The sequence below is a fragment of the Danio aesculapii genome, chromosome 11 (assembly GCF_903798145.1).
Source record: "Danio aesculapii chromosome 11, fDanAes4.1, whole genome shotgun sequence".
Taxonomy (NCBI): domain Eukaryota; kingdom Metazoa; phylum Chordata; class Actinopteri; order Cypriniformes; family Danionidae; genus Danio; species Danio aesculapii.
The window spans coordinates 22,874,310-22,946,398 of record NC_079445.1 but is presented as its reverse complement, the minus strand read 5'-3'; the positions used below and the strand labels follow the sequence as shown (position 1 = coordinate 22,946,398).

The 72,089-nt window shown below is 35.1% G+C and overlaps 1 protein-coding gene and 1 long non-coding RNA gene across 7 annotated transcripts; both read right to left on the bottom strand.

Annotated features, from left to right (window-relative positions):
- Positions 1 to 35,295: 35,295 nt before the first annotated feature.
- On the bottom strand, positions 35,296 to 49,636 carry si:ch211-86h15.1 (uncharacterized protein LOC558435 homolog). 6 transcript variants are annotated; one of them, XR_008838554.1, is made up of 7 exons: positions 49,394 to 49,636; positions 48,338 to 48,804; positions 48,146 to 48,210; positions 44,189 to 44,305; positions 36,735 to 36,862; positions 35,798 to 36,200; positions 35,297 to 35,630 (listed from the first exon to the last, which is right to left on the bottom strand). XR_008838554.1 is itself a non-coding variant. In XM_056468522.1 (6 exons), exons 1-6 carry the CDS (start codon positions 49,572 to 49,574, stop codon positions 35,848 to 35,850), a joined length of 1,311 nt encoding a protein of 436 aa, XP_056324497.1. In that variant the 5' UTR covers positions 49,575 to 49,636; the 3' UTR covers positions 35,296 to 35,847. The 6 variants fall into 6 exon arrangements, 5 of the variants coding, with proteins under 5 accessions (XP_056324497.1, XP_056324499.1, XP_056324501.1 ...); XM_056468522.1 differs by having other exon boundaries at positions 35,296 to 36,200; XM_056468524.1 differs by lacking the exon at positions 44,189 to 44,305 and having other exon boundaries at positions 35,296 to 36,200.
- On the bottom strand, positions 39,278 to 41,158 carry LOC130237547 (uncharacterized). The gene is made up of 3 exons (XR_008838555.1): positions 40,524 to 41,158; positions 40,213 to 40,304; positions 39,278 to 39,965 (listed from the first exon to the last, which is right to left on the bottom strand). It is a non-coding gene; the product is annotated as an uncharacterized LOC130237547 (long non-coding RNA).
- Positions 49,637 to 72,089: the final 22,453 nt, after the last annotated feature.

Genomic DNA, 72,089 nt, shown 5'->3' with positions numbered 1-72,089 from the left:
CAATTTGCAGCGATCACCGCTTTTCCCAATGTAATTGGAGCGATCGACTGCACGCACATTGCTATAAAGGAGCCATGTGAAGACGAATTTGCATACGTGAATTGGAAAAATTTCCATTCAATAAATGCGATTGGCCAGCTGAAGTGCTGATGGCGCTGCCTTGATCAGAGTGGAGGGTGCTGCTATACCATCCTAACAAAGTGTTCCTCTAATACATCTGTGTCTCTCACAAACATGGATACTACTCCAGACAGTAAAGTGTCACCCACAATTGAGGCAACTCTCTCCTCAAAGGGTGTTAATTCAGCCTGTTTAGTCCACACTTTGACGGTGTGCCGCTGTTCTCCTATTAACCTGCACTTTTACATCGGACCATTTCTTTTTTAATTCACTCACAGTGTGATGTTCAGACCCCAACTGTGTTAACTGCGTTAGCTAAACTCTCACACTCTATTTTTTTCTTTTGTTATTAATTCCGGTGGACGAGCTTGCAAATAACCCAGTTTTTCTCCAGTTTTGCCAAAGTGGAGTCATTACCATATTTACAGGATACGAGGGAGGAGGCAGTGAGGGGTTTTGTGCTCGTGCATGTGCACTTAGTTCACGTTAATTCGGATGTACAAAGAGAATATGCGTGGGATTCCGCGTACGCAGTGTTTCATACATCTGATTTATTTACTGTATATGCACACTTACAGTTTTGTCCGTATGCAATGTTTTAGTATTAATTCAACGCAAGGCTTTGTACATGAGGCCCCAGAAATGTATATAGGGCTACGTTTTCAGAATGAGCCTATGTTGCACATGTGTCAAACAGTCAGAAACATCAGCGTGACAGACAAGCGTATAAATATGGATGTAATTGTATTCACTTACACTTACGATGACTCAAAGTACCAGCCTGTGTTATTAGTTTCAGTGGTTGTTATCTGAGAATAATATACTGCTGTGACTGGCCAATCAGAATCAAGTATTTCAGAGAGCTGTATATTAACACCATTTATCATGCTCTTTGAATATTGAAACCGTACTAAAATTTACAGCTACAGAATCATGAAAGGACATATCAGAAAAAGCAAACTAACTATTTTAAAATGAAGATAAATGAGTACAATGTTGTGATGGGTATCCTGTATATGTTCCTCCACCTGCAAAGCTGTGCATCAAACATTGTTTTGAAGTTCAGCACAAAGAGTTTGCGCTGAGGATGATTTATCGCTTCATGATCTCGCTCTTGTATAGTCAGACAGTACCGTAGTCCTACTTTAATAATGTTCATGCATCTTTATCTCATGTTGGGATTTATATGTATTGTATAAGCAAACACATTCTGGGTCAAGAAAAGGCTTGTTATTCATGCTGCAGGCAGGAAAAGAGATTTTGCATATCTCAGTCTGATTTTACCACAGAAGAGCCCACGCAAACCTTTTATAGTGTTCTTCTTATTTTACATTGAACTGTGGCTAATTTTTATTGCCATTACGTTAACCGTGAACCAACGCTTACATTGTGATTTAATGCATTAGTTATAGTGTGACCAACATGTGAAGCACTTCATTAATAATCGGCAGATTTTCCTCTCTGGTTTCAAGAATGAGAATTTCCGCATGAAGGGTGCGATGACTTGATTAGGCTATTATACGAATGCATCAAGAGCACCGGGCAAAATTCATAAAGAATTATCAGCTGACGGCCATGTTATATATTCAAATTATAACCATTCTGGGTCATTTAGAGGAGATCAAAACAGTGGCACAGTGATAAAAATATTGTTTAAGGGTTTGCACACATGCTGGAACATATTTAATAAAAAGCTGACGGCATATAAAATGTACATATTTTATGTATGAGCATTCTGTGTGAACAGTATCCTTTTAGATTCATAAAATATTTCATTCATAAAATGATAATGTATTTAATGAATCAACTTATATATACTGAATGGCATATTTATTTAAAAAATATATTAAATACAATGCATTATTTAATATTATTATATATTTATAATACTTTAAAGTAAATACTTTATTTGTGAAATATGTATTTTTAACATTTCTGATTAAATATTTTCAGTGTCATATTATTTGTTAAAATATTTATAACACATTTTACAATTACTGTTATATGTTATATATTACACATTTGTAATACACATAATTAGAATACTTTAAATATATAATTTTATATACCTGTGAAATAAAAGTATATACAGTTGAAGTCAGAATTATTAGCCCCCCTGTTTATTTTTTTGCCCTATTTCTGTTAAACAGAGAGACTTTTTCAACACATTTCTAAACATAATAGTTTTAACAAGACATTTCTATGCAGCTTAAAGTGACATTTAAAGGCTTAACTAGGTAAACTAGGCAGGTTAGGGTAATTAGGCAAGTTATTGTGTAGGATGATTTGTTCTGTAGACTTTTGAAAAAAATATATAGCTTAAAGGGGCTAATAATTTTGACCTTAAAATTGTTTTTAAAAAATTTAAAACTGCTTTTATTCTAGCCGAAGTAAAACAAAATAAATAAAAATAAGACTTTCTCCAGAGGAAAAAATATTATCAGACATACTGTGAAAGCTTCCTTGCTCTGTTAAACATCATTTGGGAAATACTTTAAAAAGTAAAAAAATCTAAGGGGACAAAAAATTCTGACCTCAACTGTATGTTATCTAAATTCAAGCACATTTGCCTGCATGTTTTCTGCTGAAATATAGTTAACTGACATATTAAAAGCATCTAAAATTTTGACATTCAGCTACTGCAAGAACAAAAACAATATAATTTATAATATAATATAAAAAATATAAATTAACTTATGCTTTCCAAATGTTTATTATTTAGTAATAGTAACATTTTGTTTAATGTTTAATATGAATGTTTTTATGTCAGTTATTAAATGGATATTAATGTCAATTATAATAATAAATTAAATTTAAAAAGATATAATTATTGACATTAATATTAATAATTATGTATTAGGTATTAGTGTATTTATATACATAATATTAATGTCAATTAGTGTTTGATATTATATAGTTTGTAGGTATTATTTTATGATATTTAATATTTATTAATAATATAATAATAATAATTATAATAATAATAATAATTATTATTATTATTATTATTATTATTCATTTATAGGTATTATTTTATGATATTTAATATTAATCATTAATATAATAATAATATTATTATATAATATACGCAGTGGCGCAGTAGGTAGTGCTGTCGCCTCACAGCAAGAAGGTCGCTGGTTCGAGCCTCGGCTGGGTTGCATGTTCTCCCTGTGTTCGTGTGGGTTTCCTCTGGGTGCTCCGGTTTCCCCCACAGTCCAAAGACATGTGTTACAAGTGAATTGGGTAAGCTAAATTGTCCGTAGTGTATGAGTGTGAATGAGTGTGTGTGGTTGTTTCCCAGAGATGGGTTGCGGCTGTTGCGTAAAAACGTGCTGGATAAGTTGGTGGTTTATTCCGCTGTGGCGACCCCGGAATAATAAAGTGACTAAGCCGAAAAGAAAATGAATGAATGAATATAATATATATAATTATAATATAATATATAATATAATAATAATATTATTAATATAATACTATTATTATTATTATTATTATTAATAATAATAATAATAATTGTCGTTGTCGTTGTTTTTGTTGTTGTTATTATTATTATTATTATTATTATTATTATTATTATTATTATTATTATTATTAATAGTTGTTGTTGTTGTTGTTGTTGTTATTATTATTCAAAATAAATTAATAAAAATCCATTAATGCTCATTATTCTAACACAGCTCATTTTCTTACAATTTTCTCTTTGTTTGTGTGTTTGTGTGTCAGGTTGAGTGTTTTTTATTATTATTATTATTATTATTGGTTTCTCCATTCAAATGCATTGTTTAGTTGTTTGCTTCAACATGCATTGGAAATCTGCGAGCCTCTAAACCATCTTGTTAATTTACGATTCAATCTCCAATTGTGTCTGCTAAGATTACTGTGGTAGACGTCTCATTCACAAATAACAAAATCCCACTCTCAGGACAATTTACGTTTTTGATGGGATTCGCCATGGCTTTACTTTGCTGATTTCAGACCTTGTTAAAAGTTCAATCAGCAGCTCCTCTGCGAATAATGGATTAATAGATGACTGAACAACGACAGATGCGATCAGGAGAGGAAATACTTTCACAGATACATACTCGCTTGTTCAATAAAATGATGTTCGGTTAGATGAATGAACTTGTTTATTTGGGGACGCTGAATCACAATTGATTTTATGATAAATAAAACAGATAATGGTGAGATAAGGTTTGAGAAAACATATGAAGATATCAGATAAAAGTGTCAGCATTATTAAAGCAAGTGTATTTAATATTGAACAGTTCAAAATGATTGCTGGGTTTCTTATTGAGTAAAGATCAAATGTTTGAGTAAGTTTGTTCTCTTAGCTGTCTTACCTATTCATTTCACCTGAGCAATAATTTAATATAAGGGCGACACAGTGGCTCAGTAGTTGGCACTGTCGCCTCACAGCAAGAAGGTCGCTGGTTCAAGTCCAGGCTAGATCAGTTGGCATTTCTGTGTGGTGTTTGCATGTTCTCGCCACATTCGCATGGGTTTGCTTCAGGTGCTCCGGTTTACCCCACAGATCAAAGACATGTGAATTGAATAGATCAAATTAGCCGTAGTGTATTTATGTAATAAGTGTGTAACCCTGTGCTGGGTTGCAGCTGGAAGGGAATCTGCTGCGTAAACATATGCTGGATCAGTGGTTCATTCCGCTGTAGCGACCTCTGATGAATAAACCCAGCAGGCACACAAGATCATAAGACATTAATATTAGGTTCGATTTAGGTCATGATGTCAGGTGACCAAAATTCAATGTGTAGCCAGCGTCTAAGCACAACGTTATTTTGATGTCCATGACGATGTCAAATTATGTTGATATTTGGTTGATTTTAGGTTGTGTTGGAAAGTGACCAAAATCCAATGTCTGATAGATGTCAGAGTGGTAACATCCACACAACATTAAGGTGTAACAAGATTAGACGTTGATGTTTGGTTGATTTTAGGTTGATTTTAGGTTGGACGTTTGACGTTGACGTCGACCTGAAGTTGGGTTCTGACCTCAACCTGATTTTCATTTCCAAGCAAAATCCAGTGTCCCCACATTTTGATGTCCTGTGCCTGCAAGGAAGGCACTAAGCTGAAGGATGAATGTTTGTATACTTTAAATTAATTAATTTATTTTTAAAAAACTGCCTTTAACTTGTCATTTTCTTAAGTTTTTGTTATTTTTATTTTCTTAATTTCCTAAGTGAATTTTCTTAAGTATTTGTTCATTTTCTTAAGTATTTGTTTTTATTATTTTCAAAAATAGTATGTAATTTTTTCAGTTATTGTGTCAGTTATTTTATTATTTCAGTTTAAACGTTTTATTTTATCGCTCAAATTTTCATTTAGTTTTCAGCATTTGTATTTTATATAATAATAATTTATTATATTTTAATGATATTTAATTAATTTATTATATTTTAATACATATTAAATAAATATTTTGGACCATGGTAATGTATTTTTAATTACCTTTAAATGTTTGGCTTCAGAGCTTTTTTAAAGTTTAAATACAAGTTAATTTTAAATGTTTCTTTTTGTTTAGCTTTTATGTATTTTTGGCTTTAATTACAGTTATTTAGTTAGTACTAATAATATACTGATTGGGGCGACATGGTGGCTTGGTGGTTAGCACTGTCGCCTCACAGCAAGAAGCTCACTAAAAGTGAGAGTAAGAGTAAGAGTCCCGGTTGGGCAAGTTGGCATTTCTGTGTGGAGTTTGCATCTTGTCCAATCACATGTGGTATAAGTGAATTGAACAATCTAAATTGTATGGATGTTTCCCAGTACTGGGTTGCAGCTGGAAAGGTATCAGCTGCATAAAACATATGCTGATTTGTTGGCGGTTCATTGTAAGTAAGACGAAGGAAAATGAATGAATGAATGAATGAATATACCGATTGAGTTACTTTACTTAATAATACTACGTACATTATAAGTGAATGCATTTTCATTAAATAATAGTTAATAAGGTAAAAATAATAGTTAGCGATTCATTCCGCTGTGGTGACCCCTGATAAATAAGGGACTAAGCCTAAGGAGAATGAATGAATGAATGAATGAATAAAACAGTCCAAAAATTAGTACAGCCAAATTAATATGTTGGGGAAAAATATGAAATATGATTTTAATAAACAGGACAAAGCATGAAAAAAAAATCTAATTTATTTGAAACTTTGTATTTTACATATTTTTTTATTTGCAATAACTCATTTGAATTTAAATGTAATCATTCATTCACTCATTTTCTTTTCAGCTTTGTCCCAGTGGGTTGCCACAGCAGAATGAACCACCAACTTATCCAGCACATGTTTTACACAGCTGATGCTCTTCCAGCTGCAACTCAACACTGGGAAACACCCATACACCTTCATTCACACACATACACTACAGACAATTTAACTTACCCAATTCACCTACAGCGCATGTATTTGGACTGTGGGGGAAACCAAAGCACTACACAGAAATGCCAACTGACCCAGCCGGAGCTCGAACCAGCAACCTTCTTGCTGTGAGGCGATCGTGCTACCCACTGCGCCACTTCATATTATATCTTTCTATTCCTCAGTACTGTATGTTAAACTTTTCTTTTAATGGATGTAACATTTAATAAAAGTAACTGTTTTGTTTGTTTACTTATAAAAATAAGTATTGTCTAAAGGGGGTTTCCTCATATATATATATATATATATATATATATATATATATATATATATATTTATTATTATACATAAAGTAATAGTGAATTTTGACTAAACAACATAAAAAATAAACAGCTATATCTAACACATGGCCCCTTGACTAATTTACCATATACCTGCCAAAATGAAGTCACTAGTCTGTGTTAAGTGTGTGTGTCACATGTAAATCTCCACACAATCCAGACAGCACTACACACACCACCTACTGACAGTGAAATAAAGCTCTGCATCTCAGATCAAAGGCTCCCCTGGAGAGACGACTCTATATCGACAGATTAAATGGAAATGTATTCAGCTTTTTGTACTGCTATTCCTCTCGCTTTCTTTTTTCTCAACTAAATTGCAAAGGGGCGGCGTTCCCATAAGAGCAACATGTATCAACTTCAAATGGTCCCTTTCTAGTTCGTCTTTTTAATGCACACACACCACAGACACGTGTCAAGCTGCTTTCTGTGAGCTAGATTTAGGGGACTTCAGACACCGGCTTGGCTTTTACTTATCTGTTTATGTTTATGGAGAGACATCCAAAAGACCAAAAGAGACTTCTACTGAACACATCTTATAGGATTTATGAAAAATATAAGGCAAGACACTGCAAGCGTGAAGCTTGTTTACATCAGTGGTTCCCAACTTGGGGGTCGGGACTATTAGACTATTAGAATTACTATATTTTAACCATGATCCATAATTATTTTCATAGAATTGGTGTGTTTTCATTAGATTAACAACACAGCAATAGCCTCAGCTGCAGCAGACTGATTTTATAGCTTTCTGACACCTTTATGGCAATCACATACAGTAAAAATAAATACAGGCCACAACTAAACATTGAGGATGATCTCTTATTGGTGGTCTCCAAAATTAACCAAGGATAGACTTGTGCTGAAAACATCGTGTCCACCAGTTTCTTTAGCTGAGGTTAATTTTAATTAAACACATTTATAAATGACTATAAAAATGATATGGTTGTTAGACTTTTGCACTTTTTTGTGTTGTCAATATGCTTGTGTTTACATAGCCATATTGTTGTGTGCGCAACATTTGTTTATTTATAACCACCTCCAAGGAATTTGGGCTTGCAAGCCACTGGCATTGTTATTTTAGGGGTTGTGGGTTGAAAAGTTTAGGAATCCCTGGTTTACATACATGTGCCGATTTAGAAATTTCTGGCTTTTTCAGGCTTTCAGGCCTCAATAAATACACATTTAAGTGTTTCCATTCTCACATTTTATCTATTTATTTCTGAAAATGTAATTTTAAGAAGGCTCTTTTCCCGAAATGACATAAATCTCCACTTCTGCAGCAGTTAAATAAACCAAACTTTGCAGTTTTAATCATACCTGTACCTGTATTCTGAGGGTTGTATACAGTTATACCTGTATACTGTATTTTCCATACTGTCTTTTATATTCTGCATTTGATACCCAAATATCCTTTGTAAAAACATTTAAATTTTTCAATATTTTAAAGACTATTCATTCATTCATTGATTCATTGATTCATTCATTTTCCTTTGGCTTAGTTCCTTTATTCATCAGGTGTTGCCACAGCGTATTGAACCGTCAACTTATCTAGCATATGTTTTACACAGCGGATGCCCTTGCAGCTGTAACCCAGTACTGGGGAACACTCATACACCCTCACACACACTACGGCCTATTGAGTTTATTAAATTCACCTATAGCGCATGTCTTTGGACTGTGGGGGAAAACGGAGCACCAGGAGGAAACCCACGCGAACACGGGGAGAACATGCAAATTGGCAAATTAGCAAAACATGCATATTGATGAAATTGACCACCAACATTCATTCATTCATTCATTCATTCATTCACTTTCTTTTCGGCTAAGTTCTGTTATTGATCAGGGGTTGCCACAGTGGAATAAACAGCTAACTTATCCAGCACATGTTTTACACAGCGGATGCCCTTCCAGCTGCAACCCATCACTGGGAAACACCTATACATTCTCATTCACACACATACACTATGGATAATTTTGCTTACCCAATTCACCTATACCACATGTCTTTGAACTTGTGGGGGAAAGCGGAGCACCCGAAAGAAACCCACGCAAATGAAGGGAGAACATGCAAACTCCACACAGAAATGCCAACTGACCCAGCCGGGACTCGAACCCGCAACCTTCTTGCTATGAGGTGGCAGTGCTAACCACTGAGCCACCATGTCACCCACATTCTCTAATATGTAAAAAAAAATATATATCTTTAACCTGAATTTATAGAATGTTCAGATTTTTTTCTGCTAGAAATGTATGCAAATCAGAACATATTTAATGCAATAATTTATTTTGTTTAAACATTTAAGAAAACTTGTCATACAAAATGCTTACAATACTTAATAAACAACCATCTTGTGAAGTGCAATGATAATCATCATTATAGTTATAGTGATACAATAATCTAATAATAAATAATACATTATAATTAATAATAAATAAATAAAAATTCAATGAATAAATAATTTCAGTTATTATATTCACTCAAGAAAATGACTTGCTGCTTATTTAATATGAGTTGAATCAACACAATTCTTGAGTTTTTTAGGGGCAACTTAATTGCTTTTTATTCGATTCACTCACATTTGTAAAAATAATTACATTAACTTAATTGATCTGTGTTGGGAAAACATGAAGGAATTGTGTGGAACCCAGCATTTTTTTTAACAGTGTTGCCTGTTTCGGTGTGTTCTTTTATAGATGTCTTTCTGTCTCTGTGCGTTTGTGTTTGTGTGTAGGCCGCTATAACTAATGTGACCATCATTGTTAATTTCTTGTCATTTCTATATTATTATAGTTCTGTATATAGTAGTCAACTTAAACTTAAAGGTTGTTTGTTTGTTTGGTTGGTTGGTTCTACTTTATTATTATTATTATTATTATTATTATTATTATTATTATTATTATTATTATTATTATTATTATTATGCAGTTTATATAACTCAGAAAAAGTACTAATATTTTACTACTTTGGACCCCACTATATTTCAGTATAAATTGCATTTAATTGTAAGACATTACTCTTAAATTAAATTGTGACATTGTTTATTTATTTATTTTGCTTTTTTTATTACTATTTATTTTCCTTCGGCTTTGTCCCTTTACTTATCAGGGGTTGCAACAGTGGAATCAACCGTCAACCTCTCCAGAATATGTTTTACGCAGTAGATGCAATTCTAGCTGCAACCCTGTACTGGGCAATACCCATACACACTTACATTCACACACACACACACACACACACACACACACTCATACATATCCAATTTAGTTTTTTCAATTCATCTATACTACATGTAAATAGTATATATGCTACAGCATTTGGGCTGTGGGAGAAACCGGAGCACCCGAAGGAAACCCACACCAACATGGGGAGAACAGAAACTCCAACTGACTCAGCTGGAGCTCGAACCAGTGACCTTCTTGGTGTGAGGTGACAGTGCTAACCACTGAGACATTGTTTATTATTATTTATTTATTTATTTATCTTTTTCTTTCTTTGCAAAACACTGTACATAGTTTACTGCATCCCCTTTTTTTGGATGGCCAGTAATTTAGCAGTGTAATTTAGCAGATATGATAAAGTGTGTGAAGCTCCAGCTGCTCACTGCATTATGGTGTTTTCTACACTACAGAGCTCTTGATCATGGAGGTCACTGAAACAAGGGCAGGGAAGTGAATTGAATCGATCCACATACCTGATCAAGCCTCTGTTTGATAGATGGCGTTCCACACAAACTGGCACGGCAATCTGTTTTTCGCTCTAAAATGAAAACAGAAAAAAACAAGGCATGAAAAAGCTGCAGTGGGTGGCAGAGTGTTTATTTTTTGTATTCGACACCAAATAAAAAGTTAAAGATTAGAGCTTAGTTAAGATTCGGAATAAATCACATCACTATATGCTTTCAGATTTTTAACATTTCCAAATATCTGTAAAATTAATCTGTCATTTAGTTTAATTATAGATTTTTTCATCCAAAGATGCTAATTATGCTTGTCCGTGCAAAACTGGAACATCACATAAACATTGTGAATAAAGCACTGTTTCCATCAATGAGGCAAAGAAAACAAAATGTTCACTTCCTGATAAACTGAGGACAATTAAAAAAGAAAGAAATTGCCGTGGTAGGAGATGCCAATCTGGGTAAATTCTTTTATGGGCATTTTCAAAATGTACACTACCTGACAAAAGTCTTGTCGCCTATCCAAGTTTTAGGAACAACAAATAAATTTCTAGTTGATCATTTGGTATAATAAGGGGCTTAGATTACGCTTATTTTACTAAAATAAAATATGATCATGCCTTAATTTTTAATTATTTAATTACGCCTAATTAGGTCTGAATTTGCTTAGACAAAAGTCATCTCTGCAATGATTCAAATAACTTATTAATAAAGTCATCTGGAATTGCAAAGAAAGCATTCTTGCAGGACTCCCAGAGTTCATCAAGATTCTTTGGATTCGTCTTCAACGCTTCCTGCTTCATCTTACCCCAGACATACTCAATAATGTTCATGTCTGGTGACTGGGCTGGCCAATCCTGAAGCACCTTGACCTTCATTGCTTTCAGGAACTTTGATGTGGAGGCTGAAGTATGAGAAGGAGTTCTGTCCTGCTGAAGAATTTGTCCTCTCTTGTGGTTTGTAATGTAATGGGCAGCACAATTGTCTTGATACCTTAGGCTGTTGATGTTGCCATCCACTCTGCAGATCTCATGCACGCCCCATACTGAATATAACCCCAAACCATGATTTTTCCTTTACCAAGCTTGACTGATATCTGTGAGAATCTTGGGTCCATGTGGGTTCCAATAGGTCTTCTGTAGTATTTGTGATGATTGGGATGCAGTTCAACAGATGACTCATCTGAAAAACTACCTTCTGCCACTTTTCCAAATGATCAACTAGTATTGATTGATTGATTGATTGATTGATTGATCGATTGATTGATTGATCATTGATTGATTTAAAATACCATGGTATTAAAATAACATGGATTTGACATGTGGCTCCCCTTGTAAGCACTAACAGATCACAGACTTAAAACCAGGATGCAAATTATTCATTGATGATTGGGGGGTGGGGGGATTACTTGTTAATTTGTGTAATACATAAATTAAATCAAATATATTGTAAAAACGTATTTAAGTTTTCAGTGTTTTGAGGGATATTTAGTGTATTCTGGCTCACAGTAACCTCTGATTAGCTATACTGTACAGGTCAAACTATACCAACTATGCATCTAGTTTTACTTTACGTTCAGGCTATATGTAGAACCAAACAACTGTTTTACAAGAAAAGTATCCTGTGAATACTTATGATGTCTGTAGGTGCACTTGATTTGCCATTGTTAGACTGTTGAATGAAATTTTTCTCACTTACACCGAACTATTATGGGCAATCAAATGTATATTTATATTATTTATTATTTTAAATATTAATTGTATTATTTAAGATACAGATCAGAGAAAACTAATTCTCACAATTTCCAGCCTGATCTTATGAGGAAATTAAACTATTTTAGGTGTTTAGTAGCTAATTCGTACAAATGAGTTCAGTCATCCCAAAATTTACTATTTTAGAAAAGAAGCGTGGCATCCAACCCCGCCCCAAATCGAACCATCATTGGAGGATAAGAAAATTGTACTAAATTGTATGAATGAGATCGTATAGATGCATACAAAATAGCCACTAAATCAAAGAGTTACGAATTGCTGTGAGATCGTGTTGCAATACCCCCCTAATACATCTTGTTTTAACATCCTTCAGTGGGGATCAATCAGTAATTAAGGGCGTCAATCCACTCCAAACCCCCCCTGTAATTCGTTTCCTGCATAGAACTCTAGGTTAAAAGTGGTAAAATCACAGTTAAAATCACTTAACACTTTTCCAATTTAAAAAGATAGGTAATTAAATAATTCTTTGATTTATATACTCGATTTATTTTTAAAAAAAGAAAGCAATCACCAACTGTGCTTCTGCAAATATCTGAACGACACTGCCAGTGCTTTGCAGGGAAGGTGACTGACCTTAAATATACAAATAATTGAATGAATCAAGCATTTATTTTTCATAAACATGATGGAAACGGAGAGGTCAATTTGTATTCTCGTGAAATCATTTGCAGTCTGTTCATTTAATTTAAGCAGCTGCCTCACATTTGCTGGAAAATGGAAGTGCTGCTGAGAACAGAAAGCTACGCTTGCAACAAATGGACATGTGAACCTTTAACACATTATGAGATGTTTCCTGTTAACGATATTAAATTACTGGAATATCCGAAGAAAAAAAGACTGCATTTATTTATGCTATTCGGTCAGTTCAGCAGCGATGATTAGACGTGGTTTATAGACATCATCGCAGCTTTCATCATTGACCTGCACAGACACTTGTACCTGTGCCCAAAAACATTCATCTGTATTATCAAGCCAAGCCCAAATGCTTGCACACACTGAGTTCTGAAATTGCCCCAAACCACTAGCTGATTTTAATAATTACCATCTATTAGCATTTCAAAAGCAGAAAGAAGGCAATACATGAGATAATGCAGGTATAAAATCCTACGAGCACATTAATCTTTTAAGCGCTAATTGTCTTGTAAAAGTTCTCTAGAAAATTTCTCTACAATTATTTTTTCAGAATAAAAAAAAAATCTGTTTTCATGTAAAAAATGTGTAAGTTTAAATTGCAAAATGGTTGGAAATAAAAATGTTTAATTCTTGTGGAAGACCAGAAAATTCAGTAATGAGATGCTTTGACAGTTACAGATTTGAAAAACAACAAGGTGTTGCATAAACAACGCTAAGAAAAAATAAATCTCTACTTCATTATAAAAGTGTTTTTCAGGACAAAATGTTTCTAAATAGAACTGTTACAATGTATAAAGAACCAGCTGAGGACCATGTAATTAAACTTGTTGTGAAAACCATTTTAATTTAGTTATCTTATCTGTCAAAAAAATTTATATATATATATATATATATATATATATATATATATATATATATATATATATATATATATATATATATATATATATATACATATTCTTGTTTCTTTGACATGCAGATCTAAAAAACAAAAAGATGGGAAAAACTGAATCTTAAACTCCATCTGAGCTTCAGAAAATCAGTAAGGGTGGACTTTGATAATTACAGATTTGAAAAACAAAAGTGGGAAAAAAACTGAATCTTAAACTCCAACTGAGCTTAAGAAAATCAGTAAGGGTGGACTTTGATAATTACAGATTTGAAAAACAAAAAGGCGGGAAATCAGAATCTTAAACTCCAGCTGAGCTTCAGAAAAATCAGTGAGGGTGGACTAATAATTACAGATTTGAAAAACAAAAGTGGGAAAAACTATCTTAAACTCCATATGAGCTTCAGAAAATCAGTAAGGGTGGACTTTGATAATTACAGATTTGGGAAACAAAAAGGTGGAAAAATCAAATCTTAAACTCCAGCTTCAGAAAATCTGTAAGAATGGACTTTGATAATAACAGACTTAAAAACCAAAAGGTGGGAAAAACAGAATCTTGAACTCCAGCTGAGCTTCAGAAAATCAGTAGGACTTTGATAATTACAGATTTGAAAAACAAAAATGCGAGTAAAACAGAATATTAAACTCCAGCTTTAGAAAATCAGTAAGATTGCCTTTTTATAATGACAGATTTGAAAATCAAAAAAGGCAGGAAAAACAGAATCTTAAACTTTACTGAGCTTCAGAAAATCTGTAAGAATGGACTTTGATAATAACAGACTTAAAAACCAAAAGGTGGGAAAAACAGAATCTTGAACTCCAGCTGAGCTTCAGAAAATCAGTAGGATTTTGATAATTACAGATTGGAAAAACAAAAAGGCGGGAAATCAGAATCTTAAACTCCAGCTGAGCCTCAGAAAAATCAGTGAGGGTGGACTAATAATTACAGATTTGAAAAACAAAAGTGGCAAAAACTGAATCTTAAACTCCAACTGAGCTTCAGAAAATCAGTAAGGGTGGACTTTCATAAAAACAGATTTGAAAAACAAAAAGGCGGGAAAAACAGAATCTTAAACTCCATCTGAGCTTCAGATAATCAGTAAGGGTGGACTTTGATAATTACAGATCTGAAAAACAAAAAGGTGGGAAAAATCAAATCTTAAACTCCAACTGAGCTTCACAAAACCAGTAAGATGACCTTTTTATAATTTCCGATTTAAAAAAACAAAAAGGCGGGAAAAACAGAATCTTAAACTCCAGCTGAGTTTCAGAAATTCAGTAAGGGTGGACTTTGATGATTACAGATTTGGGAAACAAAAAGGTGGAAAAATCTAATCTTAAACTCCAACTGAGCTTCAGAAAATCAGTAAGAATGGACTTTGATAATAACAGACTTAAAACCCAAAAGGTGGGAAAAACAGAGTCTTGAACTCCAGCTGAGCTTCAGAAAATCAGTAGGACTTTGATAATTACAGATTTGAAAAACAAAAATGCGAGTAAAACAGAATCCTAAACTCCAGCTTTAGAAAATCAGTAAGCTTGCCTTTTTATAATGACAGATTTGAAAATCAAAAAAGGCAGGAAAAACAGAATCTTAAACTTCAACTGAGCTTCAGAAAATCAGTAAAGTTGGACTTTGATAATTACAGATTTGAAAAATAAATTTCAACTGAGCTTCAGAAAATAACTAAGGATGGACTTTAATAACAGATCTGAAAAACAAAAAGGCATGGAAAGTCTTAAACTTCAACTGAGCTCCAGAAAATCAGTACTGACAGTTACAAAAAGGCGGGAAATCTACTCGCACACACACAAACACACAAAAATATTTACTCCTGCATAGAATTGTTTATCAGGATGATATGGCACCAGCATAGAACCCTTTCTTCAGATTGTGGTGCACCACACAAGTTAACATGTACAGTAACAACCAATGTTGAGGAACATTTTGAGCATAATAAAATACAAGCCGATTCTGGAGCAGGCCTGGGCTAGTTCTGTCTTTATCATTAGATGAATGTTTCACATTATTAGGGAGATGAGGCGGTGAAACCCTGCACTATATTTTCTCCGAAAGTAGCTGTATGCCACGAGCATAGATATATTACGTCTTTGCATAATGATCAAAACATTGGGGAATAATTTTGCCTGCTCCCAGTTTCAAGCAAGATAACGCAGTTCTCTTACTCCCTATTAGGAACATTTATTGGATTTACCAGCATGACTCTGTACCACCAGCATCGGGTCGGATCTAATGGGTTTGCTTATCATGTTAAAGCAGGTGCCTCCCCCTCACACATGAATATCCTAATATGTGTAACCTCGGTTTGGCATGTAGCAGCTGCCTGGAGCTTTTGCCTGCCAATGCAAGTTTGCCGCTGTTGTTGTTGTTGTTGCTGTTTCTAGCGTTATGTGGATGTAGATGTAGGAGGGAGAGAAAATGGCAACAGGTATTAATGCTGCTGGATTCTTTTCAGACAGTTTCCATGGCAATTGCAGAGAATCTTTCTCAGGTGGAGGGGCTTGCGTTCCCTCTGCAATCCAATAGCACGATGAGTTCTTCTAAATGGCTATAGGGGTGAGTGTAAGGACGGACAGTCGCAGTAAACAGTGTTTTTCAGTCAATCTGGGACCTCTGTGTTGGCTTTGGGTTTGCAGGTCTATTGCATAATGCTGTTTCTCAGGGAAATGGGGAAGGAATCGTGTTGCCATATGCACATTTGTGTTATATGTGCAAATGGGTGACAGTGAGAGATCTCTGAAGATAAAAAGATCTTTACATTCACACTTGCTTTTCTGAGTTTTTCTGTTGTATGTATATATATATATATATATATATATATATATATATATATATATATATATATATATATATATATATATATAGTTGACTTTCAAATACTAAAACTCACTTATTTTTTTCTCTATTCTGTTCACCTAAATAAGATGCAATTGTATTTATTTATTTATTATTAGTTGTTTTGAGTATTTTATTTTTTATATTTTATTCTATTACATTGTCTTAAATTTTCTTCACAATTACAAATAAAAAATGTTCACACAAAACATTTTCATAAGCTACTCATTTTATTTATTTCATGTTATATCAGCCTGCTATCACAAGAAAACGTAAGTATTTTATGTCTTGTCAGTTTAGTGCCTAATTTGTACTAATTCAGTCATAAGAAAATGTACGATTTTAAAAAGGAGGTATGGCACCCAACCCCACCCCTAAACACAACCAGCATTGGAGGATAAGCAAATTGTACTAAATTGTACGAATTAGCCACTAAAACAAAAAGTTACTAATTTGTTGTGTTGGTTATGTATAGTAATAAGATTGTGTAACATCAATACATTTAACTAGTAATTCCCCAACCATGTAACCTTAAAATTATTCTCCTATATAGTATATACACAGTGACGCAGTAGGTAGTGCTGTCGCCTCACAGCAAGAAGGTTGCTGGTTCGAGCCTCGACTGGGTCAGTTGGCGTTTCTGTATGGAGTTTGCATGTTCTCCCTGCGTTCGTCTGGGTTTCCTCCGGGTGCTGCAGTTTCCCCCACAGTCCAAAAACATGCGGTACAGGTGAAGTGGGTAGGCTAAATTGTCTGTAGTGAGTGAGTGTGTATGGATGTTTCCCAGAGATTGTGACTGGAAGGGCATTCGCAGCGTAAAACATATGCTGGATAAGCTGGCGGTTCATTTTGCTGTGGAGACCCTGGATTAGTAAAGACTAAGCCGAAAAGAAAATGAATGAATAGTATTTACACTTACCAGACACTTTATAATGTACACTTTACTAGTACTGCGTTGGACCCACTTTTGCAATCAGAACTGCCTTAATCCTTAATCCTAGATTCAACAAAGTACAGGAAATATTCCTCAGAGATTTTGGTCCCAAAATGATAGCATCACGCAATTGCTGCAGATTTGTATGGTTTCACCATATCCCAAAGGTGCTCTATTGAATTGCGTTCTGGTGACTGTGGATGTCATTTCAGTACAGTGAACTCATTGTCATGTTCAGGAAACCAGTCTGAGATGATTCGCGCTATATGACAAGGCATGTTATCCTGCTGGAAGTAGCCATCAGAAGATGGGTACACTTCAATTCAATTCAATTCAATTCACCTTTATTTGTATAGCGCTTATACAATGTAGATTGTGTCAAAGCAGCTTCACATAAAAGTTCACAGTAAATAGGAACAGTGTAGTTCAGTTTGTAGTGTTTAAGTTCAGTTCAGTTTAGCTCAGTTCAGTGTGGTTTAATAATCACTACTGAGAGTCCAAATACTAAAGAGCAAATCCAACGATGCGCAGCTCTACAGATCCCGTACCATGCAAGCCAGTGGCGACAGCGGAGAGGGAAAAAAAAACTTCACTAAAGGCGGAAGTGAAGAAAAACACCGTGATCATAAAGCGATGGACATGGTCAGCAACAATACTCAGGTAGGCTGTGGTGTTGACACGATGCTCAGTTGGTACTAATGGGCCAAGAAAATATCCCACCATGCCTACATGCCTATATGCATGAGTTGCTGCCATGTGAGTGGCTGATTTGAAATTTTGCGTTAACAATCTGTTGAACAGGTGTACCTAATATAGTGGCCGGTGAGTGAATAGTGGGTTGATTAAATGGTTTTAAAACCCTTTTCTTAGTTAATTTTAGTTAATGCATGTACTAACAACAACCATTAACTAATGAAACCTTATTTTAAAGTGTAACCGATTGAATAATAAAACAAACTCTTCCTACTGACATCTTATTTGTTCAGGAATGTTGTTCCAGGATCAACAAGGCTAGAAAGCCGATAAACATGCCGTTCTCTGCAAAACCACAGTCACACTTGTTTATCTCTAGTGCTTTGCCGTGAAATAAGACATGTCAGAAATACATGTTGCAGCACAGCATTGGTTAGCAAATTTGAATCACTTTGTACTCTGAATGACAGCTCCCCCTGGGCATTATAATTGGTATTGCATGCCCAAAATACCACCTACTGTGCAAAGTAGTTGTCTGTTTAAGCTTATTACACTGTTCTAGGGAAGCTCTGCTCAGTGTCCAGGGATTTCACTTTGATACATTTCCCTATCTGACTTGGGACTTTGGCATTTTTACAAATAAAAATGAGTTCTTTTCTTCAAAAAAGGGCAATAAGAACTGACTAAACAGATTTTTTTAGATATAAGACCCTATGAAGGTCTTTCATGCTCCAACTTTTTAAAGATGTTTTGAGAGGCTTTGAAATGTGCTTTATCTGTTCTTTTGTCACAGATGATAAAAGTGTAAGTGATAATTCTGTTATTATTTACTCACCCATGTTGTTCTAAACATTGGTGACTCTATTTATTTTTTAAGTCCAACAAAATAATATTACACTGAAAAAAGTGTTGCATGCAAAACTGTTGCAAACAATTTATTTGTGTTGAATTTAAACAAACTAATTAAATTTAATAATGTTCAACTTAATTTGTTTGCTTAAATTCAGCCCAAATAAATTGTTTACAACCACTTAATGTAAAAAAATGAGTAAATCCAAGGAATTATCTTTGAATAATTTTTTTCAGTGTACATTTAAAAGACTATGTTGGTGTTTACTTGCAAGGCAATCATTGCTTTATAAAAAGGCACAAGAGCATAATAAATCTATCCCAAAATGGCACACTATACACTATGCACTATACAGTATGCACTTTAACACTTAAAAGCATAAGTAGTGGCTTCCCACAAAGTTTTTTTACTATAAGCGGAAATTCAAACTGTTTCCCAGATGACGTTTGATGGTTGCTAAATTAGTGAAATAAATGAACAAGCTACCAAATAATACCTGCCATGAGTATAACCACATTCACCATCAGGAGAATCAGGAGACACTGCAAAATGGCATAGAATAGTGCATAAGTATGCAATTTGGGTCGCACCTTATATAATCTAAACAAGGCATGAGAGACTTTTAAGTCTCCTGCGGCTTTATCTGCATTAGTTTACTGTGCCAGATACTATTTTTTTCAGTTTTAGTTTTATTTCCATGTAAATGCAGACATTTCTTGATGCCACAGTCAAGAACTGACAGACACTGTATCTGTATGAACACAAATTTTTAAAATATGGCAAAAAAAAAAAAATAAAAAAACGTAGTGTGGACAGCCTTAAATAATGTTGCAAAGTAATTAACTAAGCTTACTGTACACTTTATAATCAAACTGGCATCTGTTTGATTTGAAACTGTAATCATCAATCAAGAGCGACCTCACATTATTTTTATTTTGATCCTCAAACTCAAGCGTAATTATTTCCGATAATTACGGCTATATTATTTCCGGCTATACGAATTCAGTCGTACGAAAATGTACAACATTTAAAAGAAGTGGCACCAAACCCCACCCCTAAACCCAACCGCCATTTAGACATAAGCAAATCATACCAAAATGTACAAATGAAATCGTACAATTCATACGAATTAGCCTCTAAATCAAAAAGTTACTAATTTGGCATGAGATATCGTTGGATATTCACTTATTGATCCTGAGGAAAACTACTACGGCAAAATCCAATGATGTCCTATGAGATTTCAGTCAACTGGTGGTCAATCTATGTATGAAAATGAGACCAGTGAATCTTGGTATCCTGTGGCATACACTAACACTGTGTCTTATCTACATGAGATAAAATGTATCTTTTTTTATGTTGTCATTAACACTGTATCTTAATTACATGTGATAAAAGGTATCTTTTCCATATTAAAAGGAGTTTTTGTAGGGCTGGGCGATTCATCGAAAAGTAATTAAAATCGACATTCAGAACCTATAATCGATCTAATTTTTCCTGGTCCATTTTTTCAGTTACTTTCCCTACCGCATGTGGAGTCACATGACCCTGCACTGTTAGAGCTGATTTATACTTCTGAGGCCACTTTGCAGCCACATCTGATCTCTGGTTAAGTAGAACAATGGACCCATTCTTGAGCCTTACTTTGCACTACATTGATGATGATTGGAAGCTGCGCCAGAGGTGCCTTGAGATGGCATATTTTTCATTACATTTAAGTTATTATTCACATTAAAATATTTGTTTCATGAAGATCCAAGAAATGCACTATTTAAAATATTAGTTACAGGATATACAAGTTATTTGATTTAGAAGAGATGCTGCTTATTTTCTACTTTTAATATCAAAAACACAGAAAATAATTAACTTTGTTTCCAAAAGTGCAAGTTATTTATTTACACTTTTTTGATAAGAACAGCTTGTTTTAGGCAATATGTGTTTTTATGTCTGTTGTTAAACGTTGACATTTTAATAAATAATCATAGATAGTAAATAGTGTGTTTCCTTTAATTATTTTAAAATCAATGTGAGCTAATCAAGTAGGCTAATGCTCCCTTTATTCAGAAATTTCTCACTTGTAATATGTGGGCATATTTACTGTACAAAATCTGTCAGTGAACTATGAGGGCAAATAAAAAAAAATAAAAAATAAATAAATAAATAAAATAATTGTTCATTAATCGTAATCTAGGTAAAATGTTCAATCAATTAAGATTTAGATTTTTCGCCAAATCGCCCAGCCGTTTTTTTCCCCTAACTATCCGCATCTGAACAACAGCATAAACTACTATAACATTGATCACCTCAGGTACAGATTATGTGCTTTATTCAGTTATAAATGTTACCACTGTGAGATTGAAAAACATTTTATGTGACATTTAAATCCATAATAAATGTGACAGTATATAGTTTATCTCAAATCTTAAAAATAACAGTAGCAAACGTACTTTTCCATCCAAAAACGCAAATTAGGTTTACATGCAAAACTGTAATATTGCATAAAACATTTGCAAATAAAGCACCGTTTCCATCCAATCAGTCAAAGAGGACAAAAGTTACTTCCTGATAAACTTCCACCAAATATCAAGGAGGAAAATGAAATCTTGGCATCCTGGAATATGAGCATGGGATATGTCTTCCAGCATGTTTGTATAAAAAATAATAAGCTACACACTGCATTTAAAGGGTTAACAGAACTGATGCCGACAAAAATAACAAGCAAAAAACACATTTATCATGCACTTCAATAAAAATGCAATGGATGCAACAGTAAACTTGAAAGTATTTGCTTGCTTAAATTCAAACAGGCTGACACTTCCTGAAAAATGTGTTTCAGAAACTTTTTTTTCCTTAATATGAAAGTTGAGAACAGTTGAGCTAGGTTTTTCCATCATATTATTCTAACTCTGACTTATTATTAAGATACTAGGAAAATACTATGAAAGATTTTATCTTAGTGACCCAGAGATGTTAAATAAACATATATTTTTTTCTTATTATTTCTATTGTATTTAATTTTATTTACATCTAAGCTATAATACTAGGTTTTAATTATGATACTATAGTTCACAATCGATTAAGTGGCCAGAACAAGCAGCTTTGTTTATTCAGATACACTCATGTATAATGTATAACACAAAAGCCATCATCCTTTAATCTCGCTTTGGTTGGCCTTCATAAGAGAAATGTTTCCAGAAATCAAATCCGATGTCACCCTCGCCTGTACCTGTCATTTGCTGTATAAATAACATTTGTGCTTAAAAATAAGGCTGTGTAGTTGCTATCAGTCCCATGGGCCACATAATGTAAGCGTTGTGTTTTGGTATATGAATGCAGCATCAGTGCAGATTCCTTTCAGTGACGTTTGTGCTTTTTTCTGTTAGCATATAATCAGGCAGATACACACAGGCAGATGAATTATTCAGTATGTCAAATGAATTCGATTTCCACCACCTTTGAAGTGAGGGGTATGTGTTTTTGCCCGCTAAATAAAGCATTATTTGGATTTTCTCTTTATTTTCTAACATCAAAACACATGTCAGAATAGCTCCGAATTATTCCTAAGTGAAATGAAAATAGGAAGGTGGATTTAACATAAGCTAAACCTCCAAAAAATGAGGCCAACCTTCCTCTTTAATAATAAAACTAATAACGACTCACTTTCATTTTTCCAAACTGTGCCACATCCACACGCACATCTCAACCTCAGGTCTCCATCCACACACAGTATAAAAATAAACATCAATTTTGATTAATTCATTTTCCTTCAGCTTTATTTATCAGAGTTCGCTACAGTGGAACGAACCGCCAACTATTCCAACATATGTTTCATGCAGCGGATGCCCTTCCAGCTGCAACCCAGTACTGGTAAAACACCCATACACACTCGTATTCATACAAGCATACACTACGACCAATTTGTTTACCTAATTCACCTATACCGCATGTCTTTGGAATGTGGGGGAAATCGAAGCACCCACAGGAAACCCACACCAACATGGAGAGAACATGCAAACTCCAAACAGAAATGCCAACTGGTCTGGCTGGGACTCAAACCAGCGACCTTCTTGCTGTGAAGTGACAGTGCTAACCACTGAGTCACTGTGCCACCCCTGACCTTGAAATCTTTTTTGCAATTGTAACTTAACCTTGTAAGATCTACAATAAAGTATCCATCATTTACAATAAATACAATTTTCGAATTTGATGCACTCTAAAAGCAAGCAACAGAAATGCATTTTAGGTAGCCTACAAAAACATGTTATATACATGTTATGATACGTATATAAAATACACTGTAAAAAAATTATATGATCAATTAGTCCTGAAACCACACAGTGCTCAGCAAATATAAGTACACCCCTCACAAATCTATCTTTTAAATTCATATTTTTAATAAGAAGCTGTAACTCATAACTAAAACCTTAATATATGAAATGAAAATAATAAATAATAACTTTTATTTAATGTTTACAATGCAAATCCAATTAGATCCACCTATTAGGTAAACAAAGCAAGTCTCTCATATATATATATATATATATATATATATATATATATATATATATATATATATATATATATATATATATATATATATATATATATATATATGAGATATATATATATATCTACTGAAAGATAGAAAATATTACTTTACTAACTGTTTTGTCAATAAATCACATGCACATATTATTATATCACAATAAAATTAGTGAAATTAATTAAAAAACTGAATAAATATAAATGTACACACATTTACACAAGTAAATACATAGACTTAATGATAGGTTACAAATGTAAGGAAATCTACAGATTTCTGCGCATGCAGATTCCGTGTGGGCCTAATTATAATTTACATAAGCTGTTTTAAGTCAGTTTAACAAAATACAAGATTATTGGACTCATAAGTTTAATTTGGTTCAGTTTCAAAATTTAAAGCAACCAGGATTTTTTTTTACTATGTACAAACAACACATTTTTAAATTCATTTATTTTTCAGATCATTCAGCAAAGGTGTATTCATTCATTATTTTATTTATTATTTTATAGATTTTTAAATTAGTGTCTTCACCAGCAAATCGTCAATGAAATAAATTGAAATCTTAAAAAAAATAAAAATAAAAAAAGTATATTTTTACATTTATTCAAATTTGAAAGAGGTTATTTGATATTTTAGTATTTTGCCATCTTCGATGAAAGTTTCTTGTCTTTTCCCACATGTTTTCCTTTCCTTTGACATGGAAGAGTGATCAAATGGACTATATGCACAGCTAGTGTTTTTCAGCCAATGATGAACTTCCGGTAAAAGCTTTATGTGACTATTTTCAGTTTCATACGGTTCCTTTTACAACATCTATGTTGTCTAATTAAAATATAATCAGTTAAATAGACTTAATCATCCATTTGGTTGTTAAAGCAAAAAAAAGACGAAAGACCGTTTAAACGCATGCGCCGTCATTAGCAGCAGACAAGCTGCTAATTAAATTAAATTCCATATTTTAAAGACATGATGCTGAAAAATCTAATTTAATGCTGTGCTTCTTGTTTGTTGTGATACCTACTTTACATCATATCTCAGCCAGGCAGTGAAGATTGCTGTTTTTTTAAAGAAATCGGATCTTAAACGTGGCGATTTTGTATGGGATGACAATTAACTGGATGTTCTGGGGCTGGTTGACTAAAATTAGAAGTCAAATGACCGTGCGCATATACCCCATTGACTGCAACAAGTTCTGAAAGCTGTTGTTTATCCTATAACTGCAAAAAACTATATGTACTCATAAAAATGATTATGAGTAAAACTGCAGGAGCAAACGGAGCACGCGACTATGCACGCCACATAACCGGAAGTTGTATTTTACCATTTTTGATTATTTAACTTCTTTTTTATTACAAAACTCAATCTTGGTGAGCCTAATTTAAAAAAAAAAATTAATTCCCTGAAAGACCAGATGTTGACAATTACAAGCGCCAGGCTTCAGATGTCTTTGTAATAGAATGGTTGTGTGATATTGTAACTGTGTATCTGGGTTTAAGCCAACATTCGGCTGCTCTCCAACCTCTATACAGCTGCTTCTGTACATTTTAATGCATGTCAGTTTTTATTATTTTTATTAATTACAGAATGTACTAGAATATGGTTGCTTTCCAAGTTAGCCAAGCTTTATGAAATGGATAAATGATAATGAATAAGGTGAAGAAAACACTGCTTGAATGCAGTATGGAAATCTTTGGTTATTGGTGTGTCATGGACTCCAGACTGATCCTGTTAACCGGTTTGGCTTCCCTTCTCTTCTTATAGCTGGCAGGCAGTGAGAGGGAACCACATTCACAAGAGTGAATTTTAATCGAGTCAGGCTGGACCAGAAGAGCACTTCACATTAACTTTTATGGACTCATGAATTTATCAGTAACTTGAGGTCAGATTGTGTGATATCTGAGTTGAGAATAAAAACATTAATAAAATGTTTGAGATGCACATGCGCAGCTCAGGATCAACTCATGCCAACTCAACTCATATATATGATTTAGAATGTATGATTTTTTACTAAACATTACATTAGTCAGAGACAAGATGTCTTCTTTGTGTCCACATTAAAGTAAATTGATGTTTTTATGAATATCTTCAATGGGAAGTTTTACGATGTTATGTTTGTCCATATACTTTAGATTAATCAGTACTGAAGCCAAATCTGGGGGTAATCTGACAGAAAGTTTGATCAGAAAGTTTAAAAAGAACAGTGTTTATTTCAATTATTTTTTTTTTATAACATCATAAAAGCTTTCACTGTTATTGCTGATCATTTCAATGTATCTTCCTTAAATAGAAGTTTTTTTATTTAAAAAAATTTCACTGACCTCAAACTTTTGAGCAGTGTAATCTACAGAATAGCACCAACTGCCTTGTTAGTGTATATTTGCAGCAGTGGCAGAAACATGAGTTTTGGACAATAGTCCCACAAGCCCAATCAGCAGCCTGAATTATTCAGACAGATGATAACAGGACCCGAGAGGGAGCAGGTGACCGCCGGGAAGCTGCAAACTCTTACCATATACAAACTCAAGACTGCTTCTGCTTGCTAAAATTGCTTTAACCATTTTTCCTTCTTTATAGGATAGCCAGCTGTTCTGTATTGGCAGTTGTTCCATTTATTGACCTTATTTTTGTTATAACACATTTTGACGATCGCTTGGAGTTTGATGTTTAAAAAAGTCAAAGAAACAAGCAGGAGACATATTCATTTCATAAGTGAAAACTTCTACAACATGTGAGAGTGATCTATATAAAAAAAACGTAGATTTTTTCTTACGTATTAGATTATTTAGTTGGCAGAAACATAAATAAGCACCTATGAAAACAGAGCAGCTTACTGTTCATTATACATAATACTGAAAGAAATGCTTGCATTGTTTCAGTATCCTTAAAAAACCCTTATAGTACATAATAATTACCAGCTGCTTTGTTTAACAAGGAAACACACTATATCACTAGCCACGTTTCCACTATCGCGCCTAAAGCGAGCGAGCCAGGGCGAGCCAAGGCCAGTCGCGTTTCCACTATCACTTCCAGGGCGTAATCGGGCCAAAGCGGGGCTTCCTTGGGGCCAGTGTCCGGCCTTTTTCGGCCCGCCGAATACCTTGGGCCAGGGAGGGCCAACTGGGGCTTCGGGGCGGGGTTACGTACAAAGGCGGAGTTTTCCTGTCAGGTAAAGAGGAGACCAGATGAAATATTACCATGTTCATCCACTGTTGCCATTGCAGTTGTCGTTGTATACCTCGTTCTCGTCGCTCGGCTGCTCTTTTGTGCCTTGCAGCCAAAATCTGTGTTCGAAGTAAATGCCGCCGAACTCGAATGTCCTTATCCAGGGATCGCTGTTTGGCCTTACACCAACAGACCACAAACAGTAAAAAAGCAATCGCTTCGGTGTTCTCCATCTTCCAGCTCTCGTAGTGATGCCAGGTTGTGTTTGTGGTTATAATAATTCCACTGGCCCGATAGTGGAAATGCGGCTACTGTTGTTCTATAAGCGCCACCTACTGGAAGAGAGAGAATGTGCATTTTCATCAAACATGTCTACTGTTTTTGTTTTGTTCAGGGATGTTTTATGTAGCAAAAAAGCACAAAGCTTTTCGCCTTTCAATAGTTTAAATAAAATCAAGACTGAAAAAAATGACAAAACATATTACAAAAATCAGCAAATAAAAATTTGATTCATCATAAATCTTTGTAAAAGAAAGAAACTTATTTCGATGCAATTTCTTGTGAATATTAGGGAACTCGTTGCGAACTAAAATCTTTAAAAAGAGTTAGAACTGCATAAATATCTTATATTTTATAGCATGTAAAAATAACCATATTTTTACATTTAAATATAGCAAACTTTCTTCAATAGGACTTTAGATGGTATTTTATTTTATATTATCTCTACATATTAATTACCAGCTGCTTTGTTTAACAAGGAAACACACTATATCACTGTTGTTCTATAAGCGCCACCTACTGGAAGAGAGTGAATGTGCATTTTCATCAAAGTCTACTGTTTTTGGTTTGGCCTTTTAGTTTTTTCATCTACACCGATAAAAGGCAATTAAAGGTATCTTTTCTATGTTTTGTCACTTTGTAACTCTGTGTCTTAACTACATGTGATAAAAGGTCTCATTTCCATGTAAACCGATTAGCAGCTGAACAACAGCATGAACATTGATCACCTTAGGTACAGATTATGTGCTTTATTCAGTTATTAATGTTACCAGTGTGAGTTTGAATAACAATTTACATGATATTTACAGTATAAGGGGCACGATGGCACAGTGGTTAGCGCTATCGCCTCATAGCAAGAAGGTCGGTGGTTCTAGTTCTGGCTGGGTCAGTTGGCATTTCTGTGAGGAGTTTACATGTTCTCCTCGTGTTCGCGTGGGTTTCCTCTGGTTTCCCCCACAGTCCAAAGACATGCGCTATAGGAGAACTGGGTAAACAAAATTGGCCGTAGTCTACGAGTGTGTGTGTGAATGTGAGAGTGTTTTGGTGTTTCCCAGTACTGGGTTGGGGCTAGAAGGGCATTCGCTGTGTAAAACATATGCCGGAATAGTTGACGCTTATAAATAAGAGACTAAGCCGAAGGAAAATGAATAAATGAATAAATGAAACACAATATATTAATGTTTTTCTATAAGCGCCACCTACTGGAGGTGATTGAATGTGCATTTTCATCAAACATGTCTACTGCTTTTTTTTCAGGCATGTTTTATGTAGCAAAATAACACAATGTCTTATTTACATGTGATAAAAATTATCTTTTCCATATTAAAATGAGCTTTTGTGCTAACTATCTGCAGCTGAACAACAGCATAAACTACTATGACAATGATCACCTCGGGTACAGATTATGTGCTTTATTAAGTTATAAATGTTGCAGTGTGACTTTAAATAACAGTTAACATGACATATATAGCCATACTAAAAGCGACAGCATATGTCAGATGTTTCAAATCAAACTACATTGTAGCAATCATAAGTGATGTTTCCATCCAAAGATGCAAATTAGGCTTACGTCCAAAACTGTAATATTGCATACAACATTTGCAAATAAAGCACCGTTTCCATGAGTCAAAGACGATATACTTCCTGATGAACTGCCGCCAATTATCAAAAAAGAAAATGGAATTTGCTAAAGTAGGAGAAGCCGCTGTGGGTCTTTTTCTTATATAATACATTTCTTGAACAACAAAACACAATGAACATGAGGTAGCTTTTTAGGGTATGAGACCGCTCTTTTTGAAGCATAACAACCTAAGACTGTTCAAGGAGGTAATAATACTGAACCACTTTGAATGATGGTCTTTGGCTAAGAGACTGTAGAATAACCAAACAACATTGCAGATGTTATACGATGTAGTTGGTCCGCTGGTTTGTCCATTAATACCATCCCAAAGCACCCATTATTGATATAATCTGTTAAAACAAAACCACATTATTTATTTATTTTTTTTTGATGCACATGCTGGAATTTATTCATTAAATGTGTTTTCATCATAGTTTATGAGAATTTTCCTATTAGATAAAACGCTTATCCAACTCCGTTATGTGCATAACTTATTTATATGTATTATTCAAAATATATGAGCATCTTGGCATTTCCATTAAGCATTTATTTATGAAATGTGCAGAGGTGGATGGAAACAAAGCTTTAGTGTAAACATGAATGTTAGAACTATGATTCAGAGCAAAGCAATGACATTAGTCACACAGCATGCACTTTTATTGGTGTAAATGAGGTTTAACCCTCTGTGGTCGCCAGATCACACTGGTGTGACTAGCATTTTTTTTCTTATGAGTGCAAAAGACACTAAGAACACTCCATTAATTTTGGTCACACAAATAAGTATTATTTCACCATTTGAATCTGTTAGATGTCAATTTTTATGTATACACTCACAATAACAACAAAAAAGTATGCTTTTGCAAAATGAGGACAGTATACAGTGTGCAAATTCTTTCTTTTGTCTCTGCGTGAACTGTTTATAAAAACGTGTCAATAAAATGAACGAAAACTCTGCGAAAACAAGACACACTGACTTGAGACAAATCTATAGAAAGCTTGAAATGTCTACTTTTAAATGCAACAAGCGCATGTTGAAAACTTGATAAAGTAATCAGTATGAAACCAACACTATGTCTAGCTTCTCAGTCTGAGCTCATTATTTTTAATGCAACCACGCCCATGAGGCTTTGTTATTCCTCCACTTGAGACACTCGCGACATGTAAACCAGAAGACGTGTCAGAAAAACAGATATTTGCCTCGCATCCATGAGAGACACACATCTTAGGGGCTCCAAAATCACCTCAGACCAAAGAGGGTAAATGTTCAATAATTAGATTATAAATCTGTCCATTTGGCTGGAAGTGCAGTACACTGTCCTGTTTGTGGTATTTAAATGTGTCTGCATGTCACATCTGGTACAAACAGCCAAATTGCTTGTCACTGGAATCTTGTCACAAGCTACCAACTATACTTCCACACTTACTGACACTTTTCATTGTACAGTACGTCTGCATGCTGGTGCTAAATGAAGTGGATTTTTCTTTTAGAGTTGATCCAGTGTCAGTTTCGCAGACTAACAACGGCAGTGAACCACAACGTGAGTCCTATGAGGTATGAGATCTCCACTAAGCCTGTGGGGCTTTTGTGTACAGCAGTTCAACTCTTAATTGCAAGAAAAATCAGGGCGAATTTGATCATCTACCAAAAAGGGAGACTCTACAGCAGAAACAGTAAAGCACTTCAAGGCTTTTGTGAACTCAAGTTGAGGCCTTGGGTTTGATTGGCCTGGAGGTCTGACCGCAGGGGAAACAGACCATATACAACTTTGGTATTAAAGAAAAACCCAAGGATACTTGAGAAGAACCACCACACCATGTTATAAATACTGTAGCGTCTGATGTATTGACCACTTTCTCTAGTACTTACAGCTTGCAATATGGCTTGTTATATAACTTTAAAGTAATATAGCTTGCTTTAAAATTGTCCGTATAATATTTGATGATGTCTGTGCATATCTATTAACAGATCAGTTGTTTTTCAGTGTTTTTTGAAAGGCAAAAGGAGTGTATAGAATTCAGAAAGCTACTTTATGAGGTCTTTAATGTGTTTTTCCCTTCAACCGTGCCTTAGGCGCTTCTCAGCCAAGAGCCGATCGAAAATACCAATGAGCTGCAAAGGCCAAGAGTTTACTGCAGTATTTGTCTTTGCTGTTTTTAAATGTAGGCACACTGTTGGAAAGTGTCAAAGTGTCAGGACAACAATACATGTATATAAAGCATATACTATTTCAGTTTTTCGACTTTAAAATGTTATTTGCTGTTTCTTTGTATTGTCAGTGATATCTATAAACTTAGAAACTAATTTTCCTAATCAATTTTGTATTTATTTTCACTTTTTTATCAATGCACATAAGCAGAAGTCCAAAAAAATTGAATGCTGTTAAAGTACACTTATAAGAATGTTGTAAATAAATGTCACTCAGAAAGTGCTGGTAAATTTCACAAATAATTAAAGAAGCAGCAGGTAACATACTACAATTAAACATGAAATGCTGTTGTAAAAGAAACTGAAATAGTTTTATTTCTTCTTGAAAACATTTAAGAATCTTTATTTACAAACAACCAAATGGACCCTTTTCACAAGACTGTTATGGCGCGTTTAATGGTCATCATAACCTTAAATCCTTGAATGTTTTTATTATTTTGATTTTTTTAATGTATGAACATTTATATGCAATTATGTACATATTATATCATCTTGCTGTCAAATTACTGAAAACAAATGACCGCTTATGTGAGGTGTTTCTAACGCAGAGTCTATGGTGCTGAGAGTAAATTTGATGTTATTCTCTTTTTGCTGCCGTCATCACTCACACATTTTTTTCTCCTTTTTTTTCCCTTGATAACACCATCATGGCGTTTTTCTTGTATTATTTCAGCAAATGGGATTGTAAAAAATATAAAAATTGTTGCACACTCCTATTCATTGCGCTCTAAGTTTACCCACTATGATGACTTCTGCTGCTGATAAACCTGCAAATGTGAAAAGGCTCTATAATAATAATAACAATAATAATACCTTTTTTCTATGTTTTGAAAAAGTAATTTTTTTTCAATACTGAATTGTGGTCATATCTAGCCATATTCATATCTTGGTAATTCCAAACAAAAAGTTGCAATTTCTGAGAGAAATTTATAATTGCAAGGAAAAAGGTAAGTATTGAGAGATATTAACAAACAATTGCAAGATATGAATTTATAAATACATTTCAAATGTTGTAGTATGCATGGCAGGCCAGCATTTGGCAAAGGCACTTAGTAACAAAACACTAGACGACTGTGCAAATAGACATTATTTTACAGCGCAGTGAATATAAACAATTAAAATGGCATCAATTACTTGTGCATGTTTATAGACGGATGTACAAATTCATAACTAGTTAATAATTATATCATTTTCAAAAGTAGATTTTTCAGTTTGTTTTCACTTGTTTGTTTGTTTTATTGCTTAGAAAAGCATGATTCAATAAAATGTGGTAAATGAAATTTTTGTTATGTAAATACTGTCACTCTATGGATAAAGGACTATGCAGAAGACATCGGTGAGCAAATCAAGGCAAAAACTAGTGTCACTCCATTCTGTTATAAATGAGATTTTTTTTTACTGTGATAAGTTCAGTATAAAATGTAAAAAATTATGTTTTAGTTAATGTAAATCAATGTTTTCTAGTTATTTTTAAATATTATTAAATAAATCAGGAAATTACCCATGGAAACCATATTTACCTTTGGCCCACTAGCCTCAATCAAGTTTGGTTTTTGGCCCTTCATAAGAAAAAGTTTGGGCACCCCTGCTTTGTACCCTTGTGTTTTTAACATCCTCTTTTTTCCTTAAAAGTTCAGAATTTCAATCTTGTAATTTAGACTTTTTTTGTAATACTTCTTAACGGGTATTTGCTATAGTATGATTGTGAGAAACGTGAATGTAATCTTAATTTACCACACTGTCATTATCGTGTGATCTATGACCATCAGTTGCGTAACTTGCATCTGTTCTTCTCAAATCTTTTCATCATGGCCTCATGGGACAGTAAAGTATCCATTATATCCACACTTCAAAACTTTACCACTCCAATGGGTACTTTTTGCTTCATGTTTTCTTGTGTACTGTGAATTGAGACTACTCTTTCACATGGTATTTTCTGCCAACATTATACACGCAATATTTAACGCAGCCAATCGGTCTCACAAAAGAGGAACAAATGAGGATGTAACTCCTGAGGACTTCACACAGACAAATCAAATATAGTTATTATCAGAGCTTGTTATTTGAAACTAATGAGCTTAGTGGATTATTCCTCCATTCTTCATATTCAAACATTAAACAAAAAAAGATGTGGTCAGGCAGTGTGAAGCTATCTGTGCACCTACTGCTATTGTACATGTTGCTTGTTTAATAGAATCATGTAAATTCTTTTATCAGGAATTTAACAAGGACACTCGTCCTCGCATTGTTTTGTATCTATGCTCCTCACAATAATGAAAGCGAGGATGAGTAATTGCACAAGCTTTTGGAAAAACAAACCAAAATCACCCACAATTTCTTTCACCTATTGTCTTTCTTTGCACTCATGAAGGTCAAAACTGATTTATCATAAAGAAATACGTAAATTAACATCACCTTTATGCTTGCAGATGCAGAACGATAAGATTATTCCATTGTTATTTTTTAAGTTCAGAGGCTGCGAGTGAACAGGTTTACTAATACAGTGTAGCCTATTCATTACTCGGTAAACACAGTCTATATGACTCTTCCAGCATCATTCAGCGGCCGGAAGGCATGTGGGTTAGCAAGGCTAATCGTAATGTAGATTTCTATTGACTTTGCTATTGACGTTGGAGCTGTGTGAATGCAAATGTGCGGCGTGTGGATTGTTTGTGGTGTTGCGCTCACAGTCACAGCTCTCCATTTGAAAAGGTCTCAGTGTTGTGGCTCAACAAGTGAGCTCTAATAAATTGAATTAGCATTACGCAGGCACATAAATATTTCTGCTTTTGTGACTGTTCCGTTTGCAATTTACAGAAAGTGGATTAAAATGGCTTCATTCGACTATGAAGAGGACAGTGGATCACTTCTGCCCTCTAGAGCGTGAAGTTGGTAATGCAGTCATCAATTCACGTCTTATCAGTCCAATGACCTGTTTATAAATCAGCGTTTCAAGTACAGTCGAAGACAAAATTAATAGCCCTCTTCTGAAATTTTTATTTCCCTGTCCGCCTTCACATAGTCTGTAGATCCGTTTTTCTAATTATGTTGTTTGTATACGTTTGCCAGTAAATGCAGGTAGGCTATTTGTGTGTGTGAGACACTACACAAAAACATCCAAAACGGCGAACTTAAATATATACAGGCCCATAGCCAGGGGTCTTCGGAAGACCCACCCCTCACTGACAAAGGTCCAGAATTTGTCCCATCCATGAGCTTATTTGTCTTATTTTGACTGCTATGCCAAATAGTAAAAATAACCCATCTAAAAAGGCTTTTATACCAAGCGGAATCCTAGTGTCACATGGTTAATCAGGTTTGGCCAATGCAAACAATTATTTTTCAAGAGTCCAACATCCAGGTCTGCAAGAAAACATCTGAGTTAAGTGAAGTTATCTTTCACTAATGTATTGTAATTAAATAGAGAAAACATTTCACAGGTAACTTTTATTCTAAAACATCAAAAAGCGTGGTTATGATGCCTATGCGACAAGCTAATTCAGCTAAAAAATTGTGCTAAAATTGTAACTTAAATTCAGTAGTTAAATATCATTATTAAATAGAACAACAACAACAACAAAAGCAAAACAGCAAAAAGAACCACACATTTTATCAATGAACTGCAAACTACATACTACTACTATTACTATAAATAATAGTGGTGGTAGTAGTAGTAGAATTACTGAAGGATACAATTATAATACTACTAAAAAGAAAGAAAACTATTAAATAATGTTTATTATTACTATTATTATTTATAATTAGCATTAGTTGTACAAAATAACAATAATTTGTTGAGATATAAGATACAAGTCCATTTGGAGTCTGCTCGAATTGTAAATTTAATAATATTTAAATTAAATTGTATTTAAATAATTATAAAAATATCACAAAATTTAGGCATTGTTACGTTAAAAAAATCCAGGCATTGTTACGTAGAATTAATAAAAAAGTTACTAGCATGCCGGCATGTAACAATGTTTAATATAGCTGTAAGAGCAGATTTTTACTTGCATTTGTACATGCCGAGTGATCATTTTAAGGCCTCATGACCACATTTGACAAGGTGGTTAAAATTTCAATTGTTTCAAATGTGATTTGTGGAGTTTTAGTGTATTTTGAAATGAAAGTTGATATTGTAAAAAGGACCAACCATCATGTATCTTTTTTTTATGTGCCATGGTTCTGTTGTTAATAACAACTGTTTATACTGTGACAAAACATCAACACACCTAAGCAAATCAGTGTATAAAATGACAGCTTTAATCAGACAAAACTCAGCCTTAAAAAAATCATTAAAATGGCTGACAATAAACTGCAGAAATTGTACTGATAGTGAAAATAATTACACCAACATAATTACTTTAAAAACAGCAATAAATAGTCAAATATGTTCATAAATATACTAGCTAATAAACATCTTGTCAGTAAGTGTCAGTTCAAAAATTACCATTTACACAGCATTTGCTTAGCCTTAAGCTGTGGTTAACCCTTTCTAGTTTTTCTTGTAAGATTTAAAGTACAAAAGGAGTGAAGTGAGAGTAAGTTATAACAGATTTTGCATTTTTTTGTGTGAACTATCCTTTTAAATTGCATACCTGTCCAATTCAGATCAAGCATCAAAAAAACTGGACCTTTAAAAAATGTACCAACACAAGCTCTTCAGAGATAAAGTTCTGTGGAACAAAAACAAGGTAAAATCTTTATGAAGACGAGATGAAACTGTTCTCCACACATTCCCTCAGCGGTTCATGTTACTAATGATACTGGATCAGAACTATTGATCGATCCGTGTGCGTTCATAAAAATCACCTACTGTCGTATTACCCTTCAAATGATTTACCTTGACATTTCCAGCTGAGTGAAGAGCTTTAACCGGCGCTGCTCTTGGTTTCATTCTGTTTGCAGTAAAAGAATGCATTTTTTGTAGTGTCTGTTTCTAGCGCTGGAGTCGATGAAGGTCTTTCCACAGCTCTGGCAGATGTGAGGTCTTTCTCCTGTGTGGATCCTGACATGTGTGTTCAGGTGGCTTGACTGTCTGAAGTTTTTTCCGCAGAAGTGGCAGTGGTAGGGTTTCTCTCCGGAGTGAATCCTCAGGTGAATTTTCAGCAGTCCCGGTGAGCTGAATGTCCTGCGACACACAATACACAGATACCTGTGCTCTCCTGCACCCTGCGCATTTACTGACAGTTCTTCTTCATGGTGAACGTTCTCCAAACAAATATCAGCCAGGCTTGTCTTGGACTCTAAAGCAGAGGTAAAATGACACTTTGATGTTTATTCTGTGTCTAAACTAGAAGTAAATCACCATATCTGACCTTTTTGATCCTCGCAAGGCATTCAACATCTGTATTTCTTTTTAACAATTAACATAATTACATTTTTAAGTAATTTTTAATTTCAGGTGACTAATATTATACATATATATTGTAAAAACTTTTGGGTTCCACACAATCAATTTGTGTTTGGACAACATGAAGGAATTAAGGTAACTTATTAGTTTTGACAAATTTAAGTGGATTGAACATAAATTAATTATGTTGTCCCCCCAAAAACTCAAGAATTGTGTTGTTTCAGCTCATTTTAAATAAACAGTTTGAACAGAAAAAAAGCAAATGTCATTTTTTTATCATCTTTAACATGTTAGGTGACCACACTCTTAAGGTAATAAATATAATGATTCATAAAACCACTTTGTATGGCAATATTTATTGTCCATATTCACTAGAAATTGTTAAAAATCTTATACAGGCAATGTGTGTGTGTGTATATGTACTTACGTGCTTCTTGTTGTTGTCGTTCTTTATCAAGTGGCACTTCTTCAGTTTGTCGGATTATCTTAACTTTGTGCGTATCCTCATTTTCACACATATTCTTCTTGTTTCTTTCTCGCTGTGATTGCAGTTTACTTGTGGGAAAAAGAAATGCAAGTTACGTTAATGAAGAATATTTAGAAAATGTTAAAAAATTAAACGTTATTTTTGATCGGGTGATTGTCACATACAAATGTTCAAATAGTTAAACCTGAAACCTTTTTACTTATAGTTTCTAGTCTACTTCATCTCATTACGCAAGATTAAAAAGATTACATTATGGTAATGTGGAAAAAAAATGAAAGACAAAAGCACACACATTGCAGCATTAAAACAATTTTGTTCACTTCTTTATTTCAAAATAGCATAAAAATCAGAAACACTTGGTCCGGCTGTGAAATCAAAACTACATTTTAAGGACATAATTACATTGGAAGCTTTAGATGAATGTGTATGTGATAGTATTTCTGTCAAACACTTTACTTTTTAATAAATTATTTTACAATTATGCATTTGGCAGATGTATTTATGCGCATTAAATATATATAAAACATCATTAAGTGCATTTCCTGGAATTCATTGGATGTAGCATTTGAACAACAGTAATACAAGAATACTTGATCCATATTTCTCAGTGAACACTAAAAAACAGTGTAGTGTTGAGCAGAGGACGTGGCCGGCACTGGTTCTGGGATGCCTTGATTATTGTCTTCCTTAATGTTGTCTAAAACCATCTGAAATGCTTTCTTTTTCCTGTACACAGCAGCATTTTCCCTCCACTTTTTCTGTTGCCTTCTTAATTCTAATGGGTTCAGATCTTTAGCGAATTTCACTTTCCCCTGAGATTTTCGTCTTTGATATCTACAAAAACGAGAAATACCAGTAAGTCAAGTGTAAAGCTGATCCTGAGATGCTCATCTAAATCTGCTTTTGTCTGTATGAACACTGCAACGTAGCAATCACCTATAATGCAATGATTCTCAAAATGTAAAGGACAGTGGGATGCTAAGAAAAAATGCTCTTTCAGAAAAAGAGGAAGCAAGAGATTAAAGCAATAATAATAAAAATATGAATCTACCTTTGATCTGACAAAATGTAAAGTTGTTATATAACAAAAACATAACATATGCATAAAAAAACTAATTCACTTTAAAATAAAATGCTTTAATATATAACTAATATAGCATTTGTTTAAAAGAGAGGACTAATAAAGTACACTACCATTCCAAGGTTTGGGGTTTATGGCTAAATGTTTTTAATCACTTAAAATGTTATTTGTGTGCTGCTTAATATTTTAGTAGCCTTTGTGGTAACACTTTATAATAACTACACACTAGGAGTCATTTATTAAGCATTAGCATCTAGTGAAATCATTATTTGTTAAGCCTTAACTCTACATTAATAAACGTTAGTAAGCAGTTTATAACTGAAGCTACAAATGCTCTATTCTTGACTTATAAGAACATTTATATTGTGCTTAATAATTGTTCTTTCATAATTTGTGACTGGTTGATTTTTCATTACTAAATTAAGTATCGCATTATTTACAAATCATTAGTATTTAAGAGTAGTTGGAGGTTTTTAAGATCGTTCAGAATGAGTTAGTAAATGATTAATAAACTATTGAAATCAACGTTTATATATCTTATTATTCAAGCATATTGTAATGGTTATTATGAATGTTCATAAATGCTTTATTAACTCAACTTCATGCAGTTTTGTGACCTAATCTAAAGTGAGGGACTATTTATGCTTTATAAATCCCTTATAAATGACAAGTAAAGGCTTGGTATCACATGAACAATAATCTTTGCAATCTTGTCTAAAAAAATAAAATTACTGTAAAAAAAACATTGTTTAAACATTGCTGAATAACAGGAGTGTCAAAATATGACATACAATTGGATAACAACAATCTACTAAATTTAACAACATAATAAGATGAAATGTTTAAACTATATAGTAATTTTATTTTAGCTAAGGTTGCAGAGATTTATTTTTATTTAATACAGTTTCATTTGTGTATCTTCATTAATGAATAATGTTGTTTATGATCTTTTTTTCCTGTTTAGAATATAACTGACCCTTTACTTGTAATTTATAAGGGATTTATAAAGCATGAATAGTCCTCACTTTAGATTAGGTCACAAAACTGGATGAAGTTGACTTAATAAAGTATTTATTAACATATAAATTAACTCTTAGTATATGCCTGAGTAATAACATATATAAATGTTAATTTGAATAGTTTATTAAGCGTTTATTAACTCATTCTAAATGATCTTTAAAAACCACCAACTGCTTAAATAAATGGTTTGTAAATAATGCAATAATTTAGTAATGAAAAATAAATCATTAACAAAGTATGAAAGTTCAATTGAGCACATTTTAAATGTGCTTATAAGTCAAGAATAGAGCATTTGTAGCTGCAGTTATAAACTGCTTAATAATGTTTATTAACGTAGTTAACGCTTAACACATAATTAATTCCCTATTTGCTAATGCTTAATAAATGGTTCATAGTGTGTAGTTATTATAAAGTGTTACCCAATTTGTTTTTTGTTTAATATTTTTCTTGATGATGCAGCTGAGTTTTCTTGTGTCGTTATAAACCATCTGAAACTTTAGCCAATAGAATTTGGATCTCAGGTATGGCTATAGCAGGTAGAAACCATTAGAACAAACAAAGTTAGGGACTGTTTTACAGTGGGAGTACGCTTGGATTGCATTATTTGCTCAGATTGAAATTGCTTGTAATTATTACCATGTGCTATACCAGGGGTCAGCAACCTTTTGGGCATCAAGTGCCATTTTTATTTTTTCTTGGCTAATCAATGTGCACCATTTGTGCATTTATGGCTCATGTCAGCAAAAGCATTATTAAACATGACAAATTACATAAAAAAAAGACTTTATTGGAAAATTAAACATTTTATATCAAGTTTAGAATTTTCCTCAAACATGTAAACATTTGGGAATATGGTAATAAAACAGATTTGTTGTTTAATTGTGAAATGTCACTCATGGGCAGTCAGCTCTTGAATTGAGAATACACAGCGTCCAATGAAGTTTACAAGTCAATGAAATATATGTACTGGAACAGGAGTCTTGGGCCAGGAAACAAACTGCCAACTCGTTGCTGCTCCAGAAAGGTTTGTTTGTACTCATGTATTCCTTGAAAATGCATATCTGCAAATCCTGAAATTACACAATAGATAATGCTTTACTATGTGCTTAAATTTTAAAAACAGACTATAAATGCAAGTTGCCATCCCAGTGTTTTCTAAAGACAAAACTGCACATTTAAAAGCGATCCCTGACCACCATTCATGTAAAATGTCAAGATGTCAATGTTCTCAAATGAAGACCCCAATATTTGAAGGCGAGACTAATAAACGACAAATATGCTTAACCTAAAAAACAAGAAAGAATATACTTTACCCACCTGCACTTCAATAGCCTTTAAATTACTTGCTTTATGTCCATTGTTATGTCCCTGATAAAACAAATTAATCATCAAGTCATCAGTTGGAAGTTCTGAAAAGGATGAAATTAGATCAATTGTGGTCTTGAGAGTAAAGGGCTTGGTTTTGCAAAAGTTTGACTTTAAAATTGCATTGCAAACTTGCATTCAAAATAGGTGAAAATTGCATTTAAATACTTGGTTTCAGTTTCAATGAGGAACTAAATCTGATGTTTAGTCTTACAATAAAATACACACAAAAAGTCTCAACCAATTAATAATAAAGCTCTTACCTGGAACAGTAAATTTTATCCAGAGATTTATTCACTACAAATGTTGTACATCTTCATAAATTATCCCGAAGAGTGCCCTCAATCACAAGGTGGTATGACTCAAATATTTTAGCATTTGTTCCAGATACGTTGTTGCCAGATGAAACACTGGTGTCCATCATCCAGCAAGGGAAAACTTGTCTTATTGAGCAGTCTTGCAAAATTTCACCTCATTTAACCATGTAAAACATATGTCGTTGTCCATGAAAGACATCTTTTATTACATTTAGACTGCAAAAATAACATCTCAACTTTGTTGACAGTGATCCTACTTGACAAGAAAGCACATTGAACTGATGATTTTACGACCCTGGAGACACCATTACCACGCTGCTTGCTGTGGTGAAATTCAAAGTAACATCTTTCAACAGACAAACCCCATGAAGGCTTGGAGTTGCTTATGTCAGCAAATGGCACCTTTGACTTTGTCCGAGCCATCTGTGAATTCAACATGCTCTAACTTCAGACCTATCATTTCTTTTAGGAGCTTCATAAACAGAAACAAAGAGTTTCAAAGTGGTGAACAGCACTGGCATTTTAGACAAGGACAAATACCAAAGGTTATATAGATATTTGCAAAAAAAAAAAATATATATATATATATATATATATATATATTTTTTTTTTTTCTGTTTTTTGTTTTTTGAGAAAAACCATAATTTCTATATAATGGAAAAAGATGATTAGCAAAGTTCATTTTTATCAAATAACTAGTCCACCATCTTCTTAAATGTGCCACACTTGTGCCATTTTAATGTGCCATTTTAACCTTTTAGTCTTTAGTTAACTATTGTTGGTGACAACTTTTGCAAGGAAGCTTTATATTTGTCATACAAACCTATTACCACTTTGAACCTTTTCTTCACTATTGATATACCACAGTAAAATCATCATTTCGTATACTTATATTCTTATCCTACTGTTGCCATAAAACATATTTTAAACATGTCTCAACATGCTTGAGATTTATAAAGTTCTCATTAATAGTAGCAGTGATATTTCAGTTCAGGCTCCGAGTAAAACGTCAGTACAATATTCATAGAGAGAGAAGGATTTACATTTGTCCACCACTGAAGAAAAACACATTTAGGTCGAAGCCAAGAGAAAACAGGAAATGACAAAACACTGTTTTTACTGCTGCCAAAATATTAAGTCTTCTATGTAGAGATCTCCATGAAGAATGTTCAATTCTTTACAGTCCTCATGTAAAGAAGTTCCTGTGGTACCTTAGTGTTTTGATTATAATGTTTTGATTAGGTTTTACTGTTCACAACATCCAAGCAAGTATTATCTGACCATTTTTTAAGCAACCTTTCAATAATTGTGAACAGAGATCCAGCTGTACAAAATGAATGGTCTTCTCTTCTGTTCTCCAATCCTTTCTCTCTTTTTATTTTCTTTCTCCTATCAAAATCTCCATTCTTCATCTTCTCTTTTATTTGGGAAGAATGTTCTTTTATAAGGTGGCAGGGGCTCTTGGTCAGCTTTAAACTGTTGTAACTTCCTTTGCAACCTGCATCTTCTCTGTCGCTCACGATTTTTTTCCTTCGCAATTTCTACAGCAGCAGCAGTCATCTTTCTTCTATACTCTCTTGCTCTCGCAGCTTCCGAAGCTTTAAACTCAGCAAATTTTACAGGGTCTTCTTTCAAACGGTCCCTCCAGGTCTGACTGCGTCTTGCACTGCAGGCTTTCCGCTTGTCAGATTTTGACACTCCATCCTGACAGACAGATGGTTGACTTTTCCTACTTTTACGCTCAGAGTTACAGAGCCGGATTCTCAAAGACATTCTGAAATGAAAAATGTTACACCGTTTAGTTGAATTATTCAAACATTTACGGTGGAGGGAGGATTTTTTCTTTAAAGAGAATATATATTTTCCATTTTTTTCTTCTGGGACCAATGACAGTGAAAATATCCAGTAGCATGGGTTTTGCCAAAAGAAAAAAAAAAAAAACTCACTGGACTAATGCTTCTTGTAAATGCTAATATGCACATATTGTGAAGACTGCTTTTTCACACACAGATGCTGTGACATTTAAATGATGTGGAAATGGATTGTAGGATTTACCATTTATTTCTTAGCTAGCAAGATTTCTGTAAAGGTGACTAATGACAAAGTGTGTTATGTTGATGTTTGCATGGAGGATTATACTTTTTTACACCTGGATCTATGTGCATCTTTTGACTAGAACAGGTTCCCACACTTTAAAAATATAACGTGAGAATTTAAAATAATTGCCTTAAAATATATTTTGGTATGAAAAACATGTCAAACTTATCCCTCCCTCCAATTCCGGCACATGTGCCATAGGTTGCAGACCCCTGTGATACAGAATATAGCACACACCTGAAAGCTCAACCACCAGTATCTTATAATTTCTTGTTCTTTTACTATGCATTTTTTTTTTTCATTTGATCGGGTGAACCAGTCACCAGCCTGAGTGCACTAGTGCTACCCTTGCTTTTGTGTAGACTTGCCCTTGATTTGAACTTTACTGTTTATAAAGAGGGAACTCTCGATCAAGCTGTATACAGTCAGTTATCACATACACAACAGCACTCCACTTTTTTTAAAGAACTTACCAATCTAAATCCCTCTAACTGGCTATTGTGAGTTTAAATGAGACATTGGTTTGATTAGTTTTAAAGCTCAGTCTTGAAATAAAAATAAAAGAACCTCCTTATTAAATTTTTGGGCATTTTTTGGCACAAACCAATTAATTTCTGACCGTGTTATGGAAATAGGCTCGGTTAACAGCTATTAAATGTAATTCTGCATATTTATACTTATTAAACTGTTAATAAACTGTTACCAAAAGCATCCACCTTACTGACCCCAAACTTTTAAATGGCAATGTATTTATTAAATAAATAAAATTACAAAAAATGCTCACCATTTACCATTCTTTCTTTTGGTGAACATAAAACTGGCACCCATTGACTTCTATAGAATTTTTGCTCCTACTTATAGAAGTTGATACAGCAGGTCCCAGCATAGGCATGGGACGATAACTGGTTTTAAGGTTTACCAAGGTTTGGAAAAGTCAAGGTTTTAAAACCACAAAAATGATCTGTTATACCGTTCCTAAGGTATGTGTACATGTATATGTTTTTATGTGTTGTAAAAAATTCTTTGTTTTGTAAACTAATGAACCTAGCAGAAGTCAATCATTTATTTTAATTATTTAGCCTGACATGTTCACTGTTCATGTTTAACATTATAAATATGAATTGTCAATTGAAAAATTGTAAAATTAAATACTGTAAATGACAAATTGAATATTGTGTTCAATTGAGAATTTTTAAAGTTTTTACTAAGACATTTAAAAATAACTTATTTCAGAGCAGTAATCACAATACCATGAAACCGTGATATTTTATCCAAGGTTATCATACCGTCACAAACTTATACCGGCCCATGCATATCCCAGCAACCAACATTCCTCAAAATACCTTCATTGGTGTTTAAAGCCACATAAGGGAGAATAAACGATGACATAATTTTCATTTCTGTGTAAACTATTCCATTTAGTACACTGTACATTACTAAATACAGTGCATACACTTTCAATGGTAATCAAGCACCTATCCACCTAACCTTTCCTCGTGTAATCTGCATAATACCTCTCTCTCTCCTTTTTCCTGTATGCCTCATGTAGATCAGGATTTCCATATACTTTCTGCTTGTGCTTTTGGGACCTAGCTTTTGATGCAGCCTTCTTTCGCTCTTCATCTGCCAATCTAAACAACAAGAAAGATTCGACCTTAAAAAAAGGAACCGTCATTGGCATTTGCCTTTTCAGTCCCACTAGCCAACTCAAAACAACTCTGTTTTAATAGGAGATTGGACACCTGCAGAACATTTTGTTTAAAATGTCAAGCTTTTCTGTTAGAGGCCTGTCACACACGTGGCTTAGGAAAAGAGGAGAGCTGACTGGCTAAATGGCTTCCTCTGACTTATTTTGCTCGGTGAATGAATGAGATTTAGTTTTTCCATCCAGGTCTTGCTGTAGATAATTTGTAGGAAAATGTCTAAAAATATATTGTCTGTATGATCATACTGGACAACAATCTGTGTTGGGGGAAAGAGCTGCCTGACATATCCAACTATGACTTGCTTCGCTGGTAAAATCCTAAACTACTAATGTCCAACTGAGCCATAAAATCAGACACAATGAATATTGTGGAAGATTAAGCAGAGCCATTAACATTGCAAAAAGTGGAGTCACTGAGGATATTGGTGTCCACCTGCAAAGATAATGCTATTTGCACCTAAAACTACAGATAAATGTGCTATTCAACTGGCTAGTGGGATGACAAGGACCTAAATTTTTAGGAGTATGACTGTAAGATTGACTGTGTAGCTGGGTGCATATTAAATAATAATAATAGTAATTAAAATAGTTCATAATAAATAATGCCAATATGATTTACTACCTAAATGTACGCTACCAGTCTAGCCCATTTCAGGGGTAAGAATAATAAAAAATATATATACATTTTATTTTTATTTATATTTTATTTATTCATGATGCATTAAATGCTGGATATTTTTTTCTCTAACAAGAATCAAGACAGATTCAAGCATTAATAAGAAGAAAAGGCCTGATTTATAGGATCACATGTTTATCACATGATTTATAGGATACATATTTTTTTCCAACACAGAAATAAATAACATTTTAAAACATATTGAAATATTGAAAAAAAAATGTAATTTATTAATAAAAAATAAATAATAATAATAATAGTAATAATATATATATATATATATATATATATATATATATATATATATATATATATATATATATATATATATATATATATATATATATATACATACATACATACATACACACACACACACACACACATATACATACATACATACATATATATATATATATATATATATATATATATATATATATATATATATATATATATATATATATATATATATATACACATACATACATACATATATATATATATATATATATATATATATATATATATATATACACATACATACATACATACATACATATATATATATATATATATATACATATATATATATATATATATATATATATATATATATATATATATATATATATATATATATATATATATATATGTATGTATGTATGTATGTATGTATGTATGTATGTATGTATATATGTATATATATATATATATATATATATATATATATATATATATATATATATATATACACATATACATACATATACATACATATACATATATACATATACATATATACATACATACATAAACATATACAAAAATGTCTAATAAGAGATTTTTCCAAAAGCATAAAAAGTAGTAATATGACTTATGATTTAACAAATAAATTTTTAATCGAGACCCTCCAACATTTATATTATAGGTTAAAGCAATGCAAGTATATAGAAATGTGTGCAACATAAATAAATGCGCCAACTGAAATTAGTAACTACTAACATTAGTCAGTAGTACAGCAACAGTAAACATAAATAAGATCTGGTCCACTTCAATTGTATGTGAGAATCACCCAGCATGAGCGCAAATGAAAGCATCAAAATCCCTCAATCAGCCAGTTAAGCTTTATTTACAAAAAAAAAAAACATATGCTGAAGCTATCATTTTAGTCCACTGCGTTTTTAATTTATGCTTTTTAATAAGGAATGCAAACCTAGCTAAGAGCTCACAGTGACTTTTTGCTATTTTAAATTATGTATTATAATCTACACACACATGCCGAGTTCAGACTGCACGATTTTAGCCCCGATTTTGACTCGCCGACAGGTTTTGAAAAAACGCTGACAAATTCCTGAAACCACAGGCAAATCGGTGCTAGTTCACATGAGTAACAATCACACAGTGTGACGCGATCTGAAGGAATTGCAGATGAGTCGACAACACCTGTGAGATATTTGGCATGCTAAATATCTGGACCTGTTGGTGATTAAAAATCATGCCATGTGAAATGTGTTCTGAGTGAAAATAACATCAGCAATTATCTACAGCCAATGAGAGAGCAGCATCCACAAGTGTGGGTATCTGCAGGCCAGCGGGAAGTTAGGAAAGAAATTAAAAGAGCTTCTTTTAAGTCTATTTGGACCCAAGAAATGGAGGAACACAAGTGGAAATTTGGCAGAAGCACTCGTGCTTGTTTGACATGTCATCTGAGCAATATCATAACCAGGTCGAAAAAGAAAAAGATGGTGAAGTTATTCTCTTCAAAAGTCAGGTGAGCAAAATCAGTACATTTTCTCCCCCACTAAAGGCTCTCATTATGTAGGCTAGTTAATAACAAAAGATATACTATGTGTCCTCACGTTGTTTCCATGTCACTTCCTGCGTGTTTGGTTGTGAGATGTAGTTTGTGGGACAAAGACAAAGTTATCGGTGATTCTTATTATTGTAAATTCATTTAGTGTGAATATGCTTGTCGCCGATCCATCTTGCAGTATAAACACAGCAGCGATGAAATGCTCGGCCAGATAGTCATGCAGTGTGAAAACATGTGGCATAACTACTTTGAATATTGTGCAGTCTGAATCATCAAATCAGTAAAGATGAGTTGAGAAGAAACCAGGGCCATTAGGTAATGCTTGTTCAAGTGGCAACATTATGTCTTCAATGTCTGAAAGAGTGCAACATGTATATTTAAAGTAATTACATTTAAGTAAGTACATTTATTTGTTCTGTTTAGCACAAAAGTGGATATTTTAAATAATACAGAAACTGGTAGCCTTTGACTTCCATGGTCAGTGTTGCCAAGACTGGAGGGCTTTTGATTTGTGCCCGTGGGTTGTTTTTTATTCAGTGGGTTAAAGTTTTTGACATATTGCATATATTATATTTACTCAACATTGTGGCATTGAAACTCTTTATGATCAAAGATACTAGATATTATTAAACAAAGTATAAAAAGGTCAAGGGCCCTAAGAGACTGTGTGTGTGGCCATGCAGCTGTGGCCATTTTCACTTCCATAGTAACAGTTGGCTCTCTGGGATTTTTAATAAATATTAACAAAAACAATATATTTAATTTAATAATTACAAAAAAAAAGTGATTTTTTAAAATAAAATGCATTTAATGCATTTATGTGATGTAAAATATATTCGAACAGTTCGAAAAACATCTACACAACCAGCTGAAGGATTTGGTTCATCAGCTGTCAATCTAAAGGTAAGATGATTATATTTATAAAAAACATTACCAATATACAGTAATTAAAAAAAGGAGAAACTGTATAAATGCATTCAGTGATATAAAATATTTAGTTTAGTGATAGGGCTTATTTTGAGCTACTTTTTGAAAACCTGGCAAGCCTCTCTGTTTGTTTTTTTTTAGTGTGTGTTTTCTTACTAGGAGGTCAGTGGCTGCCTGTTTCCAGCATTCTTCTGCATTTAACAGAACAGTTTGTAATGAGAACTAGTAAAAAAAAAAAAAACATGTCATGACCTATTTAAAAAAAAAAAACACAGCTGGTAAATATTACTAAATTCAGTTTTTAGTTTTAGGCCCTGGATGAAACACCACAGAATCATTTCACATACCTCTCTCTTATCTGGGCCAGGTCCATTCTATGCGGTGTTAAAATCTCTTGATTTTTGTGTGGCATCTGTAAAACAACAACATCCATCAGTTCAGATTTACATAAACCGGTATTACAATTCGACAAGAAATATAATAATTAATACACAGACTTACATTAAAATGCTTTATTAATAATACAAAGACAGACTTACAATAAATGTTTGCATCTTATGTCTGGGGGAGCCAATATGGCAAACTTTGATTTTGTTGATGTCACTTGATTCATCACTGGTCCGTGAATCATCGAAGTCTTCTCTTGCAATGTGCTGATATGCTTGGCATGTGGTACCCATTTCAGTATTAATCTCTGGTTCATTCTTAATCTGAGCTGCTTGGTTAATAAATGTGAAATTATGATTATCGCCGTCATCCACTATTTGTGTTTCAGTGTCTTTGCTGAGCATCTTATTATGGAAAATGTCCACACATGATGAAAAAGAAGATCCCGATTCATTGCAAACAGGCATTTGAACTTCATTCTCTTCATGTTGTGTGTAAACCTCTAGCTTCATATGCATCTCTGAATCCTTCAAGTCATGTTCAGAATCAGATCTCCATTCCTCTGAGAAAGCCTGGATGCATTTTTGTCCTGGAGTCTCGGAGAAGGAAGGTTGTGTTTCTGTAATGCATAAACATAACAAATAAGATACTGTAATCCTTAAAGCTCCTAAAAATGAGGTAAAGTTTGTTTTATATTTGCACATTTGTTCATTTTCATATGCGGTTACATTTAAGAGTGACTTAAACACAACATTAACACTATTTAATTGACTGAGAACATAGTTGTACTTTGATAGTCATTTGGTTGCTAATATGTTTTCCCTATATACAATTTGCAAAGAATACTTTTCTTAATTTATATATTTAAAGGGAAATGCCGAATTTGCGAATATAAAACCAACTTTAACTCAATAAGAACATGGTGTGTGTGTGTGTGTGTGTGTGTATGTGTGTGTGCGTGTATGTGTATGTGTGTATATATATATATATATATATATCAACTAATACATACATAATAATAAAAAAGGCGAAAATATTACTTGGCATGACCCAAACATTTCAACAAGCTACTCTTAATACTAACGTTACCTAATATTTAAACGATAACGGCTGACTTTAAGTGATTGTGTAAACCATTAAACACTCTATCGTAATAAAGAGAAACAAATACACAACTATTTAATCAGATTTACTACGAATCGACTAACCTAAGTCCATTGGAACTCCTGCCTGCTGCAGTCTCCTCTTGAGCAGCTCAATCTCCTGTCTGGAGCGACATATCTCCTCATTATACTCCGAAAATGCATCTTCGACGGCTTTAAATATCTCCTGCGCGGCTAAAGTTAATCTCTCTGTAAGATAAACGCTTAAAACCTGCAATCTAGACATCGCGCTTTGATGAAATGCGAGAAGTATCTATACACCTCTTATTTCCGCGTCCATAACAGATATTTTTCTCGACTATTGTTTTGACAGGGTTCACCCTCTGCGAAAACTGAAATGATCACTGCCACCTGCTGGTCTGGATGTGCGCCGTCGGTGCATTATTTGATATAACCTACTGATAGCGATTACTGATTAGCACAGTCCTGCATTATGGATTGAACATGTGACTAAATGTTGAAAACTTTCATACTACTTTTTAATTTCTGTACTACTCACCCTGTTATTATTGTTCCAATCCTTGATTGTATTTTTTTCTTTTTCAGAAACCACAAAAAGAAAAAAACAGTTCTGTTTGTGCGCATTAAAAGCTTTTAATAAAAACACAAACTTAGCAAACAATGGTCTTGTGTGACAGGTCATATATTGCAAGCATTTTGGAGTTATGTATTTACTGAAATTTAATGTGTTATTTCACAAAAATCCTGACTTTGACTATTTGTCTTTACGCATAATACCATTCATGAAACTATTAGCAATGAAGTTTATGCCGACTTACCTACTGTATGAAGCACGTTTCACGTTATGTTAATAATACACAAAACACATTATGAAATCCCTAAGAATAATGTATAGCTATGTGTAGTTTTTTACTGAGTTTAAAATCCAGATTTTTGAAAATCTGCTGCGACAAAACATTAGCATCAAATAATCAAGTAGGGCCTTCTGTACATGAATAATATTTTCATTAACCGTTTCTCTGAAATTGTTTGCTTTTTATAGTCATGTTGGTGTGGACTTCAGTGCCAATACTTGACATTAAGAATTGTGCAAAGGTAAAACCCAAAGAAAAGAAAAACAGCAGCAACAGTTGAATCAAAAATATACTAGCCTGATATACTAGATAGATATGGTTATGTTTTATTGCCAGGTACCTGCTAGACTGATTAGTTTAAAGGTTTAGAGGTGAAAAACAAAACAGACTTACTGTATCGGGTTTAATGAGCCATCAAGTGGAAAATCGGCAAAATTAGCTTCATAATAAGCAACAGTAGAACTTGGACTTAGATTTAATAAGAGGCCAAATCGGGGTTGAGCTGGTTGATCATAAAGTACTTGAGTTTCTAAACATTCCTGTAGCACTTATAAGCAGCAATGCTCTGTCTCATTGGTTTTTTACCCAAGTCAAAACCAAAACAAAACACAGTTTCCTTTTGCTGCTGCTTTTCTTGTACCTTCTTAGACAGTCACTGTACTGTGTTTCATTCCTTGGACCATCAGGTGATGCCACCTGGAACATTATCATTAACTCTTCAATTTCCTTTTTATTATTATTTTTTATTATTACTATTATTTTTAGATGCATCATCTAAAGGACATTTTATGGCTCCAGAGCCTCCTATTGTCATCTGCTTCTTCAACCTTCAAAGCCATCTGCTTCTTAAATCTTTACTCACCTATGCTTCATTGGAGATATTTAGTCTTGACTAAGTCACAGACTATACAGTATGGTCTTCCCTGTATACTTCACACACTGTTTTCATTCTAGGGATGATGCAAACCCTGTAGAAGTGGATGGCTGTGGCTTCACTGGTTGGAAGGATGCATCAAGATCTTCATAAGGGCAGGAGTGGGACTTGGATAGATCACAGTTCTTTTTGGAGAATACATTTGGGAGCATTGGAAGAAAAACTGTTCTTCTGTTCTTCTTTTGGGAGAATGCACTTGGGACCGCTGGAAGGAAAACTATTTATCAGGGGCAGAAGTGGGGCACAGAAGCACCTCCCTTTTGGTAAATACACCTGAGTGTATCATAAAGAAAATAGTTAATCGGGGGCAGAAATGGAGCTTGGAAGAACTACTAGTCATTTGGAAGAAAGCACTTGACCGCGATGGAGAGGAAACTATTTATAAGGGCAGGACAGGGTCTCGGAGGGACCACTAGTGTTTTGGGAATGCACTGAAAGCATCATAGGGAAAACAGTTTATCGGGGGCAGGAGTGGGGCTCGGTATCAGTCTGTTAGGAGAATGCACTAGTGAGCATTGGAGGGTTCAATTGAGTGCAAGAGGGGACTGTGAAGGATACACCAGTGATTTGGAAGGATCCCTTGAAGTGGAGAACATGGCAGAGATTACTTCCTGCTGTACTGGAAATGGCATCATGATGATGGTTTTGTCAGGGGTGGCAGAGCTGTAAAGTGAGCAGCTGGTACAGTGAGGTGTCCAGAGACACTTGGCAGCTCTGGTATAGTTCTCCCTCTATTGACTTTGAGAAGTAGGATCTGACAGGAGTTTGCTGAGCTTTGACCTACACAAGAAAAGGAGTTGGCCACGCGGCCTTCAGCTTTTCTCCAGTTTCTGTACAGCATGCTCACTTTATTTATCCAGCAACTTTTCTGTACTGTGCACCTCTCTCTCTTTCATAAAACACACATCCTGTCTGCTTCATGACTGACTATTCTTTCTCCATGAGGGTATATTTTAGCTTCCTAGCACAATTTAGTTCTCCACTTATTGATAGTGTACATCAGGGGTTCCCAAACTTTTCAGCCCACGACCCACAAAATAACAATGCCAGTGACTCACGAACACCACATTACTCGGAGATGGTTATAAATATAGACATGTTGCACACACAACAACAGGCCTATATAAACATGAGCATATTGACAACCTAAAAATGTGCAACAGTCTAATAACCATAATTTAATTAGTAATTTATTAATTTGTTTATTATTTACCTCAGCTAATGAGACTGGTGGGCACAGGTCTATTCTTGGTTTAATTTTGGAGATCATTCCAAATGTTCAGTTGTGGCCTGTATTTATTTTTAATGTATTTGATTGACATAAAGATTTCAGAAAGTTTAACCTGGTGCTATAAAATCAATCTGCTGCAGCTGACACTATCACTGTGTTGTTAATCTAACATAAACACACAATCCTATGAAAATTAAAAGGATGATGGCTATTTATTTGCATGTTGATGCTTTTGTTAAGCAACTATTAACTACATTTTTTTATCTTCTGTGGGTTATGGATAAAATATGGCAATTCTAATAGTTTAATACATTTTTTTTTGACTTTTGGAAATCACCAAGCAACCCCCTGTCATTCTCCCACGACCCCCACTTTGGAAACCACTAGTTGAAGGCTACTTATTAGTGATTATCAAATTGCAGTGATTTAGAGTAAACAGTCTGACAAAACTCACATTTTATGAGTTGGTTTATAATATATACTGCACCACCCTCAAGCTCCACTTCTGAGTGCTGTGAGTTTGGGTCACTTATAGCATGCACTTAAAAACAAAACTCATCTCACCGATTTAACCTGAACTGTAAGGAAATAAAAACCTTTGATTCAGGAGTTCAAGATTTGCGGAACATAATGTCCCACATTAAATCTGTCCCCTCAACAAACTAATTTACACCATTTCAACCCCCAAATCAACATATATGCTTTTCTCTGCTTCTAGCAAGTATTACTTTCTGTTTCCATGGGAACATGAATGCAAGTAGGGGTTTCTAATAATACATTTTATTTGTATGTGTTATGAAAATATGCTTTGATAATGACAGAGTGTATTAGCACTGATTTAAAAAGTAATTTTCTTATTTATTATTTATTTGAATATTCTTTGTCGAAACTTTAAAAGCCATGAAATTGAATCAACCAGATATTAGGCAAATCACAAGATTGCAGTGTTTGATTTGAAGCAAAACAAAATAAGAAATATTGGAAGTACAGCAAATACAAAGGTACAATACTTTAGGTACAGTACTTAACAGCTTTCATTCATTTTCCTTCGACTTAGTCCCTTATTTATCAGGGGTCACCACAGTGGAATGAATTGCCAACTATTCCAGCATATGTTTTACGCAGTGGATGCCCTTCCAGCTGTAACCCAGTAATGGGAAACACTCATACACTCTCACACATTACGGTCAATTTTGTTTACCCAATTCACCTACAGTGCATGTCTTTGCACCCGGAGGAAACCCATGCAAACATGGAGATAACATGCAAACTCCACACAGAAATGCCAACTGGCCCAGCTGGGACTCGAACCAGCAACCTTCTTGCTCTAAGGCGACAGCGCTAACCATTGAGTCACCGTAGAAAAACATTAATTCCATAAAGAACTGCAAGATACACATTTTAAAAAGAAAGAAACGTTTAAATCTGTTACTATTCAACAAATTTCAGGTTTACAGAAAAATAAATCAAATTTTTTTGTACACTGCATCATGGGTAATGCAGTCAAATATCTGCTATTTTCAGAATACAACTGCAGCAATCTATAAAAAGAGGTTAAATTCATTTATCAGCAATCTACACCTAAATTTCCACCAAAAACTATCATCTTTATTATCAAATTTGATGCAGTCAGAAGTCTTTACATCACCTGAAAGTGGTCAAATTTTAGAAATTGACTAAAATAGTGTACTTTCAAATATTTACTTAAATAACAAGGATTTATGCCGTGTCAGAGGCCTGAATAATTGTATAATTGCACACGCAGTGAAACTCAGTGTGTGTGTGCAGTCGAGAGCAGGTTTACAGTGCTGGTCAGTAGATGGTGAAGAATAAGTCATTGTTTGACAGGACCAGCTGTCAGCTCCACTCTTCCTCACGACAGGCCTTGCCTGGCCACCTGCCTGCTATTCTCCAACTATGGTCACAAAACTCTCTCTTCAGACCACCTCAGACTGGTGTCAATACACATAACTTGGTTGATAACTGCAATTTTGCACTAATCCGTTAAAAAGTTGCTCTTTCACAGTTCTCAAAGCACAAAATATCTTATATTAATATTTTAAAAATAAATTATTATTTATTAATTTATTTAGAAATAGTACAAATAACAGAAAGTGACAGCATAGACTATTAATTAGAGTGATTATTATTAATTAGGCTATTGTTAATAGTAATTTTACAAGCCTCAGTATCATATCAATTCTGTTTTTATTCTCTTTTGAACTTTTTGTTAATAATACTTAAAAAAGGTCACTTTGCCATAAAACATTAAGCTGTAAAATGGTTTATTATTATTATTATTATTAATAATAATAATAATAATAATAATAATAGGAAAATATTATGTAGAAGAAGAAACACTCGAAGCTTGAACTTTTTTACATCATCCAAATAAAATTATTAAATAAAATTAATAAAATGGTCACGTGATACTGAATACTGGTGTAATGATTCAACAAAAATATTTTTATTGTATTGTATAATATTATTGTATAATTTTTATTGTATTTTAAATCAAATGAAAAAAGACTATACTAGAGAATAATTGAATATGTTTTTAGCAAAATTATATGTAATTTAATTCCAATAAAATGTCACCAAATTACTGTATGTTTGATCAATAAATGGCAGCTTGTTGAATGCAAGAGACTTAAAGAGATAAGTCAGATAAAAGAAAAGAATAATAAAAAAATATGGAGCAACAACCCTTTGAAGAACAATGTTTATAAACTGCTTTATATTATTTGTATAGCACTTTTTTTGGTATGTTTAATGAATAAAGTAAAAGTCAATTTTTAAAGTCACAGAATCTATTCAAGAGTATTAAAAATGTAATAATTTTGGCTCAGTGGATAGAATGGTTGCCTCACAGCAAGAGGGCTTAGGCAGGATTACTAAAGTTTTCATGGTAACCTTTTAAATGACAACCAAAAATTGTGATTCACTTATACATTTTAATCAACCATTAAAATTAAACATACACTATGTAACCTAGGCTCAAATATTCATTTATTCATTCATTTTCTTTTTGCCTTAGTCCCTTTATTAATCAGGGGCCAAGTTATCCAGCATATGTTTTACACAGCGGATGCCCTTCCAGCTGCCCCATATTCAAATTTATTAGCTATAGTTCATATACAGTATGGCCATATACTGTATGAACACACACACATACACAAACAAACACATACACAAAATATCTAATATATTTGTACATGTAGAATGGGCAGCATGGTGGCGCAGTGGGTAGCACAATCGCCTCACAGCAAGAAGGTCGCTGGTTCGAGCCCAGGCTGGGTCAGTTGGCATTTCTGTGTGGAGTTTGCATGTTCTCCCCGTGTTCATGTGGGTTTCCTCTGGGTGCTCCGGTTTCCTCCACAAGTTCAAAGACATGTGGTACAGGTGAATTGAGGAAGCTAAATTGGTCGTAGTGAATGTGAGTGTGTGTGGGTGTTTCCCAATGTTGGGTTGTGGCTGGAAGTGTGTGTGTGTTCATACAGTATATGGCCATTCTGTATATGAATTATAGCTAATATATTTGGCAGCTGGAAGGGTATCCACTGCGTAAAACATATGCTGGATAAGTTGGTGGCTCATTCCGCTGTGGCAACCCCTGATTAATAAAGGGTCTAAGCCAAAAAGAAAATGAATGAATGAATGAATATACATGTAGATATCTTATTCTACAGTGTATGGGAAGTCCAAATGTATGTATGTAACTTGTATGTCATATGTAATTTGCATATATATCTTTATATCAATTTCTATATGACTCTATTAACTCTTTATAAAGAAAGAAATAAGCCAAAGGAGTGAGTGAATGTTTCTTAAATTATTTACAGTGGATCATTGCAAAAGTTTCTTGACCATGCGTTGCATCAGCATTGAGTTCTGTGGGTTATTTCAAACACAGTAATCCAAACTCTGAGAAACGAAAACAGCTTAGTGTCCAAGCAGTGACACATCAGATGCCCCCGCAGTGGCATGAACATGCTTTAGGCATGTCTGCACAACTACAACATAACTGTCATTCTGTACCATCCCAACGCCCCACACAAACACCCAACATGCCAATCTAACCAGCGACTCATAAACTCAGTTGTATCATAATCAAGCTGCTATATGCTTTGAAACACAGACAATATAAAGGGTGTGTTATGTTTATGTATGAAGCTGCGTTGACTGGAACCTGTTTTTGTTCATCAAGTCATTGAAGTCAAGGATATGCCTGGTATCTGTGTCACTTTCCTAGATTTGCATTCCAGAGACTGGGATGTTTACACTAGATTCCGTTTATGTCTCTCCAAGTAAGAGGAACCGTATCTGCATCATGAGCATTCTCACCCCGTCTTCAATGTTGTCTAACTATTTGGTCGCTCCAGAAACCAAAGCGCTAAATTTGTACTCCTGATGACATGAGAGAAGGTCACCGGAGCCCAGAGGCAGATATAAACAGTGCGGATACAAGCTTGTAGGCCATATTTTTACTCGCCGGTAAAGCCTGGGACGGGGCTCAACTTTCCTTAACGTCCCAACTGGAATCCAGACATGGAAGATGAACAAAATTAGGACCATTGCCGGCATAGTTTCCGCAGAAAACATTGGAATGCCGTCCCATCCCAACCCACGGCTATTGAAGATGGACGTCATGATCACAAATGTTTCGATTGAAAGCATCCCAATTTCCTTGCATACAGTATGTGGAACTATCGCCTGAGAATGAAAAATATTCTCCAAAATGTTGGAATGAAGAGGATGTATGTCTTTGAAATCTATATTTCAAATACCAAAGACTAATATTAGGGCCAAAAGGCATGCTATTCTGAGATTCATTCTTGAATGCCACCAGTGGAGGTCTGGGGTGACAATCAAAAGGAATTCAATGTAACACACATCCTGTAATGTGGAAAAACCACAACTAATGTCTAAACAATTCATCACAAGGTCAAGATCCATTTTTAGCATTAATAGACCTGGACCACATCAAAACACAAAGGTGTTTTTTGTTTTTTTTGTTTCCATGATGTCTTTTGAAGGGCGATGCAGCATATTATGCGGTTTAATGGGTTTGTCAGCTGTTCTGTGATGCTCTTGTTAAGAGGTGTTTCCACCAGATTCCCACATGGAAGTCCGCCATGATGGTGCTCTTAGAAAGTGATGTATCGTTAACGGCTTGTCTGGTCTATTTAAATGACCCATGAGAGGCTGCAGTCACATTGCCACAGTTTAAGAAGGTGATTAATAGTTTGCCACATGAGGTTGGTTGGTAGAATACATGCTAACTGGAAATAATCTATCCCTGATTGAGCTGGAAACAAGATTAACACTTCGGATGTTAAAAAGGAATTAGTTGTAAATGCAGTATTTTCTTTTTTAGAACCTACAATGCCTCTTAAGAAAAAAATGCCTAGGCTAATGCAGTTAAGCCATGTGTTTCCATGATTTTATCATAGGTTAACTATGGTATTTGTTATAAAATTTACAAACTGTAAAACTGTAGTAAAATGGTTACTTCACTTTAACTACAATAAATTCTTCTCAATTATAGAAAGGGTGGTGTTCAAAATTTTGGGGTCAGCAAAGTATTTTTAAGAAATTTGAGTTACAATTTTCATTTAAGTTAATTTTCACATATACTGTTTATGATGCATCATCTGACATGCACTTATGACTTTTGTGAATTTGGCTTTATCATCATGGGAATAAATTAACTTTTACAATATATACAAATAGTAAATTTAGTGTAAATGGTAATAAGTATTGCTGCTTTCATTGTATTTTGATTAGATAAATGCAGTCCTGGTAATGTGGCTTTTTTCATACCACTTTAATGTAAGGTAAACATTGTTTTAATTATGACAAATCATAATTTTATCATTTAATATGTTTCACTGGTTTTTCTAATGTGTTTTAATGAAGTCGGCCTGACCCAAAAGCAAAATAAATAAAAGTAAATGAAGCAAAATAAAAGTCTATCATATATCTTCTTCATATATTTTCTTTACATCATGTATTTAAACCACTGCAGTCAGTTGCATGATGCTTAATCTGAATATTTGTCTGAATGAAATGGTATGAAACCACCAAATAGTTTTTATATTCACCATTTTTTTGTCCATGATGTGTTTGCGGTCTCTTGGAGAAAGGTATTTACTAACAGTAAGTGTCGTGCCACCGACGGGTGAGGCTGTCATGGTGCTTGGAGAGCCAGGATCATTCCTCTGACTTAACATGACACCACTTGCACTAAGACATGACAGCTGCACACGCACATGCTTTCCATTCTGTTTGTTGTAGAGGATTATAACCTGATAAAAGAGACCAGTGACTATCGTATTGTAAGACCCTGACCACTACTGTTTCATTCTGACCGAGAGCCCTAAAGACAGTAAAAACACAGGTACCGCTCAGTGTTATTTTAGGATTATTCATTTACTGTTATTGTACTTATTTATATTTTGAATTAGAACTTTGCTTTTATTTTAGTTTGAGTAAATTAGGTTTTGTAATTTACTAATGTTATTCAATGTTGTCAACACTTTTGTACATTTATACTTTATACTTAATACTTCTACTTCCAATATACATGTTTTTCATCCAATATTTATCTCAAACCTTATTTTAAATGAAGAAAAGTATATAAATTGTTTCAGTTGTTAACAACAACAACATTCAAAACAGTGTTCGTAAAGAGAACTGCATCAATTCAGACTCATTGCAGTAATAACTGATTTATCAATTTTTTTTTTCAATCAAAACTATAAGCTTCACAAGCTGCATAACCTAGGATTTACATTATGTAATTTTTCTTTTCCATTAATTGTATCATGTTTTAATTCTTGGCCATTTTGAAGGATGTAAACAATAACAATGGTCCTTACCGATTTTCTGTGTTACATTTTTAATTTCCATAACTTCCAAGAATCCAAAAATGTCCATATATTGATAAATAATAATATGACAGCTGTTTTAACAATAAGATATGATTAAGTTGGCTCTTGCATTTATCCGATCCAAAACACATGCGGGTCCGTGGGCAGGAGAGAGGAGTTTTTGCATCTTCCTGCTGCCGTCAGCCCCCGGCCTCGCTTAGGTGACTCTAGATAACCTCAGGGCTATCGCGTGCCCCTGTGGCGGCGACAGTTCATTCGAATGTCTGCCCTATCAACTTTCAATGGTAGGTCCGTCTCCTGCCATGGTGACTTCGGGTGACGGGGAATCAGGGTTCGATTCTGGAGAGGGAGCCTGAGAAATGGCTAGCACATCCAAGGTAGGCATCAGGTGCGCAAATTACCCATTTCCTACACGGCGAGGTAGTGACGAAAAATAACAATGCAGGTCTTGAGGCCTTGCAATTGGAATGAGCGTATCCCAAATCCATGGGCTAGGAGGCCAAATCTGGTGCCGGCAGATTCCAGCTTCTATATATTTAGATTTTATTGCATTTTTTTTTTTTACTGTTTTTTGTTGTCTGTCACTGCAATTGCTTATACTGATTACAGTACAGGATTCTGATTGGTGGTCAGTTTATTTTATTCAGATTGAAAAAAATTGCAAAAGTGATTACAAGTATATTGTTACTTATTTTTTATCTTTATCGTTACAGTTATTATCAACATAGGCTCATTCTGAGAACATACCTTTATATACATTTCTGGAGATCGCAAGAAGTACACATGGCTGCATTTTGTCTTTAAAAAACAAACGCATTGGGTGGTATGATGCCATTTCTTTTCGCACTTGCCAGCTGACCGCTTACGTCTATATGGACGGCTTTCCCACTGTTATCAGTTTGTCTAGTTAGCTCGAAATGCATGTCGGTGGACTTAAGACATAGAGTGGAGTTGACCATGATGACGGGGTTCAAGTCTGGTGAAAAACGGTTTCAGAAAGCAGGTAAGACAAAAACAGAAGCCAAAAAATAAAATAAACAAGCAAATAACAGGGTGAGAATGTGGTAAAAATCTGGCAAGGGCTTTTCTTTTTTTGTATTGCTTTTGAAAACTATTGGTTGGGTTTAGGGAAAGAGGAGGCCTCCGGTGGACTTACCCGAGAACAGCAGCCGCGAATTGCACTCACGAGGGAATTTTGAGATTTGAAAAAGTGTACACAGCGGCCTCTGGTACATTCACGAAAACAAAAACTGCAAAAAAACGTAGCTCCTGGGATGCATTTTGCACTCTCCAGAAATGTATAAAGTGGCACGTTTTCAGAATGAGCCTGGGTTGGTTATTGTTACTGCTTTGCAATGTAATTCATTCATTCATTCATTTTCTCTTCGGCTTAGTCTCTTTATTAATCTGGGGTTGCCACAGCGGAATGAACCGCCAACTTATCCAGCATTTATTTTATGTAGCGGATGCCCTTCCAGCTGCAACCCATCACTGGGAAACACATACACACTTATTCACACACTTATACACTACAGACAATTTAGCCTACCCAATTCACCTGTACTGCATGTCTTTGGACAGTGGGGGAAACCAGAGCACCCGAAAGAAACCCACGCGAACACCAGGAGAACATGTAAACTCCACACAGAAACCCCAATTGACCCAGCTGAGGCTCGAACCAGCGACCTTCTTGCTGTGAGGTGACAGCACTACCTACTGCGCCACTGCGTCGCTTGCAATGTAATTAAATATATATTTTAATGAATATATATATTGAAATATATGAATAAATAATAAATAGTTATAAAAAATATATATGGATTTTGTGTCTGCCACAGGAAAAAAACAACAAACAATTTGTCATAGCTCTTGTTAAAATTGGGTAACTTTAATCTTGCAATTTCCAAATTTAAGATACACATAGATTCTATAGAACTCTATAGAAGAGTTATGACTGCTATTACAAAATAAAATGTTATTGACTGCATATCAAAACCCAAGCTTTACTAGACTTTAATACCTCACCATTGCATCCTATTCTTAAAAAAACAATATTTAATTTGACACTTTGTTATCCAATACAATAACAATCATACATTTTCAAGTGCATCTCAAGTGTCCAAACATTTTTGGGGCTGCTGTATTTGACAGAGCGTGCTTAGAAATCATAACAGAGCTGCTGGACAAGAGAGAGTCCCTGACAAACCCCCTGAACCTGTTTCTCCAGGCCGAGTCAAGATCCAAACATCTGTTCCAGTCACTACTCCTTCTCCTAACAGCAATAACGGGGGCCGTAATATCTTTAGGATTCTATAGCCGAATATGAGTGAAGAGTGAGCATTCCATGGCTAATGCAGCCACGTTCTGGGCATTTCTTCACAAGAAGCCAATTCCCCCTCCGTCCTCCTCCCTTTCTGCCAGCTGTCCTGCAATGTGCTGCTGCTTGTCAGTGGAGAGAAGTGGCACAGTGTTTTCAGTGACAGGACGGCACGCCATGTCGCCTTTCACCTAAGACCCTCTCGAATAGACTGATATCATCTGTCTGGTTGAGGATCTACTCAATCCCTCATGATAAACCTGTGTTTCTGGCATGCTTGATGCTAGTCAGAGACACTTGAACTTGAAATGGCTTTAAGTAGGTGAAGGCTTGTTGTAAAAACTATTGATTGCATGGTGACTGTGAGGTTGTTTGAGTGTTGAAATGTAGAAATGGCAATTCATTCATTTATTTTCCTTTGGTTTAGTCTCTATTTCAGAGGTCGCCACAGCAGAATGAACTGCCAACTATTCCAGCATATGTTTTACACAGCAGATGCCCTTCCAGCCGCAACCCAGTATTGGAAAACACACATACACACTCATTCGCACACACTCATACACTATGGACAATTTAGTTTATTCAATTCACCTGTACAGCATGTCTTTGGACTGTGGGGGAAACCGGAGCACCCAGTGGAAACTCACGGAAACACAGGCAGAACATGCAAACTGCACACAGAAATCCCAACTGGTCCAGTCCATACTCAAACCAGTGACCTTCTTGCTGTGAGGCGACAGTGCTGACCACCGAGCCACCGTGCCACCCGTAGAAATGGCAAATATAGGGTCAACTAGGTACATGTATATGGCAACAATAAAATGAAAAATTGAAAGCTTTTCCTCTGCAGATGGACAGCGATGTCATTTTGTGACGAAATACAATGTGTCTGCACCATACCTGTAAAAATTGAGATGTGAAAATACAAGATTTCACCCCAACTTGCAAGTTCAGGCTCAAAACTCTGGTAAAGTATAGAAAGGGTACTGGAATGGAAGTATAGAAAGTAAGCTGTTGATATTTGGGAATGTGGACATAAAGCATCATTTTTGTGACTGTACAACAACTATTTGCATGTTATTGTGAGGGTTACGTTTGGCGGTGTGGTAGGGGTAGACCCCAATAGACTATTTTGAGGGATGTAGACAATAACAATGGTCCTAACATATTTCCTGTTTTACATTTTTAAGTTCCATAGCGGGTAACGCAGTGGCGCAGTAGGTAGTGGCATGGTGGCTCAGTGGTCAGCACGGTCGCCTCACAGCAAGAAGGTCGCTGGTTCGAGCCTCGGCTGTGTCAGTTGGCGTTTCTGTGTGGAGTTTGCATGTTCTCCCTGCGTTCGCATCGGTTTCCTCTGGGTGCTCTGGTTTCCCCCACAGTCCAAAGACATGCGGTACAGGTAAATTGGGTAGGCTAAATTGTCCGTAGTGTATGAGTGTGAATGAGTGTGTGTGGATGTTTCCCAGAGATGGGTTGCGGCTGGAAGGGCATCTGCTGCGTAAAACAAATGCTGGATAAGTTGGCGGTTCATTCCGCTGTGGTGACCTCAGATTAATAAAGGGACTAAGCCGACAAGAAAATGAATGAATGAACGAATTTCCATAGCTCCTGAGATCCCAAAAAGAGCCACATATTGATAAATAATGTTATGACAGCTGTTTTAACATTAAGATATAATTAAATTTCCTCTTGTTACAGTTATGAAATAGTTTGATAACAAGCAGGAAATGTTCATGGGTCAATGACATTAACACACTGAAATGGTCTATACAATGATTAAGTAGATAAATAATATGAATAATTCCCGTTACCTTCCAGCCAGAGCTGTGTCCCTCTGTGAGCCCCCAAAAGTTGTCAGTGAGTTCCCAAATCCCAAAATGACCCCAGACTCCCAAATCTGTTCAGAGCAGTTTCATAGTAAATAAACAATAGTGAGTTGAAACAGTTGGTAATATAGTTTAAAAAAGGACATTGCAAACAAATAAATAGCCTATACAAAATAAAAAGATGCAAATATATGAAATACTTTAGCTTATTAAAAATAATAGCCAATACTGTACATACATAAATTTAATGAAGTTATCAAATCTCATTCACTTATTTTTCATTTATAATTGAAATATACATTAAAAGTGAAAAAGGGCCTTTTGTGAAATGCTAACATTAGCCTGATAGCACTGAAAGCCTATGTTTCACCTTGCAAATTCTCATCTAAAGCCTTGACGTCCGACAACATCATGTAACATTCACCAGACAGAAAATGTTATAGTACAGTTATTTACAATACCAAATAATAATAAAAAAAAAAACACAGGCTCATTCTGAAAACGTACCCCTATATACATTTTTGGAGATTGCAAATTATGCAGCCAGAGCTACATATGGCTGCATTTTGTCTTTAAAATGAACGCTACAGGGTGGTATGACGCTGCTCCTTTTCAGCTTATCAGCTTAACGATTACCTCCGTATGGATGGCTTTTCAGCTGTTACCAGTTTATCCAGTTGATCGCCATGTACGTCGGCGGACATGAGACACAAAGAGGTGTTGACCACAACAATAGGGTTCGAGTTTTGGCAAAGAACAGTTCCTGAAAGCAGGTAAGACAAAAACAGGAGCCAAAAAAATTTATAAATAAACAAGTAAATAACAAGGTGAGAATGTCATAAAATCTGAAAACGTGGTAAAAATCAGGTGCCTTTTCTTTTTCTGGATTGCATTTGAAAACACTGTCGGTTGGGTTTAGGGAAGGAAAAGGGCGGGTCAGTCAGTCAGTCGACAGTGGCCTCTGGTGGATTTATGCGAGATGGACAGGCGCCAATGCCACTCACAAGATAAATTTGAGATCTCAAAAAGCATACACAGCGGCCTTTAGGATTCGCAAAAACAAAAATGTATATAGCGATACATTTTCAGAATGAGCCTGGGTTGCAAAAAAAGAAAGTTGTTGATGTTTGCCTGCCGTTCTCTGTCTGAATGGCATCTGTGAACGCGGCGATGTAATCCTTTGCAAACAGGGTACACAGAGGTATGCAATTACATTTTTTGACAGGCAGGTTGCAGGACAGCCTATTGTAATGTACAGACTGAATGTTTTAATTGGACTTTTTCTAGGTCCTTCACCTTTCACAGAACCTACATAAATACATTTAAACATTACTTAATTTAATGACTGCTATCACGATGTGAAGAGACTTTGAATCAGCAAAACAAACAACAATTTAAAAAATAATTTGTTAAGTCAATGACTAATTGACTGAAAAGTTGAATTGATTAACATTAAAAGACAGAGGTGTCACAGAATTCACAGTTAATGACAAGCATTCAGTTACTTTCCCAACTATTTATGTTTATTTAAGACACAATTAGCTGTGGACGTTATATTTTATACACACATTTGTTACACTTTTTTTAGCAAGACAACCGTGACATCATCAGCAACCTGACCTCTTTCCTAAAATGCTGAGAAAGTGTTTTCCTCTTCAGGACGAGCTCCCGGGTGGCGTGTGTGTGTGCGTCTATTCTACAGTGTTTCTGCTGACAGTGGTCAGAAAGCAGGTCCGGCTGAGTGACTCCGACACACTGCTCTCCTGCAGCCTCTAGTCGACCACAGAAGCCCCATTGTGCTCCTCCACCATCAGTGATCGTCCATCACATTTTAACCTGACAGCAACTGCACAGCCTCCTAATCCTGCCAGAGATGCAGGCTTGGGTTACTATGACAAGAGCACCACGGGACGTCCTTTTTGGACCCGTGCTGGATGAGGACAGAAGTCAGTGGTGTAGTGGTGCTTGGAGAAGTGGGTGTATAGCTACTCTTAAATAATGCCCTCAAATTATTGATTTATTTTTTAAGCAATGTATGAATGCCATGTGGTATTAATCAGTTATTCAACTCATTTGATTCAATTCGGGATTTTGGTTTCATGATTTAAACTTTCTCACAATTTATTTTTTTTCACAAAATGAGACTAAAGGCATTACATAATGTTATATGAAAAGGGGTCCGTTTATGAGGGTATTGCATCACCTTTCTTTGCTGAATTGAAATACAACAAAACTAAATTTATGTGAATGAAATAAAGCCCTACCTGTGCCCTTTCTACTTAAAATGAGAGGCAGCCACTGCATTTGAAACATGATCCCAACAAAGATGCAGCATACATGGAGTAACAGCAGTTTTTAATCTACATTTGATTGTGTTATTAGAAGCAAAAACAGAATAGGCTGAGTTTAGAATAAAACCTTTAACAAAATAATACAAGCTTCAAAATATACATATAAACAAGGTACATACGTATAATATTGTATAAAACATTAATGCTTTCAAGGTTCAAGGCTGAGTTACATTACAAATGGACAAACAAGAGTAAGAAAAAAATATCTCTAAAATTGTTACATTGTAACGTTACAAGACTAGTCTTAAAAATTGAATTTACCCCAAAATAGACCAATTAGACCACACTGTCATTTAATCTACCACTTGAAAAAACGTTTATCTTTAGTCATATTACTTAAATCAATTCAACTGATTTAAACCATGAAGTCAAAATTTATATACCTTAAAAATAAAGTTAAAACCTGTTTAAGTTATTATCTTTTTATAATAAGTTAGAGCAACATGCAAACATGTCATTTTGATCATATCAGCTTTTTATAAAGAGTTGCTGACTTTGCAATCACTTCTAGCCTCAAAATTCATGAAGAGATAACTATGGATCAATTCCATTTACACAAGAAAACTGGATAAACATTCTCTGCCTTTGCACATCTTCTAGTTTTAGGTGGCTAGCACTTTGTGGTTAGCACTGTCGTCTCAAGGTCACTGGTTCGAGTCCCGGCTGGGTCAGTTGGCATCTCTGTGTGGAGTTTGAAAAGAAAACACTTTCATAATGACAAAGACTATAGAATACAAAAGACATGTCACTTATATCTTTTTTAATGGGGAAAAGTGTAACGGTCAATATGGTGAATAAAGCTCCGCCTACTAGTACAGGAGCCAATCATTGATCCCTAGATGGAGAATAAATCCTGCCTTCTAGTACTGTAGCCAATCATTGATTGCTATAGACTTACAATACTCTGGAAGAGGGGCTCGGACTAGATGTGAGGTTCTGCAGATTTTGTGTGGATGTTTAGAATTGAAACTAAAGACACAGTTGATGTTTAATTGTATTGGTGATTCCTAATATGAAATTCAATCATAAGCTTGGCAAGCAGTTTTGGAGAATTTGATATTTCCTCATTTAGACAGAATGCCCGAACATACTGCCCGAGAGGTGTTTCAAAGATGGCCGCCGAGTGAAATGACTTGCCTTTAATGGACTTTCATAATGATCATATTATTTGATCTTTGACGAGTGATGGATACTGCCATGGACTGTGCTAAAGTGGAGAGATTAGGGCTGCTGGATTTACAACCCAGTACTGGGAAAACTACAGCCAATTTAGTTTATTCAATTCACCTGTCCCGCATGTCTTTAGACTTTTGGGGAAACCGGAGCAACAGGTGGGAGAACATGCAGGAGAACATGCTAACTTCACACAGAAATGCCAACTGACCCAGCCAGGACTCAAACCAGTGACCTTCTTGCTGTGAAGCGACAGTGCTTCCCACTGAACCACTGTGTCGCCCTTAATCAACTTCATCAACTCCCAAATTACATGAAAGTAAGTGACAGTTTAACTGGGAGAAGTATAAAGTGAACATTCTAGTAACCTTTGTTCTTGTTTACTATGTGTAGCTAAAGTGAATAAGGCACATTGTTCATTTATGTTCAAAAAGAATTGAAGAGTTTAAATGCAAAAGCCGCTAAACGCCACTTCCGCCAAAAATGAAATAATGACATTGAGTGAATGCTTTAGGCACGTAGTACACCACCAACGAATATATTTGCTTAATCATCCAAATCTTAGCATCAGCGCATTCAGAAATAACAGTTTGTTGGCAAAAGCCGCTAAACGGCACTTCCCTTTGACAGCAAAACCTGCTATATACCGAAAACCAATCAGAAGGCGCGACTCGATTCATATGTTTTCAATGTAGAGGCACGCTGATACGTCGGCTTTTATAAGGAGATGTTTTATTTCGCTTTCGATTTTAAAAGACAGAGTTTGATGAACTGGATGAGCCTGTCCAACTGTCAGTAAATGGAAAATGAAAACGTCCCTTACCTCAAAACTTGAAGAAAACTGAAAAAAAAGAAAACACAATGTACAGTCGGAAGTGTAGCATGCATTCATAAAGTTTTTTTGCGCAGCGACGCTACTTTGAATGAGTCCGATTTACTATACATTAAACAGCAACTGAGTTTCACGAAAGAGAGTTAAGATACCGTTCTTTTATCCCACGTGAATGCTATGAGGATAAACAAAAGAACAAGACCTTGAGTATGGTGAGAATGAATGAACGAATGACAGCTTCTAAAATTGAGAGGCATCCCCTTTTTGCCCAGTAGGCCTACCTTATGTTTTATTTGTTAATTTAAGCTATTTTTAAAAGATAAATATAATGTATAAAACTATGCATTATTTATAATACTTCATAATACCTATACGTCTGATCAGCTTTTTATATTAATGGACAATGCATAGATATTGATGTTTCATAATGTTTTTACACTACATTATTTGAATATACCAAGATTAGTTTACAATGTTTGCGATGCTTCCATTGCTCTACTTACATTAAATCTAAATCCCAAATATCACAAATGACAACAGATTGTTAGGATTTAATTAATGTCAGTTTTAATGTTATTAATTAATGTACTTACTTGACAGGTTTCATTCGTTCATTTTCCCTCTGCTTTTTCCCTGGTTTATCACAGGGGAATGAACCGTCAATTACTTGACAGATTTATATATTTTTATTTTGGTTAGTGTGTTTTATGTTTGGTAAAATAATTTCTAATTGCATCTTAAGTGATTTTCAACTTATTACACTGTCTTGTCCCAATAGGTGGATTTATAGGCTTTTGCAAAAAAAAAAGAGTTTATTTAGCTGGTTTTGACGCAAAATAAAATTTACCTTGTTAAAAAACAAAAAAATGTCTAAAGTGACATTTTTGAAAAAAAGATATTTTATTTACTAGATAATAACATTTTCATTATAAATGAAACTTCTGGTCTGATGGATCTAGAGGGTTTTGCATCAGAATTCTTCAATTGTTATTGCCGTATCCATAGACATCAGTGTGTATTTTACAAACCATAAATATTACGTGCTTGCCTGTTACGATGTTGACTCTAATAGCAACACGTCATAGTGCCGACAATAAATGTGCACTCTTGTGACCTGACGCTGAAGAGACAAAAATCATTTTTACTGTTCTTTGGTGTACTTGGGGCTTCGCATGATTACAGCAGAACCACTGAAGTCACATGGAATGTTTTTGGTTCTTTTTCTGGACTTTGATCATCCCGTGACTGTTGCTGTTAACGAAGGATATTATTTATTATAAAACATTTTAATTTGTGTATGAATATGCTTTTATAAGCTTTCAGGGTATTGGAACGCTCCTGTTACTAAAGTAACCCTTGTTCCTCGAGGGGGAGAACGGAAATGCTATAATAGAGAATCCACTATGGGGATTTCGTTCAGAAAGCCAATCATCTGAAAGAGTATGTAAACGGGCCGATGAAATGCCAATGAGTTGGCAGCATCAGTTTGCGCAGCTGATGCCTGTTGCAATCAGTTTAGCAAAATAATCACAGCGAGAGCAAGGCTGGGGCATCCTTTTTTAGCTGAAGAGACTAATACTCACAGCTAAGGGCCAATCATTATGGTGATGGAACATAGCATTTCCATTCCTCCCCTCGGGGAACAAGGGTTACTTTAGTAACCAGAGCGTTCCCCTTCGGATGGGGAACTTCAATGCTATGAATGCGAGCTGACCAGCGGGCAGACCTACAACGTAACGGACCAGCAAGTGACTCCTCTGCTAAGTCAGTGCTGGGGGCCTCGGAGGAATTTCGGCAGGGCTCACCTAACGGGGAACTTTACTAACAGAGTGAATAAACGCACGTATCTCCGAGTGAATCGCATAGCCGAGTCTGATTGTGCATATGAGCCACTGCAAATGGCTGGCCAGCGCTAACCAGGCAGGCAGAGCTCTCACTAATGGACTCATGGCTCCGCAGTGTGGAGTGGTTGTGCTGATCTGGAAAGTGCTGAGAGTTTTGGCAGTCACATCCGGGGAAGTGGAAAAGTGCTCTTTCATTGAGGTTTTCGTGGCACTGAAAAGTGCCGTTGGAAATGGGGTCCGGCCCTCCACCGGGGAAAGAGCAAATTCCCTCTTCTCCGTATGGTCTCAGTGACGCCTCACAGTCCGTTTACCGGACTTAACGGCACCCTGGGTGGGGGGGCTGCCTGCTTCCGAGGTGCTCGACGCGGGCGCAGACGTGGGTTGGGGGGTTGGCAGCTCTTATAGGGCACCCTCGCCAAGGAGCAGCAGATGTGGATGGCTCAGCAGGTGGAGCGTGCGTACGGTCCAGCCAATAGATGACATTACCCTTAGCATCTGACTGCTCTCTCACTGCCTTGAAATCCTGGGTGAAGTAACCAACGGTGTTGCCGAACAGGCCAGCCTGGGATATGGGGGAGTCAAGAAAGTGAACTTTGTCTACTTAGCGCATATCAACCAGGTTTAGCCAGAGGTGGTGCTCCTGGACCACTAATGTGGACATCTTCCTCCCCAACGCACATGCAGCGGACTCAGTGGTCCGAAGAGCATAGTCGGTTGCGGTGCGGAGCTCGTGTAACAAGCTTGGGTCGGAACCACTCTCGTGCAGCTGGGCCAGCACCTGCACTTGGTAGCGCTGTTAGGTGGCCATAGCATGCAAGGCAGAAGCAGCCTGGCCCGCAGCCTTGTAGGCTCTGGCTCCGAGGGAGGCAGATTACCTGCAGGGTTTGGACAGGAGACGAGGCGGACCCTGCCAAGATCTGGTCTGGTCCCTTGTGTCATCGAGCGTAAGGGCTACCATCTGGATAGACGAATCGCTTCCTAATCTCGGGAGCGGATAGTCTCCCACTGAAACCCTCAGACCTGCCCTGAGTGCCCGCTGCAGTGCAGGGGACAGCTGGGGTGGTTCACCCTTTTGCAAGGGCTAGCCGCGATCTTAACTGCGCAAAAGACATGCCATCGCAATGACGACATGAACTGCCCACGAGCACCGCATTTACATGCTGGACTCCCAGTCATGCAACGCAGTGCTCGTGCCTATCATCCGGGGACTGGAAACCACTGCATCCAGAAATGCACGATCAGAGCGATATCCTGAAAAGGTCGCACTGCACGACTGTGTTGCTCTTTTAGGTGAAATAGCAACTATACGCAACGTTCTGGAGGACCAGACCCAAAGAACGCCAGGCAAGGAAGAAAACCCATCTCGACCCTCTGCCACCGCGTGTACCACACTCTGGACTGGGAGACTGCTCTCTTTCGCTCAAAATCGCTGTCGATCAGCAGGAGGAACCCTCATCGACTCTTTCAGAAGGTTGTGAAGTCTCTGAAGCGAAAAGGATGCCTCAGCCTTGCTCTCGCTGTGCTTATATTGCTAAACTGATTGCAACAGGCATCAGCTGCGCAAGCTGACGCTGCCAACTCATTGGCATTTCATTGGCACGTTTACATACTCTTTCAGATTATTGGCTTTCTGAAAGAAATCCCCATAGTGGATTCTTCACCATAGCATTGAAGTTCCCCATCCGAAGGGAAACAGCATGGTGGTAAGTAAATAATAAACAAGTCACAACATTTTGATTAACTCTTCAAGGGGCATTTTGTAAATATTACTGGTCCTAAAAGCACTCATATTACTGGCTTAAAAAACAGCATTTCAAGTACTGTATGTGGTGCAAAAATTAAAATGTGCTTAAAATGACAAATATCTGATTTTGAAAAAGATTTATTGATAGAGTGATGATGTCTAGCATGTTTCTTTTATGATGTCCAACAGTTTTGTTTTTCAACTTCTCGAGTTCTGACAAAAACTTAAGGCAAAACAGGCAGTGAAAAATGTGGGATGCAAAACACTCACTGCCAAAAGAAAACTAGAATAATAAGAATGAAAAAGTATTCTATGTGATCAAGCCTTTGGCCCCATTTACATTTACAAGCCCCTATCACTTGACCATAACACTACCAGAATATGACAGACCAGGGGGGTATTCCAGAAAGCAGGTTATGTGACATACCCAGGTAAGTTTGAGAGTAAGTAAGTAGATAACCTCAGCTTTGGTTCCAAAATCGGAGCTAAGTTCTGGGGTATGTTAAGTAGCCATAGCAACTTACTCTCTGAAGATAACCTCCTCCGGAGCAGGTTATCTTCAGAGAGTAAGTTGCTATGTTCCAGAGTTTGTCTGTTTCAGAGAGTTTACTGAGCATTGCGTGCTCTTTTGATGAAAATATTCATGGACGTAGAAGCACAGATATACACGTTTTTTTTCATTGTGAGAGGTTTATAAGTGCATAGTTCTTTTCATAACCAAATTTATATTTGAATGCACGTTGTCGTTTTTCAAAGTAATCGTTAATGTATTTAACAAACC

Bases quoted from the DNA above. Each gene is read 5' to 3' on its own strand.
- si:ch211-86h15.1 (XM_056468522.1), bottom strand. From the start codon at position 49,574: ATGTCTAGATTGCAGGTTTTAAGCGTTTATCTTACAGAGAGATTAACT. The intron at 48,211-48,337 runs GTAAGTCTGTCT...GTTGTTTTACAG, and splicing joins ATAAGATGCAAACATTTATT to ATGCCACACAAAAATCAAGA. The intron at 36,201-36,734 runs GTAAGTACATAT...CCTCTGCTTTAG, and splicing joins ACGACAACAACAAGAAGCAC to AGTCCAAGACAAGCCTGGCT.